Source organism: Capsicum annuum, chromosome 6, assembly GCF_002878395.1.
Source record: "Capsicum annuum cultivar UCD-10X-F1 chromosome 6, UCD10Xv1.1, whole genome shotgun sequence".
Classification (NCBI taxonomy): domain Eukaryota; kingdom Viridiplantae; phylum Streptophyta; class Magnoliopsida; order Solanales; family Solanaceae; genus Capsicum; species Capsicum annuum.
Window position 1 is genome coordinate 170,790,875 of NC_061116.1, and position 72,089 is coordinate 170,862,963.

The window sequence follows — 72,089 nt, forward strand, 5'->3', positions numbered from 1 at the left end:
TCAACCAGTAGAGCCTACAAAAGGTTTGACCCTGCACCAACAAACAGACTGGAACTCTGCTTGCCTCTGTAACCGTTGAAATTCTTTTTCTTTTTCTTTTCTTCTATTTTAGAAATACAATTAATGAAGAACTCCCTCCGTTTCATAATAAATGAATTATTAGATTTTGACACATATATTAAGAAAAAAATATTAAAAATATAAATTTAATACAACTTTTTATTTTTACCTCCAAAAAAGAAAAAATTGACTTTGTAATACCTTTTTAAAAGTTAATTGATTGTCAAATCATAAGGGCAAATTTGAAAAAAAAATTCAATGATTCACTTATTTTGAGACACTAATAAATGCCCCAATAATTCACTTATTCTGAAACGGAGGGAGTATTATATTACATTATATAAGTAGAGAGCAAAATTGTAACTACAAGCTTGACATCACCAGTACTTCTATACTCCAGTCGAATAGCTTTCAAAATGTCTTTGGCAGTGCGGATCCAAGATTTTTTTTATTTTTTTTTCCATCTGGTGTTCGGTGTCCGCATTAAAGTCCCAACTAATCCGGATCGCATGTTGCAGGGCCCATTAAGATGGCAGCGCCCCTAATAGAGTTTTCTCCATACTCAGGGTCGAACCCTCGATCTCTGATTAAGGGTGAAGCAGCCCCATCCACTGCACGACAACCCATGTTGGTGCAGATTCAAGATTTTCACTAAGTTTTGAAAAGTAAAAGTATAATACTTGAGATTTAAACTTGAACTTCAAGATGAATTTTAAACCTTCTGGAACAATATACCAGCCGCTAATCTTATGTTTTGGGAGGTTCAAAATCTATAAATATACAAAAAAAAAAAAATAATAAAAAAATAATAATAATAATTAAAATGCCTTGTTTGTGCAGTTTTACTTTTTGGACCCCCTCGGTATACTCGAAATCCGCCCCTTGGTATAGGTAGACAAAGGGATTCGACAAACAACATAAACAATTTGATTTCTCAATAACAACATTACACTACAATACAAGAGATTCTTAGAGATAACAATTATTATAATAAAGAAATTCACAAAAATTTCAGTTTTCTCGGACCACACAATCCATTTTTGGTTACGAAAAGGCCAGAATTTCATTGGAAATGTTTTGACTGCAGTAAAGCTTCTTATGTCGATGAACAAATTTGTTTTTTGAAACTGAGGTGCCATTTAGCTGGCCCAAACTTGTTTAGGACTGAAACGTAGTTGCTGTCGTGCCATTTAACCCTCAAACCGTAGTTATATTACTCTGGAAATCGGCTACAAACGACTACAAATGTAGGAATCGGCACAACAGTTTTGTTACACGACTTCTATGATCAAGAAAAGGCATGTACCGAAAACTGTCATACAGATAGCCCTGTTTTCTCCACCTGAATTACCTGTACTGCACAAAACTAAATTTCTAGATCCCTAGTCTCAAGACTTCTTGTCCAAAAGTGTGTTATTTCACAGTAGAAACCGAAATATAGTACAAGTTGTTTCTACGAATAAGTTTAGCTGCATACGGCAGCAACTAATGTGAGCGCTCCTGCTCGGGTAATAAGGCCAATGCACTGTCAGTCCAAGCTGCAGCTTCAGTTGATGGGCTTCGTGTATGTCTCAATTCGTCTGACAGAGCAATGCAACTGGAATTCATTTGTTCTCTCGCCTCAATAATTGCGGAAATGACGTGAACCGATCAGTAAACTGACGCAAATCCAAAGCTCAAATCACTCTCACTCAACCTAAACCAGATTTTGTCCCAGATACAGGTCTAAGCATTGAATGACTGAGAGCAGGCTGGGAACTTGCTGATGCATTAAACATACCGGGTGTTGAAGAGGAAGGGTGTATCGCTGATAGTGGCAGCCGAGGCCCAAATCCATACATTCCTTGTTGCTGCAGAAATGACATTTGGGGATGCATCTGTTGTTGGTTTCCATATCCAGAAACAAAACCTTGTTGTTGAGGAGCTGAAACAACTTGTTGCTGCCTACTATTTCCTGCGTTACTGACCACTGCTGCACCAGCACCAGACACCCCCATTGGTCGGGATACTCGAATGGAACCAGGTTGAGATATCATCCGAGAACGTTCTGCAGTAAATCGTTGCCTTGTCCTCTCCAATTGTTCACATTCTTTCATTAACAAGGTCTCCACCTCTGCAAACTGCTTCAGCTTCAGCTCTAACCTCTTTAACTGTATGTACGGGGAAAGTAAAGGTCAAAATTGTTGCAACGCAAAGGTCAAGAGAGATGCATCCTTAATCAAATATGGTTCGATGAAAACACAGAAATCCTCAAAAGAAGCTCCTAAAGCAATAATTTCCGAAAAATGCAGAAATAAGATACAAGAGGAAGAAATAGAGCATAACATGAAACATGAAATGAAGCATAAATTGTCCTCTTCTTTTCAACAAGGAAACTATTTGGGACTTCAATAAAATAGTGTTAGAACCATATTACTTTTACCATTCTCAAAAAAAGGAAGTTTCAGTATCATACTATCATTCTTCTTTCCGCAGTAAAGGACTGCTGGGGGTAAAACAGACTCAAGGTTGTCCATTCGTGGCATGGCAGCATGAAATAGACATGAAATAAAACAATGATAAAACTAAAATTAATATTAAAAATTATAGTAAACTGGCAAACTTCATTGACTTATTATTTCAATTTATCTTCAGGATATTTCCGCAATCTTTTTGAGTTTTATATCATATGTTTCTCTTGCGGCTAGAAGGAATGAGGGTTAGCAGTAGTTTTTTTTTGTTTTTTTGAGGAGAGAAGTAGTTATGATTTAATTTACTTACCATTGATGTCATGTCTATGGTTTTAAAAATATCAAGCAAACACAAGAAAAACTAGGCACAGTTTATGAGGCAGAGGCACAGTTTGACTAGGCACAAAGTATAAGAAAGGAAGATTTTTTAAACTCGTGGTCTAAAACAAACCTTCAGACATTTGTGAGGTAATAAATCATTTCATTAAGGGGTCGTTTGGTAGAGTGTATAAGAATAATTGCAAAATATGGTGTATTAGTAATGCTTGTGTTAGTTATGCTTGTATTTTTCTTATGCAGTGTTTGGTTCGATGTATTAAAAAAAACATGAATTACATAATTTAAAAAAAAAAAAAAATTTACATAATACCCTCAATATATATGTTGGAAAGGATGTTAAGCATGTTAATGCATGCATTAGATCTATTGCATTACTAATGCCATAGATTTTGAGGTATTAATAAGACACACCTCAATACACAATAGAGTGTATAACTAATGTTTGCATTAGTTATACATACATAGGGTAAAAAGGTATACCAAACAAGGTACTACTAATACACATTAAACTAATGCATGCATTATCATTTCAATACACTCTACCAAACGACCCGAAGGGTAAACTGAAAATTTTAAAGTTACATTGTTTCTAATTACAAAAAGGTGACATTCTTTTGGGAACAAAGGAACGTGTGTCACATGTATTGGGATGGAGCGAGTAGTATCCACGGGGTTACTTGCTCCAAGGAGAATTTGAAATTTATCAACAATTTATATACTGGCATCACATTTTATCACCACAATGATAGGCCATCCTCACATCATTTGAGGGAATGGGCTGGTGTCTCCTTATATGATCTTGAACAATCCTCAACTTACGACCAAGCTTTTGGGTTGAGTTAAGCCTAAGATCTATTTTCTTTACATACTCCGAGAGTCAAGACCCGTCCCTATTCTTGGTTTATCCCATGTTATGCCCTCATGTCATGTTGTGCACACTCCAAATATCCAAGTATGCACGTGTTAAAGAGTATCCTACAACGGTTGAGGGAATGGATTGTGATCTCTTTATATGGTCTTGGACCAGCACCACCTCATGAGCTAATTTTTGGGTTAAATTAGGCCAAATGATCATTTTCTTCACATAGAAATTTAATTTTCTTTACCAAATTTATATCTAGTAGAAAGCTAACTATAACAAGCTATGTCCTATGCAGACCTTCCTGAACATCAATCCTTAGAGGAGAAACATTTCTAATATGATGATTGAAGGTGATAGAGGAGAAACGAGGTACAACCAAACATCAAACAGAGAAAAGTTACCTCAGAAGTCCCAAAATCTAGATATAAGGGTGACAGTTAGAGAACTCCTTCTGAAGTAAACTATTCAGTATGGAAATAAAATGTGCTTTGAACAGAGTGGAATAAATAAAGATTCATAAAGTTAAGATCTCAACTAGTTTGGGATTGAGGCATAATTAATTGATTCATATCATCCACAGAAGATATTTATTATAATTAACTTATCAGAATCTCAAATCACAGCTCTCCAGTTACATCCCTCAAACCCATACTCTTCCAACTTTTTTTAACCCAAGTGAATCCCATCAACTAATAGCAACAAAAAATCTTCAGTAGCAGTTCTTCAAACCTTTGTAGTGCACCTATAAAGGCCCTAATAGTTGGCAAAACACAAATGCCCGAAAGTAAAGATGTATATAAAGAGCTCAGCCAAGCAAAACGCAGAGAAAAAGGATGAAATGAACTCAACAGGAGGTCAATCGGAGCCAAGTAACTACAGTATCAGCAGATCACCTGATGGTTGACTATGTTTGCAGATAACCGTTGAATCTCACGTTCTTCATGGTCAGCAAAAAGCTTTGATTTTATAGCTGCAGCTGCAAGACCAGCTTTAGCAGCAGCTCTTACACTTTCAGTGGATAATGGAGCACCTCCAGTATCATGTGGACCTTGTCCTCCTGACTTTTCATCTGAGAAGATTATATTAGAAAATATTTGAAGGATGAAACAAGAACAGTACTAAGCTCAAATTTACAGCCACCTTTTAGCTGATGCGAATTTCCAACATCTCCATGAGGACTTCCATTCTTTCCAGGCATTCTTCCTACACTGGTCCTGCAAGAATGGAGATAAGTATGTACTTGAGATCACTAGGGGGATTAGAAATGTTTCACCCGTTACTCTACAAGAAACTAATACATTTTGGAATTACCAACTGCTGAATGCAATAAGATGCATCAAGCCGAGCATCCTTCATTTTTTTCCACAATATTTGCAAAAGGGAGGGGGCCTGCCCTTTTAACATTTGCAAAAGGAAATTTTCTTCCTGTATGTTGACACGAAATCTAAATTTATTGTCGGTTATAGTGAAGTCTCCCTTCGCTGTGTATTTGATAGAATGACACCATTTTATACTTGACTGCCTCGAAACAAAAATATAAAGCTCATTTAAGTTTCCAAAAGGACAAAATTTTCAACATCAAAAAGGTGCTCACCTTTTGCCTCATCAAAGGGGGGATCACATTGCATTATGATTTCAACTATCAAAACATTTTATTTGAGAGAATTGATAAGTGTGACTGCACTAGCTCACAGCTAACGTTTGACATATCATTTCTAGACTAAATGGCCATGGAATAGGTTCACTGATAATGATAGGAGGTGAATCACACATCTACGCAACACCGGCAACAAAATGCAGGAGAGATATTGGGTATATAAGGAAGCAAGCCTTAGACCTAGTGACACGTTCTAAAGCCGAGCCGGCCTAGCCCCAAAGCAGACAATATTACTAGTGGGTTGGGCTGTTAAAGGGTCTATGCATTACCCAAGGTAGCAAAGAGTAACTATGCCATTGAAGCATTCATGAGCAGACACAAGCACATGAAGAACAGAATAGCTGCTTAATGAGCAGGATAGCTTTTGATAGGTTATTTGATACATAAGATTTCTGTTAAGACTCTTTCTTCCACATTTGGAGACGATACTGTTTTTACATCATCAGGTATTATATGAGATGACGCAGCTTCAGCAACGACAGAAACAGTGAGGCAAACAGAGTGAATTCGGTCATCTGGCCTTTTTTTTGTGGGTAAATACGTAAACCAAACCAAACCAAAAGCTAGGTATGATATGATCAGCATTTATCTTTTTTATTTACTTTTTTCCGTTTGCCTTTCTGGGTTTGTGCCTATTCTATACTTTGGAGTTTTGTTGGGCTTATAATCTTTATCAAAAAATATATATTTGCCTATTGGATGTGGGCCCTGTTCTTTAATTCTGCTCTTATTTCACGCTATTGATACCCAAAATGAAAGGATGAAAAGGAATTATAAACCAAGGAAAGGAACCTAAGTACCCCTCTATCATTATTTATCTTATGGCTTTTTGTTTCAGAGAGTTCATCAAGGGTGAAATATACACGTCTTATAAATGAATTGATCTCTTCTATCAATCAAAAAATAATCGAGTGAATTGATTTCTTCTAGTTCAATATATATTGTAGTAAAAATCAGTTATAAAATTTAAAAGCCATTAGATTTGTCTGGAAGTGGAGCGAGCATGATCACTTATACGAAATTAGATTTTTTTCCAGGCAACATTCGTATTTTTATGGAAATAAACCTACAATGGCAAGGCAATATTCGTCACTCAGGCTAGACAACAGAAGTGCACTATCTTTTTAAGTCGTGAAACCAATTAAGCTAATCTATTTGCCAAGATAGTAGTAAAAGTAAGGCAGTTACACATCCTGCAGCACAGATAGAAGAGTAATCATTTGTAAATTTTATTTGTTTTTTTCCTAAGAACTGATGCTGTCCGTATATGCCTAAAATTTCGATGTTTCTCTTATTCCTAAAGAAATGAAACCAATCCAAAGAACCAAATTCTAACAAAGACAAACTGAAACTGAACCAAAGAACAAAGATAGTTGAAATTCGGTTTCAGAAGGTTTCCAGTTAAGTACGATGTAAGCATACCCTAGAAAAGAGTAGGGCTTGAGGAATAACAAATTTCCCGAAAAATGCAAATCAAAGTTCCCATTCATCTTTTCTACGGTTGTGGTTCACCAATATTACTTGCCCCAAAGGCCAAAAAGGAGGTAGACTACAGTAACTGCAGATTTCATGAGCAAAATATAACCTATACAACAACAACAACAATAAACCCAGTGTATTCCCACATAGTGAGGTCTGGGGAGGGTAAGATATACGCAGTCCATACCTCTACCTCTAAAGAGGTAGAAAGGTTGTTTCTGATAGACCCCCGGCTCGAGACACGGAAACTACACAAATACATAGTAAAGCATGGAACAAGATGGTGTAACATAAATACGACACCCACAAGTAATAGAAAACAAAACAGAGAAAAGTAAACAGATTCGTAATAAAGCATGAAACAAGGTATCATAACAAGAATAATACCCCCATCAAGTAATTCCCTACACTAACGACCAAAACTGACCCTAGCCTTCTGCCCTAATTCGCGTCTTCCAGATCTTCCTATCTAGGGTCATGTCCTCAGTGAGCTGTAACTGCTCCATGTCCCGCCTAATCACCTCTCCCCAGTACTTCTTCGGCCTACCCCTACCCCACCTAAAATCATCCAAAGCTAGCCTCTCACACCTACGAACCGGGACATCCATGCCCCTCCTCATCACGTGTCCGAACCATCTCAATCAGACTTCCCGCATCTTATTCTTCACTGGAGTCACACCAACCTTCTCCCTGATAGTCTCATTCTGAACTCTATCCCCCTAGTCAGCCCACACATCCAACGCAACATCTGCATTTCCGCCACCTTCATTTTTTGAATGTGGGAGTTCTTAAGTGGCCAACACTGCGCTCCATACAACACGGCCGGACGGACTACCACCCTATAGAATTTGCCTTTAAGCTTGGGCGGCACCTTCTTATCACACAACACCCCCGAAGCGAGCTTCCACTTCATCCATCCCGCCCAATACGGTGCGAGACATCCTCGTCAATCTCACCGTTACCCTGAATCACAGACCCGAGATACTTGAAACTATCCCTCTTACATACCACCTGTGATTCCAACTTCACTACCACCTCATTCTCCAGCCTCACATCATTAAACTTGCATTCCAAATACTCTGTCTTGCTCCTACTCAACCTGAACCCAAATATAACCTATATCTAACAGAAATAATGAAATGTCATATGGAAGAACTTAACAACCCAGTTGCACAAACATTGGGAGGACACCAATAATTTAAGAGTAGAATCCTAGAGAAGAAACATTTACTAAATCTAATGGGGGCCACTAACAAATAACATTAGCCCCTTTTATGTTCAATTGAGGGAAAGAAACGAAGCATAAGGCAAAGCTGCATGTTCTGCCATTGTAGTATCTCAATCACAGGCGCGAGGTCCCGTCACAGTTGCAAGAAAGGCATGCAACCCACTTATGCAGCTATGGATGCAGATGTCCAATTAGAAAACCATACACGTGTCAGCATGTGCAACCCAGTTTCTTGCATCAAAGATATTAGTTCTAAAAGGCAAAGCAACATGCTCTGTCACCAAGTGTTATCAAAAGCGAAGAGCACAAAACAGCTCTAAGGTTCGTTGGGGCTTAACACGCAAATAAAGTGTGGGTTTTAATGAAAAAAGAATGCAAATAGAGAAAAATAAAAACATATATATGTTTAGCCTAAGACTGAAAAATATAAGCATCAATAACAATTGATCAAAAAAAAAAAATGCATCAATAACAATTATATACAACAACAACAAACCCAGTGTATTTCCACATAGTGGGGTCTGGGAGCATAAAATGTACGCAGTCCATACCACTACCTCCGGAGAAGTAGAAAGGTTGTTTCCGATAGACCCCTGCTCAAGGCAAAATTCGTAATAAAGCATGAAACAAGATAGAATAGTAGAAATAAGACACCCACAAAGTAATACCCTACACTAACGAACCAAAGGCACCCCCCACCCCCCATACCCTCTTACTAGCAACTCCAACCTATGGACATAGCCCTACGACTATCAGCCCGACTACCCCAAAGCTCTCCTAACTATTGGCTACGACCCACCCACATGCACTAGCCTTCTAACCTAATTCGTGTCCTCCAAACCTTCCCATCTAGGGTCATGTCCTCAGTAAGCTGTAACTGCTTCATGTCCCGTCTAATCACCTCTCTCGAGTATTTCTTTGGCCTACCCCTACCCCTCCTGAAGCCATCCAAAGCTGCGAACTGAGGCATACGTGCCTCTCCTCATCACATGCCCGAACCATCTCAACCTAACTTCTCGCATTTTATCCTCCACTGAAGCCACTCCCACCTTCTCCCGGATAGTCTCATTCATAACTCTTATCACTGCTAGTAAGCCCACACATCCAACGCAACATCTGCATTTCCGCCACCTTCAATTTTTAAATGCGGGAATTCTTGACCGGCCAACACTCCGCTCCATACAGCATGGCCAGACGGACTGCCACTCTGTAGAATTTTTCTTTAAGCTTGGGCGATACCTTCTTATCACACAACACTCCCGAGGCGAGCCTCCACTTCATCCATTCTACCCCAATACGGTGGGAGACATCTTCGTCAATCTCCCCATTCCCCTGAATCATGAACTCGAGATACTTAAAACTATCCCTCTTACAAACAACCTGGGAATCCAACCTTACTACCACCTCGCTCTCTTGCCTCAAGCCATTAAGCTTGCATTCCATATATTCGGTCTTGCTCCTACTCAACCTGAACCTTTTAGACTCGAGAGTTTGTCTCCAAACCTCCAATTTATCTTTCACACCCCCTCGCGTCGCATCAGTTAAAACAACATCATCTGCAAAAAGCATACACCAAGGCACATCTCCTTGAATACGCACATCAACACATCCATCACCAACGCAAACAAGAACGGGCTAAGAGTCGTTCCCTGATGCAACCTTATTAAGACAGGGAAATGCTCTGAATCTCCTCTTGTCGTCCTGAGTCTTTGCTCCATCATACATGTCCTTAATCGATACGCCATCGGGACCCCACTCACCTCCAAGCATCTCCAAAAAACCACCCTAGGAACTGTCGTACGCCTTCTCCAAGAAATTGTACGCCTCCCTAGGAACTTTGTCGTACGCCTTCTCCATCAATAACAATTATATGGACAAAGAAATTGATCTTTTTATGATAAAGTGAAATACCAATTATTTAGTGTCATCTGTTCGGGAACACTTATTCCCAAGGAAAGTTTTGTTTTAGAGCCTTAATGACAACACTAAAGTGCACATCAAGTGAGTCAAAGCGCCCAGCATGTTTTGAGCCTCGCTTCAGGGCTTAAGCATCCCTTTAATAACACTGCTACCACCACAACTTCTCTAGTACTAGTACTGGTGACAGAAACATGGCTTGCAACCCTGTTCCCGCCTCCATGCAGCCAGGAATGTTATGTGGCAGAGAGTATAACAATGGCGGCAAACATATTAATACACTGAAAAATCACCATCAGATGTACTCTTTGCTTCCATGTAGCACTGTATACTTGTAAATATAATGGATTGCTCATATCTATAAAACAGGAGAAGATAATCCAGCATCCTCTTAGTTACTCCAGCGTGTAACTAGCTGGGGAACAGCTAAAATGGAGCTTCATAGATGTAGCCAACAAGATTTTAGACTTAAATGCTCCAAAAGAACAGGGTTTGTGCAAATAACAGAGAAGACTAAAGGCATTTTTTTGACAGTTAAACAGATGACTAAAATGGAATGAACAGTTAAAATGGAGAAATACAGGATTTCATGTAGCACAAAAAACCTAATGCAGAAGGTAGAATGAAGAGAAACACTTGCGCAGTTGGAAACAAATAAGAGAAGGTTGTGGGGATGTTCCTAATGGGTCTGACTTCAGGCCTCAGTCAGATGGGGACGAGAGGTGCCGGTTTGCTAGCCAAGGACGCGGACTGGAGAGTCAAGAATTCAAGTTCCAGTTGAACGTATACAACCAAAAAGAGAATGCTCCCCTTGTTATACTTTCTTTAAGAAGTTCTTTTAACAAGGAAAGATTATTTTTCATAAAAAGTTTTATGGTGTAGTCTCTTTTATTTCATTATTACTTGCAATTTCCTTGGTTTCAGTTATCGTATTTTTGTGGTTGTTACCATTTACTTCTTTTTTTTAAGCATGTTTTCTTCACTTTTGTACTTCCTTTCGAGTTCCGATACTTGATTTTGATATGCTTTACTTGCGCCGAGGGTCTATTGCAAACAGGCTCTCTAACTTCACGAGACAGGGGTAAGGTTGCATACACAACACCCTCGTCAGACCCCACTTGTGGACTACACTGGGTATGTTACAATGGGTATGTTGTTGTAAGAAGTTTTACCATGCGGTACATACTTGTATATCTTGGTTTTTCCCCAGGACATAACCTTATTATATGCAACTATGCAATATTATATTACAAGTATCGTCCTTATTATATGCAATATTTATGTTGAACCACAAAAGAACCAAACAAAGTAAACTTAGCCTACTAAAGTAGAGGAAACTTCAAGCAAATTTGCACGACATAAAATGCCCCAAATTTTCATAAAATTAATCATGTGCTAAACAGACTCGGGGAGGAGTTAATGACAAGTTGCAGGTTTGGAGACGGGCCCTAGAGTCTAAAGGGCTTATGTTGAGCAGGACCAAGACGGAGTACTTGGAGTCTAAGTACAGTGATTTGACGCATGAGGCTGACGTGGTACTATTTGAAAAAGAGATAGTTTCAAGTATCTTGGGTCTATGATTTAGGGAAATGGAGAGATTGATGAGAATGTCATGCATCGTATTGGTGCGTGGTGGTTGAAATGGAGGCTCGTGTTTCGGGTGTCTTGTGTGATAAAAAGGTACATCCTAAGCTTAAAGGTAAAGGTAAATTCTACAGAGTGGCAGTCCAACCAGCTATGTTATATGGAGCGAGTGTTGGCCAGTCAAGAATTCCCACATCCAAAAATTGAAGGTCGAGGAAGTTGAGATGTATGTGCAGACTTACTGGGTGGAATAGGGTTAGAAATGATATTATTCGAGAGAAGGTGGGTGTGGCTTCGGTGGAAGAAAAGATGCGGGATGTAAGGTTGAGATCGTTTGGTCATGTGATGAAGCGGTGCACGGATGCCCCAGTACGGAGATGTGAGGCTTGATATGGATGGTTTCAAACGGGGTAGATGTAGGCCGAAGAAGTATTGGAGGGAAGTAATTAGGCATGACATGGAGCAGTTACATCTTACAGAGGACATGACCGTTGATAGGAAGGTGTGGAGGACGCACATTAGGGTAGAGGGTTAGGTTGTAGGTGTTGTGAATGTGTTGTAGTTTCTTATTCGTGGTGTTTTGGGGATGCTTCTAATGTTGGATAGGTAGTTCACAATATTACTCTGTGGCTATCTTGTTTCTTCTATTATCTAGTGGTGTGTTACCGTATTTTGTTGTTCGTTTTTATGTTCTCGGATTGGTTTACTATTATGTGTCATGATCCGAGGGTCTATGGAAAGCAGCCTTTCTACTTCTTCATTTGAGGTAGTGGTATGGACTGCATACACTTTACCCTCCTCAGACCCCACTCTGTGGGAATACACTGGATATGTTGCTGTTGTTGTAAACTGACCTAGCATGCTGAATAGAATATAAATACAGAATTGATGAAGAAAATACAGTAGAAAATACACACCCATTATTTGCTGTGGATCCATCCATCTGAGTCATGTTTCGTCTTGCACCTAAAGTATCATCCTTAGATAATGCTGCCAAGGATGCATGGGCACATGCTGCAGCAACTCTCGGTCCAACAGAAGATGCCAGAAAAGCAACCTACAGATAACAACAGAGATCTAAAAAAGAAGACTTCTTTTTTGTTGCTACCTCATAATAAGGGTCATCAGCACTCAACTATCTATATTTTAGATGGTATAGCATAGTCAATTTAAATTTACTCCAAACAGCCGCGTTAATGTACACACGTCAGGAAATTCTAATACATCACAAGTTATGCTAAAGACTAATGAGAGGTGAGCAAGTATAAAAGCAAAATCTTAACCCAAGCAATTTCAAAACCACCAACTAGTGGAAAAGGATCCAGAACGAGGTCCAAGTTAAGAGAATCAAGATACTAACCACTTCAAACTTTACAAAAATCTCATATTCTAATAAAACTTGAACCTAAGAACAGGTATTTCCAGGTCCAGAGCCCCAATATTGACAGGGCTTGCTAAGGCCTTCCCTTATCTATGAAGTCATGTACAGTTGCATATGCAGCAATGCAACATAAGTCAAAAGGTATTAGGTAATGATTTGGGATCTAATGGATGATTCCAGGATGTTAAACAAAACAGTGTATAGATTGCAGAAGAGAGATATTTAAATAAGAACTTTGATTTAAAAAAACAAAAGAAAGGCTGCAATAGACGTGAAGAGCAAACAAAATGGGTCAGCACATCTGCAAACATTATCATTCATTTTTTGAAGAAAAAGCAATATACCTTGACATATTAGTTTTATCAAATTCAACTCCGAAACTTCTCTATTAAGAAGCATTATAATGAATTCCTACGTGTTTCATTGCTTTTTAACATTTTTACCATTGTGAAAGATCTTTTTAAGAAACCATCTCACATGGAAGACCTGCATTAATGCTTCTCATATATAATTCATCCGCTAACTCCTATTTTAATGATTATCTCACCATAAAAGGATTATGGGACCCTTCAGCAAGCTAGCCAAACAAGGATAGCCTAGCTCTCTACCAACCTACACCAATGAAATAACTAAACTGAAAAGACATGTGTCGAGATGGTACTAAGAGCGCATCTGTCATACTTGATTAAAAGTAGTTGATAAGCATGAAAAAGTAGTTTTAAGAGTCCAAGCTTTTATCAAAAGTAGTTATCAAGTGTTGAAGCTGATTTCTACTAGTACTGATAAATGCGGTTCTTGATTCGTTACCAACTTATGTAATGTCTTTATTTCCACTACCTGCTAAGGTAGAAAAAACTTTGGATAAACTAAGTAGGGATTTTGATGGCAAGAGAGAAATGAAAGGCGGAATCCACACCTAGTAAAATGGATCACTATTATAGACAGTAAAAAAGAGAGTAGACTGGGAATTGGGAACTTTTTTTGGATAACCATGGTGTCCGGGCCAGTTTCCACGGGATACCTGCCACCTCCCACCAGCATCAGATACCAAGTAACTTTGTCCACCAAGGTGATGGGAAGAATCACCTAGTGTTCTTTTTTGTCTCTGCTAGGATTTGAACCTGAGACCTCAGGTTCTCGATCCACTTCATTGGCCACTAGGCCACATCCTTGGGTGCACGGAAATTGGAAACTTGAAGCAACACAAAAAGCAGCTTGGTGTTGAAACGGCTGTGGATGTTCATATCTGAAGAACAAGGATTACGGAAAGTAGTTAGTGAGAAGTATGAAGTTGATGATCCCTGCAGTACTAAAGCTGTAAACATCCCTTGCAGTGCTGGGCTTAGAGGAACCGCTAGCAACCATTCTTGGGCAACATCAGTTTCAAAGATGTGAATGGGAGGAAGCTAAAGTAGGCGTTTGGTCATAAAAATAATAAAAGATGGAATTGGAGTTGGAATTGAAGTTGGAGTTGAAGTTGTGTTTGGCCATAAATATAAATTGGAGTTGTTTTTAAATTTTTGTAAGAGAAATGGAAGTGAAAACAAGTTTTACTTGTTTTCACTTTTCCAAATATAACTCCAAGCTGTATTTGGAATTCTCATGACCTAACACCAACTTGGAGGTGTATTTGGAATAAAGTGGAAAAAAAATTCTGGAAAAAAGGAAAAAATTCTCATGGCCAAATGGGCACAAAGAATGACTGCTGAACTGGTCATGCTCCTATCAAAGAGCTGTTACCTGACACACATAAAGATTATCTCTGTGTGATGCAAGAAAGAAGCAAACATATAGTGTCCTATAGGGGCAATGACAATTGGAATCTCAACTCTAGGAGGAACGGGTGGACATGCTAAACTGCTACTGATTCTGGAAACTTTTAAGGTCAGTCACAGTGCCAGGTCAATTCACAGTGAAATCTCGCTATGATAGCTTGATTTCAGGAGGACTTCAGGATAATTTTTGGACTTGGTAACAGATCTGGGAAACTTATGCTTCTTACAAGGAGATATGTTTCTCATGGTTGGTGGCTCATAAAGCAAGCTTGACCCAGGATAACTTACAAAAAAAGAAAATACTGATTGTGGCCCAGGTGCTTTTTGTGTGGATCCAGTCCAGAGAGCACGGATCATTTGTTTTTACACTGCAACATCACTGATCAATTATGCAACCTTAACATGGTGGGACTAAAATGGTGTGCGCCCAGAGAGACAACTTGGTTTCTGAAAACCTGGAACATCAGGGGCAAGAACAAAAGCAAAGGAAATGGCAGTACACTATGCCTTCTTGTATGTGGTCTATTTGGAGCGAAAGGAATAAAAGGTGCTTTGAAGACACAGAAGGCTCTATTCAAAAGATCAAAATGTATTGTCTAGTTTTGCTTTATCATTCGTGTAAACAGAATTTAACCAGTGAAAGTAAAACAGGAACTGTTAGATCTGATAGGATCCCTCTAAAAAGAGAAGGGGCATACTTTTTCTATTGATCTGTAAATGCTTTTGCTTGCAGCCTTGCATCTTCTTGGTGGTTTTTATAAATACAATTACAAATTCTTACAAAGAAATTGTTGAAGCTGATTATAAATATACTTCAGCACCTGTTGTGTTTGGATAGACTGTTGAAATTGATAATAAGCCATTGGTGTGCTTGGTAAAAAGTTTAATAAGCACTATATTGTTATAGAGTGACTAAAAAGCCCTGAAGCTATTTACATAAAATAAAATATTAGAAGCATCACCACATGGAATACGACAAATGACAGCAACGAAATGGAGAGGAAGTAAGGAGGTTTTGTTTTGGGAGGGAATTTCAGGGGTTACGAAAAAGTAATAGGAATAAAATAGCATAACTTTTGGTAAAAGCAAAGCGCTTATAAGCTGAAAGTCATAAGTTGGGGGAGAGAGGAACAAGAAATGACTTTTGGCTAATAAATACTCAGCAGATAGGCACATTTGGTAGACACCAACAGAGTAGGCCAAGTCAAAAAGTGTTTATGAGTTTGTTTAACCGACTTATAAGCTTGCTTACCCAAACACCCTCCAAAGATCTAATGGAAATGCATTGCCCTCGACAATTTCACACAGAAAGAGATGAAACAAAGAGGAAAAAATACTAAAAGAGAAACAAAATAAAGAAAACAAATAACATATTCACATTCTTAACAAGTGACATATCTTTCCCACCCGCCAAAACGAACGCAGCATTCCTCAAGAATCAACAGATATCGTCGCAGAAACTAGGAACTAAAGTCTCTTCATACGAAAAAGAGGAATAAATATTCCATAAGAGCATGCTGACAATAACAAAATCCTACCAGGGACATTACTGGATTTCCACAGTTCTCAAATGGAAATTTGCTATCAGGATGAAAGTTTTCAGTGCTTGGTCCTGCATCATAAAAGGAAGAAGGAAGAATATGAAGGACTCAGTGGTGTGATCATAATAAAGAGAAACGAGAAAGTCCATTATCTCACCTGCAAGATTCCCATTCAAAATTGAATGAGATTTGTTAGGATCTTCACCTGTGCTAGAACTCGAGGGACCAGATGCACCTGGAAGTTCAATATTGTCTAACGAGGCACCATCCAAAGGCAGACGAACAAAATGAAGGATGCACTGTGCTTTTGACTTGGTGCCAACATGTTCAGCAATTTGATTCCAGTTTTCCTTGTAGCGTTGCATTCCCTCGAGAAGCAATAGGGTTTCCTGGTCAGTCCAAGAATCTCCGTCTAGATCTCCATAATCTTTCATAGAGCTCACTTTGACAAAATCCAAGCTAGAGTGACCAGCAACAAACCTACCCTCGTGGAAGCAATCCAAACACAATAGAATATCAATCTGTCAAAGAACATACAAGTCAGCGTTGAAGGCATCCACCGCTCGACAATATTCATCAGAAGAAGTCATGTAATTCAATGCCAAATGAAACGCAAACTTCTAAGTCACACATAAATTTCTCCCCCAAATAAAGGTGCGGAGAGAGAAATTGTAATCTCAAATATCCTGTTTTGCTACCACGAAAGGTTCTTAGATTAATGTTTTTCCTTCTTTTGTTACCCTTTCACAACCTCTTTACTGAAACTCTGGTAACAACTAAATCTGAATCTTGACACATGTCAGTAAACTAAAGTAGAAGAGCCTATGGAATCCCACATCTCTCTACCAGACAAGAGCAGCAAAGGGACTAAAAGCTGATATGTGTTTTCTTCTCACCCTGATAGTAACTTATTGTGCATTGAAGCAATGAGAATTTTTTACTGCATGTACACTTCATTTAACACCAAACGAACAACATATATGCCTATTACAGAGTACTTAAAGCTCTCAAAGCAACTACTCTCTTTCTCCCCACTATAGAAAATAATGCATTGAAAACTTGTTCCATTAAGAAATACCTGAAAGAACTTAACTAGCATTTACTGAGTTCTTCAATATTACCCATAACCAGCAAATAAAAACAACAGTAGATGTGTTATATACCTCCTTCTGTGACTGATAGTACGCCAGTGAAACAGGCCGAGAACAACAATTGCATTTAATTTCGGACAAGACTTCTCGGATTGAGTTGTCAAAATCGGAGTCGTCATCGCAGTCACGCACAAGTTCAGGATAAATATCTTTTGCCTTCAGTCGACATTTGGGCTTGTCAAACTGGACTAAGCTGTCAATAGACTTCAAACCAGCTACCGGAACACAGATATCATTGTTTGAGTCCTCATACAAATATGTGCCATCTTTTGGTGCCTCATCTTTAGGAGGAACAGCACAGTAGTTGATGATCCCCCAATGATCAAGAAATCTTGCAATTCGAGTTACATCATCAGCACTGATGCCAGCTACTATCCCATGGCAATCATCAACTGACAAGTGCTTTACAGGAGACTCCATATACTTTGCAACAATACAATTTCTACATTCCATGTATTTTTCGGGTGTATGTTCAGCTGACTTTCCAGAGAAAAAATGTGGTACCACTTGTCTTTCTAATCTGTGCACAGTATTAGGTGAAAACCAATCTGCTTGCCCAGGAATAACAAAGGGTCAATAAGACAGAACTGAGAACATAAACAAAAATACATAAACGAGATACCAGTACAATGATCTCAAGCAGTAACTGATCTACACATGGATACCGTGAGCAACACAAACAACATTCATTTTAAGAAGAAATCATTGAGTAATCTAAGAAGTACTGCAATGGAGTACTAAGCCGCCGTGTAGCCTCAAAAGTAAAAGAGAACAGAATCCAAATATAAATCCATGAATGCTACTCTATACTAGAAATAAGCAGCAGGTACGCTTGTATCCGGAAATACTTTGTACTCCGCTCAAGTCAAGTGCACCATAAATGTCAAGCATAGCATTGCCAGTTTTTTTATACCGAAAAAATCCCATGGGCTTCTTACCCAACTCCAGTTGACGCATAGGTTCGAAACTCTTGATTATGAGCCTGCCCCGTCTACCTTCCTCCCAACTTAAATACCAGGCTTTGACTGTGGCAGAGTTCAAACCCGTTTCGTGTGCCTAATGCATAATGCGTCTTTACCAAGTCCTTAGTGCCATTTCCAGGTGATTTCAAGAATTCTGGATTCCCAAAAATCCACATACCGCCATTTTTACAAACCATGATTTTCTTCGTACCTAACCAAGAGACAGACTTCATATTCTCAGACAGACAGGCTTTGCAATCTAGGCAACTTCGTCAAAAATTAAACACTATTGGAATTTAAGAAGACGTTCTTAAGGGAAACTACTTTTATAGAACATTGGTACCTGACACTCACCTCGCGAGATAAATCTAGGTATTTCAAGAGGTTATAACATTTTTGGCCAGCGTAATTAACTTGGTAAAGCCCATGCAAAAAATTTAACATTGATAGAGAATGGCAAATGTTGAACTTAGGATTCTAAGTAATATGAGTTTACTCTGGTACTGCACACACGCAAATCTTATAATTCATGTCTTTAGTTCAGTTGGACTCAAAAAGAGTCTTTAGTTTCCTCTAGCAAATTTCACAAGTATGTCAACCGCATTAGACTTGGACAGTAAAGTACAAAAGAGGATTCCAAGTTCTTGTTTGTTTAGCTAATAACTTATATAGATTCATATTTTTCATGTCATATATCACATACACCTCTTCTGACCTATCAAATATTCTATAAGGTACACTCCAGGTGAAGAACGTTATCTTTGAACTGGAAAGACAACAAATTTCAAAAGAAAGTGGAAAGGAATTCATATACAACCGCTAGAAGTGTCTATATCACGCTTCTTTTAGGACCCATTGCCAGCAGGCATACTGATTTGATAAGTGATCAATTACCTGTAATTACCTTCCATCTCCTAAATTTCAACAAATTACTGAGTTGTTAAATCCAATGATCATAACTGTCTTTGAATTATAATAACAATATCATTGGACCATGCAACTACCTTATTTCACAAAATTAGTTAAGTCCTGACAGAAAATGCCGAAATTCTACTGTACAATTAAGAAACTTCCAACAGTTACGTTTTCAGATTGCCAAAAAAGAATGCATACAACAGACGTTACACAAATTACTCTTATCATTATTCACTACTAAACAAGTATTTCGGTACTTGAAAGCACACAAAGGTTCCATCAACTACGAAAATGCTATGCAACAAAAATTTCTCTATAACCACATTGTACAAGTACCTGCGTGCATAGGCACAACATGAATTCGACCTGCACTACCATAATGCTTAACAACACCGCGACCAGGCAATATCTGCGGCGGAGTAATCACATACGAACCACTCCCACTCCCTTCTCCTCTTTCATCACTCAACAACGCGTGATGATCTACAGGCACAGCCGAAAGTGCCTGAAGCTGCCCATACGACAAATTCTCCAACACCACACCACCATTCTGCTTACTCTCCCCACTCTGCCCAGCCTTCTCTATAGCCACAATATTCAACACGGATGAATGCGGCCGCGTTACAGCACGTCTCACTACCATCGGAAACTCACTAATCCTCTCCTTACTTTCCGACACCAACTCAACAACGGAGTTTGTATAACTTCGATCCACTGAATTATTAGGGTTTTGGAGGTCATCAACCATCTCTTGTTGCTCAATTTCTTCCTCATCTTCCTCGTCTTCGAACCCGTCCTCATCGTTCTGATTCTTCATTTTCCTCGAAATTAAACTTTCCCTTTTCCGCTTCCTCCATCTATTCCTCGTCTCTACAACAACAATAATTTAATTAGCTCGGATCCAAATGAAAATGAAATTAATTAATTATTATAAGCACGTAAAATTAACCAAATTTATTCACACAAATAAGGACAAAGTAGTGAGTGCACCTGAGGAGGAAGCAGGCATTGCTAAGAAATTGGGGTTTTGGAGGTCTTCTTCTGAACAAGAGGGGGTTTAAAGGAGAGATTTGTGGGGTCTCAGATTCGTTCGTTTCTGGAGAGAGAAAGTGAGATATTTAGAGAGAGAAACAGAAAATTGGGGAAAGGGGGAATGGATTCATTGTTTCTCTCTACTGTTCTCTTCGATGATTAATTTTTGAGCTCCTTTTTTGGAATTTCGCTAGCTGTGTTTTTCCCACAATAATAAATACGAGTGAGTATTCGCTTGCCTGGTTTAGTGGTGTGCAGTCACGCGCTAAATTAGAGAGTGGTGGAAGAAAAAGATGTACGAGCTGTCGAGAGTAACGTAAAGGTAATTAATTTTCTTTAATTAATTTTGGCTATGAAATAAATATTCGGTTTATTTATAATTATTAAAATTGAAGTTGTGTTTGTTCAGAATTTTTTAATAAATAAGTAAATTTAAATATATTTTAAAAAAATATATAAAATATAATTTGAACATGAAATGTAATTAAACAAGTTTATTTTATAAAAATAAAAATTTAATTTTTTTAAAAAAGTGAAAAATATGAAAATAAGATTTTGATTGTTTTTCAAATTTCAAATACCATTTCAAATATATATATATATATAAAAGAGAGATTAATAGTCAATCCTATGTGGCATGTCTTAGAGGCCTTTAATGACATTTATCTATTTTGTGGTTTTTTTGAATTATTTTCTCCTATTTTTAACTTAATAAATTATTTAAAATTAATAAAAATCACCCATTAATGTTTATATTATTAGAAATTAAATACAATGTGTTTAATATATAATATGATTATTATCTCATGCTATTAAACTCTTTCACTTCCTCACCTTATTTATCACACTTTTTATTATTTAATTTATCTATTCTTCCTCTTGAAAAAAAATAATTCATCCCACTTCCCGAATTTTTTTATATTATTATTATTATTATTATTATTATTATTATTATTATTATTATTATTATCCATAATGTTTTATTATTATTATTATTATTATCCATAATATTACTCTATCTTCTCATGCCTTTTGATATTCCAAATATAAGTTCTATAAATTTAAATATTTGAATAAGCATTTCTCAATGAACTTTTCAGAATTAAGCATTGGGTCAATATTGGTTGTAATTTTCTTCTAATATTATTTTTTATTTATAAATTTATGTTTCTTCATCACTCTAAAAGCAATTATCAAGGTAAACCAATATACTTTATTTTTCTTGTGTGTGTTAGTAGCTGAAAAATTGTAAGAATGTATCATAAAATTTTAAATACATGTTTTTTTATCGTTTTAAATTTTTTTTAGTGATGATATTTTATAAACTGAAGAAAAATATTCATATAGATCAAATACTAATTATAAATATTAAACCCTTCTTCTAATTTTCGAATGTTTGATTCTAATAGCCAATTTAGTTTTTATTTGTAGAATTAAGCTTGATTCTTGAGAAATGTTAATTTATCATAAATTTTGTGAATAATGTTTCTCTTCACCTTTTCTATTAATTTGTTCTTTATACATGTTCCGTTTACCTTCTTATGTTAATTTGCTCTTTATGATGAATAATTAAGACATGTTTTATTGTTTCTGCAGTTTGAATTCAAGGAGTAACTCTTTTATTATTATTATTATTGAAAGAAAAGCTACTAAATTCAAATATTAATTTATTATAAAAATACATTTACCATTTTTATTGTTATATTTTCGGTGCTTATTATGTTTTCATGTTTTTAATGATTAAGTTCGTAAGAATGATGTTGCATTTTTTTGTTTTGCATGTTCTCTATATGATTTCTCTTTATTTTGTATTTTATATGAATTTTTTATTATTGTAATTTTATAATTATTTTGGTTCAAAATAATAACGTATGATTTTGATAGAAATCTACTATAACCGTGCGAAGCGCGGACAAATTCACTAGTTGTATTTATAATTTACTTGGCCAAGCACTATTTTTTAAATAAAGTAAACTAACTCTGTGGGAAAAAGTAAATAATATTCACGACCAAACAAGACTTAAATCTTTTTGAAATTATGTTTTCGTCATTCTAGCTTGGCGAATCTTCGTTCAAACACTAGATCATATTCAAAAATTTTAATTTTTATGTTTCTTACCAATCAAATTTATAAGGTAATTATATAACTATAGGTATTAAATTGATGGGTTGAACTGAATTTAAACGGATGAAAATGAATTGAGTCAATAATTCAATGGATTATTGATATGTTCAAAAGTTATCTGAATAGAAATAATTATATTAAATTATAAAAAGTAATTCAAATTAAGATAATCTCAGAGTATTATTAAGTAGGTGACTCGCAGTAAGAGCTCACATTTATCATAGCACGTATTATGATTTTATCTTTTCAATTGCCATGTGGTGGTTCAAAATATATTTTACTAAAAGAGGTAAGTTTTAGAGGAGTAGTTGGACAAAGTATACTTGCCTCAGTATTTTTTTTTGTTTCTCATTCGGTATCTAATATTTGGTATCCGCATTAGAGCTTCGACTAATTTGGATGTCCCTTTTCGAATTATATTTAAGAGAAAATGATTTTGATCTTTTAAAATTATTTCAAAACATTCAAGAAAATTTCAAAATAATTTTGAAAAAATCTACAGAGTCGCCATTTGATTTTTATAGGGAATATCAAGAAAACTTAAAAGAGTTTCAAATATTCAAAAATAGAAATAAACTTTTAAAGCTGAAGAAAATGGGTATGAGTTCAACTAACGCCCTAAGAAGGTTTTTAAAGCAATTAGGAGTGTCCTTTTAAAAACGGTTTACCAAAATATAATTTTTTTGGACTAACTTTGCAAAAGGGTTGATTTCATAAAAGTATTAAAATTATTATTTACAAAACCTAAAATGACAAGCGTTCATTTAAGCAAAAAATTAATCCATACTTGAGAATTTTTTTTCGTAGAGAAGGTTGAGTTAAATCCGCTCTCTTTATAAATTATTTTTCAAATAAGAGTGGAGAAAGAAAGTGATTTTTGAATATCAGTTTTGATAACAAAAATATCTATATTTAAAGAAAAATATCAATTTAAACAAATTATGAATTTTAACTAATCAGGAAAAATGTTTTGATCTTTTGCATAAACTTATTTTTGAGAATTGTTCTTTTAACTTGAGTAAACTATTTTAACACATTAATAAAATAAAATGCCGTTTTGATTTTTAAAAAATCCATTCTAAAGAAAAACATAATGAAAAAAATATATTCTTATTAATTTTGAACATTACGCTATATATTAGTCCTGTTTCTTGTTTCCTGTTTCTTGTGATTATAATTGTGCCGGGCTGCTCACGCTTATTGTGGATATTTTTGTGTTGTTTTAACTGCTAGGCCGGATAGGATATTTTGTGCGTGCCTTTTTCTTACTATTTTCCTACTGTTGCTTTGTTTGTTTGTTTGTCGGTTTGGAGCTTCGTTTTGGTTTTTGAGTAGTAGATGGGGGAGTTGATGGTGGACTAGGGTCATGTCCGAGGGAGTTAGGGGTGGGAATTGTTTTGGGAGGGGGTGATGAGGGTAGGGCAAGGGTGGGGATGGGGTATAGGGCAGGTTCGGTGAGAAGTGTTAGAGATAGGCGAGAGAAGATAGGTTGAGGGTAGGGTCTTGGAACATTGGGACCCTTCAAGATAAGTCCATAGAGCTGGTAAAGATTCTTAAGAAGAGGAGGGTTAATATTGCGTATGTTCAGGAGACTAGGTGGGTAGGGTCTAAAGTTAGGGATGTAGAGGGGTACAAGTTGTGGTACGTACTCAGGGAGTGAGAGGCGTCGGAATGGAATGGACATCTTAGTGGATGAGGTGCTTAGAGGGCAGGTAGTGCAGGTTAAGAGGGTCGGTGATAGGCTGATGATGATTAAGTTGGTCTTTGGAGGTTTTATGCTACATGTGTGTAGTGTTTATGCGTCGGAAGTAGGTTTGGAAGAGGAGGTGAAAATGAGATTTTAGGAGGATTTGAACGAGGTGGTGAGAAGCGTGCCTAGCTCAGAGAAGATTGTCATAGCAGGGGACATCAATGGGCACATTGGGGTCTTACCGGGAGGCTATAACGATGTGCATGGAGGTTTTGGATTTGGTGATAGAAATGGTGAGAGAGTTGCTCTATTGAATTTTGCGAGGGCCTTTGGGCTGGTTCCGAAGTGCGATAGTCAAGACTCATATTGACTTTCTACTGCTTAAGAAGGGGGATAAGGTGTTATATAAGGACTGTAAAGTCATTCCGAGTGAGCATCTTTCGACCCAGCACAGGCTTCTAGTGATGGACTTATGTATCAATAAGATCAAGAAGAGAAGGGTCGGGGAGGGTCAACCTAGGATTAAGTGGGGTCTCTTAACGCCAGTTAGTGCTTTGGAGATAGGGGACAAGGTGGCGGGAATGGGGGTGTGGGAGTGCAGGGGAGACGTAGATGTTATATAGGATAGGGCTGCTAGCTGTATCACGGAGACTGCTAGAGAAATATTAGGTGTTTCGAGGGGTTGGGCAGGAGGACCTAAGGGGGACTGGTGGTGAAATGAATAAGTGAAGAAGAAAGTGGAGATTAAGAAGGGGGTGTATGTTAAGTTGATTGAGAGTAAAGATGAAGCGGAAAAACGAGTGAATAAGGAGGTTTACAAAGTAGCAAGGAAGGAGGCTAAGTTAGCAGTTATGGCTGCTAAGACAACAACATTCGAGAGCTTGCATGTGGGGTTAAAGGAGAAAGACGGGGAAAAAAGGTTGTATAGGCTTGCTAAGGTTAGGGAGCAGAAGAGTCGTGACCTCGATCAAGAGAAGTGCATTAAGGGGGAAGATGGCGTTGACACCTAATTTTTTCCCTCCATAACTAAGTTTAATAACAAGTTTCTCTGATTTTTAATAAAATTATGACATTTATTTTTATCCGAATAAAATTTTTTTCAAAGTATTTATCTGGATAATTTTGCCGTTTTAAAGATTATATATTATCATATTTTATTATATGAGATTATATGATGTTGTTACTTAAATATTTATTTTACGGAATATCAAATTTTAATCAAGGTTCGTCTTGAAATAAATATAATAATTAAAGTCTTGATTTAAATATATTTTTATTCTTAAAAATAATTTATCTGAATAAATATGTGTTTGATTTTATCAAATCAAGAAGCTCGGAGTTAAATGAGGTATTAATTCACTTCGAATTTTGATTTAATTTGGCCAATCTATTAGGTTTGGCCATAATCGAAATCAAAATGGACACACTTGCGATGCAATTGGCCAATTGATTTCAATTTGGCCAAAACCTAAATAGAATTGGCCAATTCTCCAATAACCAAGTCCCCAATTTCAAACCCTAACCCAACCTAACAATTTAATCCACGACCAACCTATCCCCTTTAAATTTTCAACAGCCCATTTTCAACAACAGTGGTCCAAGAACATTGACCAGGCCCAATCTCTCTTAATCAAACCCCTTGACCTATTTAACAATACCCCCCAACATTAATAACTGTCGTCCCAAGCCCAATCCATACCGCTTGACCTAGCCCACTACATTTCTCATGTACCTTCTCTCCTTCAGTAATAATAGTCCAAAGCTAACACAAACGATGACAAAACAACGATGACAACCGACCCTACCAGCACAGCCATGTACGGCGACCTCAACCCGATCCTTCGATAATTTGGCATCAACAGTCGCGACCCAAACCTGTATTCTGCGAAATCGGTGCCCGTCCCACTAAAAATCATACGGGAAAAGCCAAAAATTTTCTAGAATCTGATGAGTTGTCCCCCCAACGGCTTAATTCTGCAAATCTCAGTAATAATGGTACGATTTCATACATTCTTGGCATCTTTTTATTAGTTCATAAGGGAATTTCATCTCCTCATTTGTAAATGCCTAAAATACCCTCACTTTAGTACCAATCCTTCAAGGAAAATCCTATCCAGAGCCCCAAAAATTCAAAATCTCCTCATTTGTAAATGCCTAAAATACCCTCACTTCGTTTATATATAAAAAGCTCATTGTCGAGCTTGAGGAGGGGATTTTTTTTTGAGGGTCTGGGTTCGAAAATCTGAGAGTTCAAAAATTATGGGGGGGGGGGGGGTTCTTATTTTGGGGATACTATTTCCAAAGCTAGGTTTGAATTTTGGGAAATTCTGAAAGTAAAAATTTATTTTGCAAAAATTCTCTCGTTCATTCTTTTCTGGGAAGTTTGTCGATTGATTGGCAATTCCCGAGTCGGCGATATTAGCTCCCCGTGGTGACAATTTTACTGATAGCTCGAGTCCCATTTTGCCGCTCCTTGAAAGGTAATGTCCTATTCCTTTAAGCTTGGGATTGCTTCCGCTTCATCTTACTATTCTGTAGTCCTAAGCAATTTGAGATTATCTTGTATGCTGGGCTGACTGCTGTAGAGGTTTTAAAGACCATATAAGTTTTTTTTTAGTGAAAAGTTTTGGATGTATTGTTATGTTAGGATTAATTCTTATTCGGATTGTATCACGTCGTTTCCGTCTGTTCATTTTTTTTATCTTGGTTTTGTAATCTGTCATCCACTTTTAGTGTTATGGATTAATCTTCGGCCTAATGCCCTTCTTGGCTTATTGCTTGTGGCTAGAATAATTGGTTTTCTGGCTAAAGTTTGTTGCTTTTAGTTTATTTAGCAGTTTCTAGCCAAATGCTGTTTGGTTCGTAGTTGTTGTTTGAGTGTGTTGATCATGTGGTTACCACTAGTTGGTGTCACGGCTGTCGAGCTAGCAGTGTTGCTAGCAGGACCACCTCGTAGGCTCCTTTGGTTTATTATATTCCAAAGGGAAAATGAGAGTAAGGTCCAAAAAAAAATGTACCAAAAATCCTAGGATATCCCAATGACCGTTTTGTTCGACTCGGTCGGAAAGAGAAAGAGGATTGAAACATTTTGTGGTTTTGCTTGCCATCACTATTTGTCGTTATCGTAACTGTTGAACTGGTAATGTTCCATCTTATGGCCTCCATTTTCCTTGTTCTTTCTTTTCTATATTCCATAGTTGCAGTAATTTTCTAAGTTTCATGTCGTTACTCAAGATTGCATTTTTTATTTTGGTGGGTGTTGGTTTTTCTTGGGTTGAATTATATTCAAAGTTTGAAATATTGTCATGAGATCAGTGTTTTCTTTCTTTATAATCGGAAGATTTAAAGACTTCCCATGCGTATGCGCATGTTAAAAAATATGTGTATATGTGATGGCGTTCCATTCTACAATTCGCGTTGTGTCTCCAATTGTGTTAATGAAAGATGGCTACTGCCTCTGTTTCAGGCATCTGTTTGTGCTAGATAATATCTTGAAGTCATGCTTTTGGTGTTGATTAGTTCTCCGTTGCAATTGAGTGCCAATAGATGTAAAATGTGTGATTTCCCTGAGAAGATTTTATGTTAAAATCCTAGATTTGGTTTAAATATTTTCCAAGAAAGAGCCTTTATTTGGGCTATGAGCTTTCACCCAACTATTTATTGTCCTTTAATAGGTCTTCTCAACGTGGGCTAATCTTATCCCTATGTGCATAAGCAATTATTCCAAATTAGTCGTGAAGGTGCCATATGCTTTGCCTTTATATTCTTGAATTTGTTTTGCCATCTTCGAAAACAATGTCCTAACAGATTAGTTAAGATCTGTGTCATGCAGTTCTTTAGTTAATCACGTATTCGCTACCTTTATATCTTCTTCTATCTTTGTTTAGTCGCATAACAACCTTTGTGAATTTGCCTACTTTATTGATTATTGAAGATCCGTATGCTGCCATTTTTAGTTAAACCCACATTAATTTCCTTTAATTTCTTTCCTCTTTCTTTGGTCAATCATATGTTAATATTATTTATTGTCCTTTACATGGAAATTGCCCGAGTCATACAAGGACTCTTTTCCTTTGTATATTTCCGAGGGCCAATGCGGCTCACTTCTTCTAGCTGATTCCAAAGACCAAGTTCGAAGTCAGTCACTTGACGTATGGGCGCAAGAAGATAAAAGAATAAAAATGGGTTAAATTCCCATATCTAAAGCGGCAAAAAGATGCGAAAGTCTAATTTGTCGTTTTATTTATTTAAGCATTAACGCCCTTATTTTATTTATTTTACTTATGTAATTGTTCATTCATTTCGGCCTCGAAGCCAAAGTTGTACTTAACATAGGTGAAGCGAAAACTCGAGCCAAAGGGCTCGAAAACATAGAAATAGGACAGGTGAAAGAAGAAATGGGTCGAAAGCCCAACTAGACTAGGACATGTCTCGTTGATTTGGGCCCAATGGCCTTAATCCTTTACTTTCTCCTCCCTTCCCCTTTTATGTGTTTATTTGCTTATTAGTTTTTGTTTAGACTCAGTTAAAATCCCTACTAAGTCGCCTAAATCTGTCTTACACAAGTCTTTTTTTTTTCTAAAAAATCAATCACTTTTCAACAAATTAATCTTTTTAGAAGTTAATCAAAAGACGTTTTCAAACAGTCCGGATAACCGCAAGTTAGCGGACGTTTTAGGTGCCTAACACCTAAAACGTTAATAGGAACTACTTACTCAGAATCTCTAACTTAAAACGATTTTTCTGTTTTGGATCGTTTAAAGTATTTATAAAGGTTTCTTAATTCCTCTTCAAAATTAAGTGGTGACTCCCAAAAAGTCAAAATTTTCGTAAAACAGAAATGGCGACTCTGCTGGGGATTTTTTGAACTAGGTTCTAACCAAATGTTTGATTTCGTCTTTTCATTAACTATTTATGTGTTTATATGTTTCGATTCTGTATAGCTTAACTATCGCACTCATGGCATATTCCTACATTATTTAAACTGTTTTGGGGTTTCGTGGGTATCCCGGCCCCTATTGATCAATTCTAAAAATGTGTTGGAAATACAAACAGTTTATTAGCACGTGAGTCGTCTGATGACTATTTGTATTTTCAAACTCAAGTTGTTCGTATGAGAACCAGTGTTCAAACCCACTCTAGGTACCTAGGATAGAGCGACACCAAAACCCTATTTCAGACATGAGCCTAGGATAACCCAATACCCGAGCGGGGTATTGGGCCCATTAGAAAACCTGCCCTGCGTCTATTGACCCCGAGTCAATTATAGACGAATCATATTTATGTGTTGAAGAAATATATGCTTGTCTAATTCAATCCATTACCCTTTGGGGGACGGGGGAAGGCTCATCTTTGATGCTTTCGTGTAGATATGGCTCAATTGTATTCCCGCGAGAAGTTCAAGATGGTTACCAGACCTGACGATTACCTGAAATTGTAGTGGGATTACATGGGTTCAGATGAGAGAAAAACTGTAAGGACACATATTGGGCACCTTCCTTCGTTGATCGAAATGGATGCTTGGCCTGAAATGATCCACGTGCTTACGACTTTTTGGGATGATCAGAATATGGTGTTTCACTTCGGGGATGTAGAATTGACTCCTACCATTGAAGAAGTGTTAATTTGCTATGAGAGTATTGAAATGTGTTTCAAGAGAAAGGAAAAACCTGATAAGAACATTTTAGTTCTTGCCGTGTGGGACCGTCAAACAATCAAAAAGGCATTTTTAACTGACGACGACACCTGGCTAAGGGAACGTGATGGAACAAATATCATTTTTTGAAAGTTGTATCGTCGGTTTGGAAGATTTAATGTCTTTCACAAATTTGGACATAAATTTGAGTTCGAAGCAAAATGGAAAGAGATGAGAGCGTTTGCGTTTGCGGTAGGTCTACTCGGAACCATAGTGTTCCCACAGGGGAAAATGGTACAATTAATCCAAGGGTTGTTACGGTGGCCCATGCACTTTTCTTTGGAGTAGATTATGATTCTACCAAGGTATTCCACAATTTAGCTCCCATGATTGTTGCCGACATATATCGAGCCTTGGGAAGGTGTCAAGTGGAAAATAGTTTCTTTCAAGGTTGCAACCTCATATTACAATGGTGGATGATGAAGCATTTGGTAAAAGATTCGAGAACGGTACAACATGATTATAAAACAAGGGTGGATATGCTGGCTTCGCACGACATGTGGCTGTTTCTACACAGGTTCAAAAGGGAATCATCTCACGAATTTTAGTTTAAAACTTTCGGGGAATTAAGAGATGAAGATGTTCAATGGTCCATAACTCTTTTTGTTCAGGGAAATACACCATTCGAGATGGCAAGTGGCCTTTCCTAGTGCTTCCCGATCTCAGGGGGACCCATCCCTACAATCTTGGCAGAGTTCTTAGGCAATTCGAGATCAAGCAGGAGGCACCACAAATAGATTCCATGCTTAGGTTTTTCACCGAATACGATGAAAGTGAGTCTCCACTCAAAGACGGCATGATAAATGGATGGAGAAGAAGAAGGTGGACGAAAGTGACTTTCCGTATAGAGCATGACCTTGAAGTCAGCGATACTTACAAGGAGTGGTTGAAAAAGAGTCTCGCCGGAGCATTGATTCCGGGACCAAATGTGCCCACTCGGGTTGTGGATGTAGAATCCGAGCATCAAATTTGGCTCCACAGGCTACAAGATGAGTTCCAGAAAAGTGAAATCGCACACCGGCAGATACACATAGAGGACGCTTTAACTATACGTATATTGAGGGAAGAGTTGAAAAGAGCTAGGCAAGAAGCTGATGATGCCAGGCAATGTCTAATCGATTTGGATGATAGTATAGCCTCCCAACTCGATAGTATAGAGAAAATGACTTACGGCTGCAAGGTACAATTATACGGGAGTCATCTTATCATCAATAGGTATCAAATAACACAGGAGGTAAACAAGGCAAAGAAGGCAAAGACAGACGAAGGAGCCTCCAGTAGCTAGTTTTTCTATTTCCCCTGCGCGGGAACTTGTCTTCTTTCATGTTATTTCCCTTTTTCCTAAAAATTGTATCACTTTTTCGTTATCTTTTGTAGGCATTTATGCCCTTTTTCGTGTCTATATGAGTTGGGGGTTAATGGATTGACTTCGAGGAAGCATATATTTTCTTCAAAAATCGTTAGGCCTGAACCCTTGGCTCAAAAAGGGTTATGTGTGGTATAGCTATTTTATGTGCTTATGTGTGTTTATTTGGATCAAAGTCAAGTTCATCCACTATGTCCTATGGATGAATTTGGCTATGACTCAAGCAACTCTATGTGGTTATTTCCTATCAAATATTTTGCATTACTTATCATATACGGAAACTAACACATCTGCCTTTGAGTTGTTTTACTCCGTGTTGATATAAGCTGGCAGAACATCCTTACTTTATCCGATCGAAAGCGCACAAAATCCCATCATCTGACTATCATTCAAAAATGAAAGGAAATGACAAAGAAAGCGCACTGACTATCTGGGACAATGTGATAGTGGAACAGAATGAAATGATTGCGGAACTTGCAAGAAAGTTAGAAATACTTCAGGAGGAAATAAATTGCACTCGAGATTTGGCTAACTTGGCCATCACTGTCAATGCCCCCGCTCTAGGAGGACACGAGACTCACTCCAAATCCTTCCCCTCAGCACATCTATTCTCGGGGATCAGCCAAATAACATATCGTCCGTTTCTGCCCCTTCACTTGTCCAAAACACTAATCGCGAAAATAACCTAGATGCCTACCATCCACAAAATCCATCTCTAACCCCACAAAATCCATCTCCGAATCCATTCTTAAATCCCCAAAACACATTTTCAAATCAAGAAAATTCATTTCCAAATCCACAAGATCCACTCCTAAACCCACAAAAAAAATCAAATCTATCCACGAATCCACCAAATTCCTTTCCAAATCCACAAATTCCTTCTCAGATTCGACCAAACTACTCATAAATTCCATAGAACCTTTCCAAATTCCAAAAAATCCTCCCCACTTACCAACCAAGTTCCTTTTTCCGCAAAATCAAGCCTCCCTTCCAAATCCCTCTCAAGCCATCATATCCTCTGATATTTATGAACCCCTTCCTAACCCCAAGATGGGCCATTACGAGGAGAAGGAGAAAGAGTGGAGGACCCAGCATGAAAGGAATTTAGTAGCTATTAAGGAAGAGATTATGAGGATCAAAGAGTCTCATGGATCCAGGGACCACGACGGTTTGAGGTATGACGATTTATGTGTTCACCCAGGAGTAGACCTACCAGATGGGTACAAAGTCCCTAAATTTGAGATGTTTGACGGTACCAAAAATCCAATGGCCTATCTGAGAAGGTACTCCAAAGAACTGGTAGGGATAGGGAAAAATGAGGCGTTATTGATGCGCCTATTCAGTCGAAGTTTAAGTGGCGAAGCCTTGGAGTGGTTCATGTCTCAGGAGCCGACAAAGTGGACTGGTTGGAAAGCATTGGCCAAGAGTTTCCTTGACCGATTCGCATTCAATATTGAAATAGTCCCTGATCGATATTCACTAGATCGGATCAAATAGAGGAATGTTGAGAGTTTTTGAGACTATGCTTTTCGTTGGAGGAAAGAAGCCGCCAAAGTGCAACCCCCATGTTTGAGAAGGAAATGGTATCCGTGTTCTCCCATGCTCAAGAAGGAGAATATTATACCAGGATGGTGTCAGCTGTCAGGGCAACTTTTGTGGATTTGGTAAAAATAGGAGAATTATTGGAAGAAGGTATTCGGATAGGGAAGATTGCCAAAACCCCAACGGCGTCTGGGACTGTCATATTCTCGAAGAAGAAAAAGAAAGATATAGGTGTGATTTCTGCTAATCCTAGTACGAAAACAAAAAAGAGGTTCAATTCTAGAAATGTTTTATCTTCTCCACCATCACCTAACCTTCCGCACGCGTTCTACGCCCACCCCAATACCAAGCCCCACTCTTAAATGCCCAACCTCAGTACCAAACTTCACTCCCAAACATCCAATCCTCATACCAAGCTCCACAGCCAAATATCTTTCCCCAATACCCAGTTCCACCTCTAAATTATCAGTCTTATTTCCAAAACACTCCTTCAAATAACCGAATAAATTTCCAAATGCCTCCAAATTATCACCAAGTACCCCTTCCTACAAACCTAAGCCCGTATAACCCCCAACATCCAAACCACGAAAAGAAACCTCCCCAAAACTTTACCCCACTAGCTGAAAGTCGTACCCAATTATTTGAAAGAGTAAAGAACGCTGGTCATTTGTTACCAATACAGCCAAGGAATATCAATCCCAACTCTTAATTTTTTAATGCAAGTCAACATTATGCTTATCATTCGAGGGTAGCGGGGCACAGTACAGAGGATTGTGTCTACTTGAAACATAAGATCCAGGATTTAATCGATCAAAAGGTCATCACGCTCCAGGCGCCTACTCCAAATGTTAACAGAAATCCATTGCCCAACCATGGGGGATCTACAGTTCATATGATTAAAGTAGAAAGTGAATGGGCATCTGGCAAGACCATTACCCAGGTGAACTCCGAAAAGTGCAAAAGAGCGGAAGAGGTAGGAAAGATAGAGAAGGCTGTGACTGCCTTAAGTATCAATGAGAAAGCCCCATTTATATTGATGACGGCCCCGACTCAAGTGTACTCTCCCCCACCAAGAAGGAATTTATTGTGCAAATCGCTGCTGCCTAAGGGATAACACGATCAGGACGATACTATATCCCTGAGGAATTGACCAACAAAAAAAATTCACAGAAAAGGCCAATCACTGAAGGAGAGGTTGAGGAATTTTGGAGGCGTATGCAACCAAAGGATTACTCAATTGTCAAACACTTGGAGAAAATGCCAGCCCAAATATCTGTCTTGGCACTATTAATGAGTTCGCAATACCACCGATAGGCTTTAACGAAGGTCTTGGAGGAAGCGTACATTCCCGCAAAAACGAGTATTGAGAATCTGGCTGCGATGATAGGGAACATTGTGGGGAATCATCGCATATCATTCAGTGCTGAAGAATTGCCATTTGAAGGAGCGATGCACAATAAAGCCATGCATGTCACTGTCATTTGCTGCGATTATGCGATTAATCAGGTATTAATAGATGACAGATCTGGTGTGGATATTTATCCCCTCTCTACGTTGGTTCATGGGCTATGATTTAGGAAAAATTCATCAAAGCCACGTAAATGTGAGAGCATTCGATGGTGGGCAGAGAGATACCATAGGAGAGATTGATTTGCACATCCAAATGAGGCCTGCTGAGTTCAAGACTAAGTTTCATGTTATGGATATCCATCCTAGCTACAACCTGCTCTTGGGAAGACCATGGATACATGGTGAAAAGGAGGTTTCATCACCCCTTCATCAATTATTGAAGTTCATTTGGGAAGATTATGAAGTAGTCATCCAAGGAGAAGAAAGTCGAGCGGACCATCCCAATAGTTATGTGCCAGTGATTGAAGATGTTCCAAAAGGTAGCAGTTTCTATACAGTGGAAATTGTAAATAATGCGGACAAAGATTCGACACCTAAAGAACCAATGCCTTCTGTCTACAAAATGATTGCAACGGTGATGTTAAGAAATGGTTTCGAACCTGGTTGAGGCTTGGGCAAGAATTTACAAGGAATTATCGAGCCTATTGCAATCCCAGAGAGAGGCTCTAAGTACGGGTTAGGATATTAGCCTACCAGAAAGGATAGGGTTGAGGATGAGCCAAAGAAGAGTCTGTTTGGGTCCTTGCTACTCCTGTTCAAGTCATTTCCTGTACGCGAGGTGTCAGATGATGATGGTCTTGGGGATGGGATAGGAGATTTATTTGAAGGATGCAATGCTGTACCGAAAAATCTCCCACAGTCCAGTGGGGTGAAGCAGATTGCGCCAGGGGAGGCCTTGCAAAATTAGACCTCCGCTCCACGCATAACCCGTCGCCCATCGTGGTAGATGAAAGGGCAATTACTGATAGTTTTTAAAATTGGTGATGATTCGAAGGAGGCCCCGAGATCCACCTTTTATATCTTAAAACTTTTTTTTCGTATCTTACTGCTTTCAAAAAGGCATGAACTTGTATTTGTGCAAGTCATGATCCACGATTTTGTAATTATCTCCTAAATTTCAATGAAAAGGCCTTCATTTATTTAGAAAATTCTATTATTTCTAAAACACTCCTAGTCATATATTTTGTTATTATCTTGTTATCATCTAACTTGATTTGTTTATCCATTACAGTAATAGTAGCTTAAAATCTGTCAATGTCGTGTCATGTCAAAGCTTGAACGAACAAAATGAGGGGAACAATAATGATTGGAAAGACGATGACAAGGAATGATTAGTCGAAGATATGAAGGAATTTGAGAATCGCGAAAAACCCAATCTGGAGGAAACTGAAATAGTCAACTTGGGAAATCACGATGAAATCAAAGAGACAAGTGTCAGTATCCACCTGGCGGAGCCACAGAGGAAAGAGCCCATCCACTTGTTTTGGGAATACGTCGACGTGTTTGCTTAGTCCTATGATAATATGCCAGGGTTGAGCACCAGCATTGTGTCATATAAGTTGCCAATAAATTCGGAGTTTGATCCAGTCAAGCAAAGAATGCGGAAATTCAATCCAGATTTAAGTCTAAAGATCAAGAAAGAAGTGACAAAACAAATCCAGTCTAATGTTGTCGAGGTCACAAAATATCCGACGTGGTTGGCCAACATTGGCCCTGTGCCAAAGAAGGACGGCAAGATTTGAATTTGTGTTGACTATAGAGACTTAAATAGAGCTATTCCTAAAGATAATTTTCCATTTCCTAACATCCACATTCTTATCGATAACTGTGCAAAACATGAAATGCAGTCATTCGTTGATTGTTTTGCCGGGTATCATCAGATATTGATGAATGAGGAAGATGCAGAAAAAATGGCTTTTATTACACCCTGGGGTGTTTATCATTACAGGGTAATGCCATTTGGTCTCAAAAACACTGGTGCAACATACATGAGGGCTATGACGATGATTTTTCATGATATGATCCATAAAGAGATTGAGGTGTATGTGGATGACGTAATTATCAAATCCCACGAGAGTTCGAATCATTTGACTCATCTGGAGAAACTTTTCAACAGATTAAGAAAGTACAGTTTGAAATTAAACCCTGCTAAGTGTGCTTTTGGTGTGCCATCAGGAAAGTTGCTGGGGTTCATAGTCAGTAGAAGAGGCATCGAGTTAAACCCATCCAAAATCAAGATAATTCAGGATTTGCCACCGCTGAAGACTAAGAAGAAAGTTATGAGTTTCATGGATCGTTTGAATTACATTAGTAGGTTCATCGCCCAGTTAACAGTCATATACGAGTCAATTCTCAAGATATTGAAGAAAAATGCATTGAACGAGTGGACAGAGGAATGTCAGAGAGCTTTTAACCGCATCAAGGAATACTTGTCTGCACCGTCGATTTTGGTTCCACCAAGAGAAGGAATTCCATTATTTCTTTACCTATCAATCTCAAAAAATGCTTTCGGATGTGTCCTCGGATAATATGATGAGCCCGGTAGGAGAGAGAAAGCCGTTTACTACTTGAGTAAAAAGTTCATGCCATATGAAGCCCGTTACACTCTTGTAGAAAGAAAATGTTGTGCTTTGACTTGGACGACACAAAATTTGAGGCATTATCTGTCGTCCTACACAACATACCTCATCTCGAGAATGGATCCATTAAAGTATATTTTCCAAAAGGCCATGCCTACGGGAAAGCTAGCCAAGTGGCAAATATTGCTGAGTGAGTTTGACGTTGTGTATGTAACCCAAAAAGCAATCAAGGGGCTAGCCTTAGCAGATCATTTGACAGAGAACCCAGTTGATGAGGAATATGAGCCATTTCGAACTTACTCTCCAGATGAGGAAGTTTTGTTCGTAGGAGAAGACATTACAGAGATTTACCCTAGATGGAGGCTATTTTTTGATGGGGTGGTCAACTTCAAAGGTTCAGGAATTGGAGCAATTTTGGTGTCAGAAATGGGCCAGCATTATCCGGTAACTGCTAAGTTACGTTTTCCATGCACCAATAACATGGCTGAATATGAGGCTTGCATTCTGGGTCTCAAATTGGCACTTGATATGGGTGTTCGTGAATTATTAGCCATTGGGGATTCAGATTTGCTGATTCTCTAGGTACGGGGAGAATGGGCGGTAAAAAATCCCAAGATCACTCCTTATGTGGAGCTGGTGCAAGAATTATGTTAAATATTCAAGGAAGTTGATTTTAGGTATATCCCACGGATACAAAATGAGTTTGCTCATGCTTTGGTCACTATATCTTCCATGATTCAGCACCCGGATCAGAGTTACATTGATCATTTGGAAATAAGCTTGAAGGAGCAACCCGCACATTGTGTACACGTGGAAGAGAAGCCTGATGGAAAGCTTGGTACTATAACATTGAAAGGTATTTTGAATCTAGAATATATCCTGAAGAGGCTAGTAACAACCAAAAGAAGACAATTCGGCGTTTGGCAAAGAATTACTTTCCAAGTGGGGAAATTCTTTTCAGGAGGACTCCTGATTTGGGATTCCTAAGATGTGTCGATGCTGTGGAAGCTAATAAATTGATAAAAGAGGTACATACTGGAATTTGTGGGCCCCACATGAATGGGTTTGTCCTTGCCAAAAAGATCCTGAGAACCGGTTACTTCTGGATGCCTATGGAAAATGATTGTAGTAAGTATGTGCAGAGATGTCCAAAATGTCAAATACACGGAAATCTGATTTGAATGCCTCCACACGAGCTTCACACAATGAATTCGCCTTGGCCTTTCGTAGCTTAGGGCATAGATGTCATCGGACCAATAGAGCCATTAGCGTTGAATGGGCATAGATTTATTTTAGTTGCCATTGATTATTTCACTAAGTGGGTCGAAGTGGCTTCGTACAGAGCCATCACTAAGAAAGTGGTCACGGATTTCATTAGGAATAACTTGATTTGCCAGTTCGGAGTACCGAAATCGATCATTACTGATAATGGGGCAAACTTGAACAGTCACTTGATGAAAAAAATTAGTGATCAGTTCAAGATTGTGCATCGCAACTCGACTGCATATTGTCCCCAAATAAATGGAACTGTGGAAGCGGCCAACAAGAATATCAAGAAGATCTTGAGAAAAATAGTCAAAAATGATAGATCATGGCATGAGATATTACCTTACGCTTTGCTAGGGTATCGCACAACAGTTCGAACCCCCACCGGGGCGACCCCCTATTTACTTGTGTATGGGAATGAAGCTGTGATACCTGCTGAAGTTGAAATACCTTCCCTAAGGATTATTTAGAAAGCTGGACTAAGTAACGAAGAATGGGTTTGTGCTCGCGATGAACAACTTATGTTGATTGATGAAAAGAGAATGGTCGCTGTATGCCATGGTCAGTTGTACCAACAGAGGATGGTTCGTGCCTTTAACAAGAAGTTGAGGGATCGGGCATTTGAAGTGGGGCAACTGGTTCTCAAACAAATATTCCCTCACCAAAAGGAGTACAAGGGCAAGTTCGCTCCAAACTGGTAAGGGCCACACATAGTTCGCAAGGTGCTATTTGGAGGAGCTCTGATTTTGTCTGAGATGGATGGCACGGAGTGGACCAAACCAATTAATTTCGATGCGGTAAAGAGATATTATGTTTGAAGGACATTCTAACTTTTGTGTTTCTTTAGTTAATTTACTTGTAATCACCTTTGTAATAATGTTGTTTTCTAGTGCGTGACTATCTAGACACCTTTCCTCTTATGTACGAACTACGTTTGACCTGAATTCCCAAGAAAAGGATACGTAGGCGTCCTATGTCGGTTTCGGTTAATCTCTTAGGATAATTTATCCTTTCCTCTTATGTATGAACTACATGATGACCTGAATTCCCAACAAAAGGGATACGTAGTCGGCCTATGTCGGTTTCGGTCAACCCATTAGATTTTCTATATATATCTCTAGCATAGTCCTGAACTACGTTTGACCTGATTCCTGCTTCAATGGGATACGTAGGCGCCCCAACGGCTCGGTCATATAACCCCAGGAAATGGAAACTGGGGCAGAATTTTTGAGAAGGAATCTCAAAATTCACAAGAGAAGATCGACATCCAACAAAGAGATGAAGATCAGCAAAGATTTCAGACCCATCCGAATTAGTATCATCTCAAACAACTTTAAACTGGGGCAGAAATTTTGAGAGAGACCTCAAAATTTCCACCGAATACTGGAATATATTTCAAATTCCCCAGCACCAGAGGTTAAGGCCAAGCTTTTAAAGTAACCAGCTGCGACAAAGTCTAGGCAGACTCAATTTCTGGCTATGATAGAATTATCTAAAGAAACCCTCTAACAATAATCATGAGTTTTGGAAATCATCCGTCGGATATAGTCAAATCCACGAGAAAGATATTCGTTGAGCTAGTACATGACATGACTGACAGAGATTTTATAAAGTTTTACAGAAGCTTTCAAAACTATTTTCTAAAAATTTAAGACTATTTTCAAAAATCTTACAACATCATTTATTTAGTACTTGCCTAGACATCAATTGGGATGGAGTGTCAGGGTGGAAGTCCCAACATGGCGGAGTGCCAAAGAGATGGAAAGGAGCAAATCGAGAATCGAAGAAGGTCAACATGGAGTAATTTTATTCAAACTAATCATTTTTCTCTGGATGCAGGGATTAATACACAAAAATGAGAGTCTCTTTCAAAAATCTCCGAGAAAATTGGGAGCCACAATAGATCATTAATGCCCAAGAATGGTATTTTAGGATAGCCCTAAAAATGGGTTAACAACTATTTATTGTGGACCTTTTGATTTGTCCATCTCATTTCTTGAGATCATAGGCGACAAACAAAAACACCCAGTCTTCTTTACAAATATTATATTTAGAAGTTTCCTAAAAATAGTCTCTAGCAAAAGAAACTTTGTGTCTACTAATCGCTACCTTGAGCACAGGTACATGTAGAAAGCAAGACGATGACAGATGAACTCAGGTAAAATTATTTTTATCATTGCCGCAAGGTGTTGCCTCAAGGGCCATTGCATATCATTGTCGCAAGGCGTTGCCGCAAAGGTCATTACATATCATTGCCCCAAGGCTTTGCCTCAAGGGCCATTGCATATCATTGCCGCAAAGGCCATTACATATCATTGCCCCAAGGCGTTGCCTCAAGGGCCATTGCATATCATTGCCGCAAAGGCCATTATATATCATTGCCCTAAGGGCCATTACATATCATTGCCGCAAGGCATTGCCTCAAGGGCCATTACATATCATTGTCGCAAAGGCCATTACATATCATTGCCCCAAGGGCCATTACATATCATTGCCGCAAGGCATTGCCTCAAGGGCCATTGCATATCATTGACGCAAGGCATTGCCTCAAGGGACATTACATATTATTACTGCAAGGCATTGTCCCAAGGGCCATTGCATATCATTGCCGCAAGGTGTTGCCTCAAGGGCGATTGGATATCATTGCCGCAAGGCGTTGCCTCAAGGTCCATTACATATCATTGCCGCAAGGAGTTGCCTCAAGGGCCATTGTATATTATTGCCGCAAGGCGTTGTCTCTTGGGCCATTACATATCATTGCCGCAAGGCGTTGCCTCAAGGGCCATTGCATATCATTGCCGAGAGGGCCATTGCATATCATTGTCGCAAGGGACATTGCATATTATTGCCGCAAGGGTCATTGCATATCATTGCCACAAGGGCCATCATATATCATTGCCGCAAGGGCCATTGCATATCATTGCCGTAAGGGCCATCACATATCATTGCCGCATGGGCCATTGCATATTGTTGTCGCAAGGGCCATTACATATCATTTCCGCAAGGGCCATTGCACATCATTGCCGTAAGGGCTATCACATACCATTGCCGCAAGGGCCATTGTATATCATTACCAAGAGGGCCATCTCATACCATCGCCCAAGAAGGCTATTCATATATCTGTTGACACGTGAGACATAACGCTAGCGTCGAGGATATCATCAACATTCATATATTTGTTGACATGTGAGACACAATGCTGACATCAAGGATATTATCAGCAATATATCTGTTGACATACAAGACACAATGCTGGCATCAAGGATATCATCATCATTTAATATCTGTTGACACGCTAGATACAACGTTGACGTCGAGGATATCATCAATATTTAATATATCTGTTGACATGCAAGACACAACGCTGACGTCAAGGATATCATCGTCATTTTATATCTGTTGACACGCAAGACATAAACGCTAGCGTTGAGGATATCTCATCATTTTATGAATCAGCATCTAAATGCATCAAGAGCACGCCATTTGAAGGGACGTCTTTAAGTCGCTATCTAAGGATGGATGATATATAAGATTTCCTAGAAATTGACAATTTGAAGGTCATCTATAAGTCAAATTATTTAAAATAGGATAGTGTGCAAGATCACCTATGATTTGATAGCCTATAGGTCATCCGTAAGACACAATAACATCCTAACCGGATAGTGTGCAAGATCACCCAAAAATTAATAGTTCAAAGGTTATCCATAAGTCGCAACTAAATCCTTACCGGAGAATATGTAAGATTATCAAATTGATACGTCCAAGGGTTCTCTATAAGCTGTGTCATATCTAAGATATATTATGTTCAGGATTACCCAAAGACTAGCAATTTGAGGGATTATCTATAAGTCATATTGTATCCAAGGTCGGATGATGTGCCGGATCACCTGAAAGCTAGCGATTGAAGGGATATCTGTAAGCCATCTCTTATCCAAAGTCGGATAATATGCGGGATTACCTAGAGTCTACCAATTCAAAGGATATCTGTAAGTCGCCTCGTATCCAACATCAAATAATGCGTAAGATCATCCAAAGATTGACAATTTAAGAGAAATTTATAAATCAATCGTCGGCTATAACCGGAAAGGTTATCATTCCACATACAACAAGTGATATAGATAATCAAAAGGGTTACCACTCCAGCACAAGATTACGCGATTGTAGGGATGGTTCTGCATAAAGTATCGCCAGTGTTCAAAAGGGCCACTCACTTTGAAGACATAGTCAACTAACAAATGTTATAATTATACAACAACCAAGAGAGTTGTTGCATTTGTTATTGCCAGTTATTTCATTCCAAACAGGTACATAGAAAGATGACTTCGCTTTTTAGACAACAACTCATACGGAGATATGGTAAAATACTATATACTTTTTCCGTGAATTGAGCTTATCACTAATGATTTTTGTGTGAGAAATTGTCGAGAGCATCTGAAAGGATGAAAATCTCAAATCAAAACCACAGGTGCGGACGACTCCAAAAAGGACGCAGCACAATGTAAAACTCTTTCTCAGCAGCAAAACGGGACATAGTCCGGAGAGGGATGTCAAACTCTCTATACGCGAGCTAAATGATGATCACCACCACCATCTAAATACTCCTCTATTAGAAGGCATATGGGTATTTTTGAATATTCTGGTCTCAACTTTACCTCTGGGATATTTTCTTAACTCATACCGAGGGGAACTGTCTTTTTCTTTCAAATTTGGGTGACAATATACTTAGAGTTTTGGAAATTATGTCTGGGTAAGTTCTTACCTATGGATGTTATGAGCTCCACGTTCATGGTTAAGAGATTACAAGCCTCTTTTCTGCAACTTGATCGACTTGTCACCCATCTTGAGCCAAAGATGGTCTGAAATAAAAAACTATCTTTTCTACCGATTGAGTCAAACTACAAGCAGTCTGATTCTCTGAAATCTTGGGGATATGTAGGCCGGGCTCTATACAGAAAACTTGACTGCATTCCAACCTCCCCCAAATCCCTTTATTCCCCAGCTCAGAAAACTCGACTGCATTCTAACCTCCCCCAAATCCCTTTATTTCCCAGCTTCTCGATTTTATCAAAGACTCTAAAAATCAAGACAACTTGTGATTTTTTTGAAAATCATCATTTAATTAAGCTTTATGAACTACAAGTGACCTGAATTCTTATGTGGCCTGAGAGATGTAGAAAATCGGATACCGAGGTCCGACCACAACTATATAAACTCCTGCAAAGCCAACCTCTTTCAGATGTGAATTTGTGGTCGGACAAAAAATTAGGAACATCAACCTCCCTTTGCCCAGGGTTACTTGCATCCACCCTACCCAAAAAGAGGGGGCAGTTGTTGACACCTAATTTTTTCCTCCATAACTAAGTTTAATACCGAGTTTCTTTGTTTTTTAATAAAATTATGACATTTATTTTTATCTGAATAAAATTTTTTTCAAAGTATTTAGCTGGATAATTTTGTCGTTTTAAGTAAAGATTATATATTATCATATTTTATTATATGAGATTATATAATGTTGTTACTTAAATATTTATTTTACGGAATATCGGATTTTAACCAAGGTTTGTCTTAAAATAAATATAATAATTAAAGCCGTGATTTAAATATATTTTATTCTTAAAAATAATTTATCTGAATAAATATGTGTTTGATTTTATCGAATCAAGAAGCTCGGAGTTAAATGAGGTATTAATTCACTTCGAATTTTGATTTAATTTGGCCAATCTATTAGGTTTGGCTATAATCAAAATCAAAATGGCCACACTTGCGATGCAATTGGCCAATTGATTTCAATTTGGTCAAAATCTAAATAGAATTGGCCAATTCTCCAATAACCAAGTCCCCAATTTCAAACCCTAACCTAACCTAACAATTTAATCCACGACCAACCTATCCCCTTTAAATATTCAATAGCCCATTTTAAAAAATAGTGGCCCAAGAACATTGACCAGGCCCAATCTCTCTTAATCAAACCCCTTGACCTATTTAACAATACCCCCCAACATTAACAACTACCGTCCCAAGCCCAATCCATACCGCCTGACCCAGCCCACTACATTTCCCATGTACCTTCTCTCCTTCAGTAATAACAGTCCAAACCTAACACAAACGATGACAAAATAACGATGACAATCGACCCTACCAGCACAGCCATGTATGGCAACCTCAACCCGATCCTTCGATAATTCGACATCAGCAGTCGCGACCCAAACTCGTATCCTATGAAACCGCTGCCCGTCCCACTCAAAATCATACGAGAAAAGCCAAAAAGTTTCTAGAATCTAATGAGTTGTCCCCTCAATGGCTCAACTCCACAAATCTCGATAATAATGGTACAATTTCATACATTCTTGGCATCTTTTTATTGGTTCATGAGGGACTTTCGTCTTCTCATTTCTTATTTGGCGGATTATTGTTGGGAAGATTCCAAATTTAGTACCAATCCTTCAAGGAAAATCCTATCCAGAGCCTAGAAAATTCAAAATCTCCTCATTTGTAAATGCCTAAAATACCCTTACTTTGTTTCTATATAAAGAGCTCACTGTCGAGCTTGAGGAGGAGATATTTTTTTGAGGGTTTGGGTTTGAAAATTTGGGAGTTCAAAAATTGGGGGGGGGGGGGGTGTATCCTTTTTTTGGGGATACTATTTCCAAAGATAGGTCTGAATTTTGGGAAATTCTGAAAGTAAAAGTTTATTTTGCAAAAATTCTCTCGTTCATTCTTTTCTGGGAAGCTAGTCGATTGATTGGGAATTCCCGAGTCGTCAATATTAGCTCCCCGTGGTGACAATTTTACTGATAGCTGAGTCTCATTTTACCGCTCCTTCAAAGGTAACGTCCTATTTCTTTAAGCTTAGGATTGCTTCCACTTCATCTCACTATTCTGTAGTCCTAAGCAATTTGAGATTATCTTGTATGCTGGGCTGACTGCTGTAGAGGTTTTAAAGACCATATAAGTGTTTTTTTAGTGAAAAGTTTTGGATGTATTGTTATGTTAGGATTAATTCTTATTCGAATTGTATCACGTCGTTTTCGTCTGTTTGTTTTTTTTATCTTGGTTTCATAATCTGTCATTCACTTTTGGTGTTATGGATTAATCTTTGGCCTAATGCTTCTCTTGGCATATTGCTTGTGGCTAGAATGATTGGTTTTCTGGCTAAAGTATGTTGCTTTTAGTTTATTTAGCAGTTTCTAGCCAGATGCTGTTTGGTTCGTAGTTGTTGTTTGACTGTGTTGATCATGTGGTTACCACTAGTTGGTGTCATAGCTGTCGAGCTAGCAGTGTTGCTAGCAGGACCACCTCGTAGGCTCCTTTGGTTTATTATATACCAAATGGAAAATGAGAGTAAGGTCCAAAAAAAAAATGTACTGAAAATCCTAGGATATCCCAATGACCGTTTTGTTCGACTCGGTCAGAAAGAGAAAGAGGATTGAAACATTCTATGGTTTTGCTTGCCATCACTATTTGTCGTTATCGTAACTGTTGAACTGGTAATGTTCCATCTTATGGCCTCCGTTTTCCTTGTTCTTTCTTTTCTCTATTCCATAGTCGGAGTAATTTTCTGAGTTTCATGTCGTTACTCAAGATTGCATTTTTTATTTTGGTGGGTGTTGGTTTTTCTTGGGTTGAATTATATTCAAAGTTTGAAATATTGTCATGAGATCAGTGTTTTCTTTCTTTATAATCGGAAGATTTAAAGACTTCCCATGCGTATGCGCATGTTAAAAAATATGTGTATATGTGATGGCGTTCCATTCTACAATTCGCGTTGTGTCTCCAATTGTGTTAATGAAAGATGGCTACTGCCTCTGTTTCAGGCATCTGTTTGTGCTAGATAATATCTTGAAGTCATGCTTTTGGTGTTGATTAGTTCTCCGTTGCAATTGAGTGCCAATAGATGTAAAATGTGTGATTTCCCTGAGAAGATTTTATGTTAAAATCCTAGATTTGGTTTAAATATTTTCCAAGAAAGAGCCTTTATTTGGGCTATGAGCTTTCACCCAACTATTTATTGTCCTTTAATGGGTCTTCTCAACGTGGGCTAATCTTATCCCTATGTGCATAAGCAATTATTCCAAATTAGTCGTGAAGGTGCCATATGCTTTGCCTTTATATTCTTGAATTTGTTTTGCCATCTTCGAAAACAATGTCCTAACAGATTAGTTAAGATCTGTGTCATGCAGTTCTTTAGTTAATCACGTATTCGCTACCTTTATATCTTCTTCTATCTTTGTTTAGTCGCATAACAACCTTTGTGAATTTGCCTACTTTATTGATTATTGAAGATCCGTATGCTGCCATTTTTAGTTAAACCCACATTAATTTCCTTTAATTTCTTTCCTCTTTCTTTGGTCAATAATATGTTAATATTATTTATTGTCCTTTACATGGAAATTGCCCGAGTCATACAAGGACTCTTTTCCTTTGTATATTTCCGAGGGACAATGCGGCTCACTTCTTCTAGCTGATTCCAAAGACCAAGTTCAAAGTCAGTCACTTGACGTATAGGCGCAAGAAGATAAAAGAATAAAAATGGGTTAAATTCCCATATCTGAAGCGGCAAAAAGATGCGAAAGTCTAATTTGTCATTTTATTTATTTAAGCATTAACGCCCTTATTTTATTTATTTTACTTATTTAATTGTTCATTCATTTCGGCCTAGAAGCCAAAGTTGTACTTAACATAGGTGAAGCGAAAACTCGAGCCAAAGGGCTCGAAAACATAGAAATAGGACAGGTGAAAGAAGAAATGGGTCGAAAGCCCAACTAGACTAGGACAGGTCTCGTTGATTTAGGCCCAATGGCCTTAATCCTTTACTTTCTCCTCCCTTCCCCTTTTATGTGTTTATTTGTTTATTAGTTTTTGTTTAGACTCAGTTAAAATCCCTACTAAGTCGCCTAAATCTATCTTACACGTGTTTTTTTTTTTCTAAAAAATCAATCGCTTTTCAACAAATTAATCTTTTTAGAAGTTAATCAAAAGACGTTTTCAAATAGTCCGAATAACCGCAAGTTAGTGGACGTTTTAGGTGCCTAACACCTAAAACGTTAATAGGAACCACTTACTCAGAATCTCGAACTTAAAACGATTTTTCTGTTTTGGATCATTTAAAGTATTTATAAAGGTTTCTTAATTCCTCTTCAAAATTAAGTGGCGACTCTCAAAAAGTCAAAATTTCCGCAAAACAGATGGCAGTGTTTTGGTGGTGGATGTTCACATTAAGAAAAGATAGCAGGAGTAATTCCACAGACTTTTGAACGAGGAGGGGGACAGAGTCATTGAGTTAGGGGAGTTGGAGCACTCGGAGGAGAGTCATGTTTTCAGTTACTGTAGGCGTTTTAAGGTTGAGGAGGTTAGAGAGGCTATTCATAGGATGTGGAGGGTTAGGGCGACGTGGCCTCACGAGATTATGGTGGATTTTTGGAAGTATACTGGTGGGGCAGGTTTAAGGTGGTTGACTGATTTATTTAATGACATTTTTAAGACTGCGAGAATGCCAGAGGCTTGGAGATGGAGTACGATAATTCCGTTATATAAAAACAAAGGTGACATTCAGAGTTGGAACAACTATTGATGTATTAAGCTATTGAGTCACACTATGAAAATTTGGGAGAGAGTGGTTAAGCAAAGATTGAGGAAGGTCATGTTTGTTTTGGAGAATCAGTTTGGATTTATGCCTGGTCGCTCGATAACAGAGGCAATCCACCTGGTGAAGAGATTGGTGGAGCAGTTAGAGAAAGGAAGAGGGATTTACACATGGTGTTCATCGACCTGGAAAAGGCGTATGATAAAGTCCCAAGGGAGGTTCTTTGGAGATGCTTGGAGGTGAGAGGTGTCCCGATGGCATATATCAGAGCTATTAAGGACATGTACGATGGAGGAAAGACTCAGGTGAGGACGACGGGATGAGACTCAGAGTATTTTTCCGTCGAGATAGGGTTGCATCAGGGATTGACTCTTAGCCCGTTCCTATTTGCGTTGGTGATGGACGTGTTGACACAGAGTATTTAAGGTGAGGTAGCTTGATGTATGTTATTTGTGGATGATGTAGTGTTGATTGATGAGATGCGGGTGTGTGTGAATGATAAATTAGAGGTTTGGAGGTAAACCCTTGAGTCTAGGGGGTTCAGGCTGAATAGGTCTAAGACAGAGTATTTGGAATGCAAGTTTAGTGACTTGAGGCAGGAGGATGAAGTGGTGGTGAGGTTGGACTCCCAGGATGTTTGTAAGAGGGATAGTTTTAAGTATCTTGGGTCTATGATTCAGGGAAATGGTGAGATTGATGAGGATGTCTCTAAGCGTATTGAAGTAAGTTGGATGAAGTGGAGGCTCACCTCGGGAGTGTTGTGTGATAAGAAGGTGCCCCTTAAGCTTAAAGGCAAATTCTATAGAGTGGCAGTCCGTCCGGCCATGTTATATGGAGCGGAGTGTTATCCAATTAGCACTCCCACATCCAAAAATTGAAGGTGGCAGAAATGAGAATGCTGTGTTAGATGTGTGGACTTACTAGAGGGGACAGAGTTAGGGATGGGATTACTCGGAATAAGGTAGGAGTGGCTTCGGTGGAGGACAAGATGCGGGAAGGAAGGCTAGATGGTTTGGACAGGTAATAAGGAGGAACGCGGATGCCCTAGTTCATAGGTGTGAGAGGCTAGCTTTGGATAGCTTCAGGAGGAGTAGAGGTAGACCAAAGAAATACTGGAGAAATGTGATTAGGCATGACTTGGAGCATTTTGAGCTTACGGAGGACATGGCCCTAAATAGGAAGGTGTGAAGGTCGCAGATAAGGGTAAAAGGCTAGTATGGGTGTGTGGGTTGTAGCAAGCAGTTAGGAGAGATCTTGTGTAGACGGGTTAGTAAGTCTAGGACTGTTTCCATATATGTCTTTGGTATGTGAGTGTATGTTACTACTAGATGGGTGTCCTATTTTTTATTTCTTAGTTCCTATTTTCTTATTTCGTGTTGCCCTTATATCTCGTAATTCATATTTCTCTGATTTCTATTTGATTATTTCCTATTCATATTTCTCATAGGTCATCCATCCTGCTTCATGTGTCTTTATGACCTTGTGTACTATTCATTATCTTGAGCCGGGGGTCTATCGGAAACAACCGCTCTACTTCTTCGGAGGTAGCGGTATGGATTGTGTACATCTTATCCTCCCCAGACCCTACCTGTGGAAATACACTGGGTTTGTTATTGTTGTTATTGATTACGCTATGTTTTAGAATACTGAAAAGAAAAAATACAGGGACAACAATTCAAAGGAGGATCTATTAAGGTTAACCAATGGGCAAATCACATAAATATACAAATTTGGAGCCTATATTACAAAATCTACCACTATTATTTTTTATTTATAAAAGCTAGCTTTTATTTACAAAATCTACCAACTATTCAACTGCCATAAATTCTTTTGAAATAACTTTTACAAACACCATTTTCTATACCATATTTATATTATAATTTTTAATATAGTTAAATAATCTTAAGAGGACACTAATTTCTATATCAATTTCATATTATATTTACATGAGCACCATTTTATATATTATTTTTATATCATTTTTTTAGAAGGTAATTATACCTCATAAAAATATAACATATTCAAATGTCATAAAATTTTTGACATAGCCTTTATGAAACACCAATTTCTATACCATATTTATATTATATTTTTAGGATGTAGTTAAATAATTTTTAGATGACACCAATTTCTATATCATTTGTATATTATGTTTATAGAAACACCAACTTCTACATTATTTTTAGACCATTTACAGAATATATAAACTTTATGAACCATCAATTTCTATACCATATTTATATCACGCTTATAAGGACATCAATTTCTACATTATTTTTATACCATTTACAAAAATATGTAATTAACCGAAGAAGATATACCAATTTCTACATTATTTTTATACCATTTACAGAATATATAACCTTTATGAACCACCAATTTCTATACCATATTTATATCACGTTTATAAGGACATCAATTTCTACATTATTTTTATACCATTTATAAAAATATGTAATTAACCGAAGAAGATATAACAACCACGATCTCTGTCGCAACAAATCGGATATCACCGGTAAAACTACATACACAGAATACGATTAACACGCACACAGACCCACACACATGCCACCACCGAAAAAATGGAAAAATTTGAGAGGGAAAATAGGTCGGAGAGAGGAGAGTGAAGAACGACGAATCATATCACCAATATTTCCTTTGTCCTGATTATACTGATCTAAGCCTTTTGTTGTTTCTTCATTTTTGCCGTCATCCTTGAAAAGGGTTTTTGCTGGCGTTGAAGTTGTTGTTATAGTTATTAGTGGTGTTGTTTGTATTACGGATGAGAGGCTTTGATGATTGACGATGAGAGGCTGTTATAATTGCCTGCGTTTCTTGTTCTTTTTAATTTTTTTTCTCCTATTTAATAAGTTTTGTTCGTTTTGTATTGGTATATTTTGTAAAATAGAATCTTGTGGTAGATTTTGTAATATAGGCTTTAACATTATATATTTATGTAATTTTCCTTTAACCAAATTTAAGAGATAATACAAACTCATAATCAAATAAAATTTACATGGAAATGGATAAGAAAAGTTAAAATTTGGGCCTATTTCAAATCTGGCTAGCTTTTGGGCCTATTCTTTATGGACTTTTGGTTCATTTCTGCAGTTATGCCTAGTCGTATACTGACTGTATATCAGACTTGCTGTTGCTACATTTTCTTCATACACACTGTATATCAGTGTGTAAAAATTGATATCCTCGCTTCCAATATTGTTATACGCCATATACTGGTGTATAAAGCAATATTTGACCTGTAAGTTCCATATCTGTGGTGTATACCAGTGTATATCGACCTAGTTTCTTCATGCTAGTCCCTTTGAGGACCTTTGGGACTTGATCCCGAAAAATGCAGGAGGTGGAGTCGAATTAGATTCGGATTCATATCACATGCATCAAATAAAACATAAGGATTAGTGTAATAAAAGAGTCAAGACTTATGCTACTATAAATATGAAGCACACATGGTTAAGAGGACATACGTAAATGCTTTTGAAGTAATTTAACATTGAGAATCAATATGCTGAAAAGGGACTAGGTTGAAACTTTGAGTTCAATTATTTTACCAGTGAACCAGTCTCAAGTCGGCGGCAAAACATCACATTCTCATAAAATTATCTTTAGAGGTTGCATCATCAAACCAATCTCACAACAAAAACACGTATCAACACACCAACATTCCACTCCATAATTTTTAAACACGAAGAAACGTAAGTATAATAAAAGAATAGAATTTTTACCTTTTCCGGAGCAGGAACCAGGACTAATAGCCTTGAGCTTCAGTTGAATTTCACCAAAATTCAACAATTTCATCGAAATCCGAAATAACTTCATCAAAATTTTTGAATTCTTTTTTTGTAGGAATTGATTTTTTTCGAGTGTGTTTCTTCTCAGATTCTTCGGTTACGTGAAATTAGAGGAATGCTCCTCCCGAATCTCTAATTTTTCCCCAAGAATCCCTCTCTTTCTCTTGTTCTTCAATTATAAGAGATTTGAGACTGATTTTGGAGGGAATGTAGGGGTAAAAAGGAAAAATTAGTTTGAAATTTAAATTTCAAATTTGAGATAAGATGACTTGGAATTTAAACAGAATCTGAACGTTGTTGCTGAGCTATTATTGCAGATGCGTGTTGTCAGTTTTTGCTGATATTGTGGCATCGTTTGACTGTTGTTGGATTTTGTTCGTACTTCTTAATGGTGGTTTGGGGATTGTTAGGTAAGATGTTGTTAACGTTATTTTTGTTGATGGTTTTTCCGTTGTTATACGTTGTTTGCTGTTGAAATTGTCGTTTGAGGTTGTTGTTAGCTCGAGCAATGGGATACAAAGTAAATGGGAATTGAAAGAGAGTTGGGGCGCGTCTGACATCTTCTTGGGATTGATTTTAAATGGGAAATGGCTGGTAGAGAGTGGGTTGGGCAAATTTAGGGAAAAAAGGGGTTGAATTAGTAACTTAGGGATTTTATGGATTGGGGTTATTTTAAAAATAACCCCAATTAGGATTAACCTATTCTATTTAAGTTTCGACCAAATTTAAAATTAATTGGCCAATTTTATTGCAATTGTGGCCAATTAATTTCAATTATAGCCAAATTTAATATACTGGCTAAATTAAATTAAAATTCGATATGAATTAATACCCCGTTTAATCTTAAGCTTCTTGATTTGATAAAATCAAAAAAAATATTTTTCAAAATAAATTATTTTTGACACTAAATTATATTTAAGTCAAAATTTTAACCATTTGAATTAATTTTCAAGATAACCTTTGATTAAAATTTAATTTTTGTAAAAATAATTATTTAAGTAACAAAATTATGCAATTTCGTATATATGAATACAAAAATATATAATTGTTACTTTAAGGTGACAAAATTACCAAGATAAATACTTTGAAAGCCTTTTATCCGGATAAAATAAATGTTGTAATTTTATTTAAAATTGAAGAATCTCGAGAATAAATCCAACCGGGGAGGGGAAAAATTAGGTGTCAATAACTGCCCTCTCCCTTTGGGTAAGGTGAATGTAAGTAACCCTAAGCAAATGGAGTTTGACGTTCCTAATTTTTGTCCGACCGCAAATTCATTTCTTAAAGAGGTTGGTTTTCGCACAAGTTTCATGGAGTTATGGCCGAACTCCGGTATCAAGTTTCCTACATATCTCAGGTTGCATGAAAATTCAGGCCATTTGTAGTTCATAAAGCTTTAATTTAAGCACGATTTTCAAAGAATTCACAAGCTATCCCAATTTTCGAATCAAGGTAAAACTGGGAAACTGGGGAGTAAAAGGATTAGGGGAGATTGGAATGTTGTCGAGTTTTCCACATGGATCTCAGCCGACATATCCCTGAGACTCAGGGAGTTAGACTGCCTGTAGTTCAACTCGAATGATAGAAAAGATAGTCTTTTATGCTAATACGACCTTTGGCTCAGGATGAGCGACTGACAATTGAGCTAGGGAGTAGAGGCTTGTAATTATCTCAAGTACAAAATATGGGCCCATCACACATGTAAATATCGGCTACATGAGCATAATCCCAAAGTTTTAGGTATATGTCACCTGGACTTGAAAGAAAAGAAAAGTTATTTTCGGCGTGAGTTTAGAAATACTCCGAAAATAAAACTGAAACCAAAATCCCAAAACACCCACATGCCTTCTAACTGGGATATGGTTTGATGGTGGTGGAAGTCATTTTTTAGCTCGTATCAAAAGAGTTTGATATTCTCCTTCAGACTATGTCCCAGATTGCTGCTAAGAAAAAGTTTTACGTTGTGCTGTATCCTTTTTGGAGTCGTCCACGCCTGTGATTTTGGTTTTAGATTTTAATTCTATCGGATGCTTTTAATAATATCTCAAACAAAACTGTTAGTGATCCTCTCATGTACCTATTTGGAGAGCGACAATTCTTGCGGTAATCGACACCACAACCTTCTTGGTTGTTGGAAAAAATAGTTGATTTGACGACTAGAATTTTTTTTCAAAGTGGGGTGGCCCTCTTGAGAACCGATGATACTTTGCATAGAACGGTCTCTGCAACCGCGTAATCTTATGCTGATGTGGTAACCCTTTTAGTCACCTATAATGTTTTTTGTATTTGACCTCGGGGAGTCTTGCACATCTTTCGTATCGATACAACTTATAGATATCCATTAAATTATTAGTCTTTGGGTAATCTTGCACATCATTTGATGTTAGATATGAGGCGACTTACAAATATCTTTTGAGTTGCTAGCTTTTGGGTAATCCTACACATTATCCAACCTTGGATAAGAGATAACTTATAGACATCCATCGATTGCTAGCTCTTAGGTATTCCTAGATATCATCCGACCTTGAATACAATATGACTTATAGATATCTATCAAATTGGTAGTCTTTGGATATTCCTGCGCATAATCAATCTTGGATATGACGCGGCTTATATAGAACCCCTGGACCTATCAATTTTGATAATCTTGCATATTTTTTGGTAAGGATTTAGTTGTGACTTATGGATAACCTTCAAACTATCGATCTTTGGGTAACCTTGCACACTGTCCAGTTAGGATGCTGTTGCGGCTTACGGATGACCCATGGGCTATCAACTCGTGAATAATCTTGTACACTATCCTATCTCAAATAATGTAACTTTTGATGACCCTAGGATTGTCAATTCTCAAAAAATCTAGTATGTCGTACGTCTTTGGATAACGACTTATAGACATCCTTCAGACCATATGTTTCTTGAGATCTGGTGGTGAATTCCATTAGATCTTTGGTAATTGATGCACTCGAAGCTATTGAATATCTCTCAATGCCAGGATGCTTTGCCTTCGCGCGATTTGATTAGACATGGATGCTTCAGAATATCCCTCCACACTAAAATCTTTCACTTTTGTATGATTAACAAATATATATGGAAATGCTTTAAAATATCTTTCAATACCAGACTATTTCGCCTTTATGTGATTAACGGATATAGAAGAGTTTAAACTAATCACGGGCATCAAATGTAATTTAGAGATTCCCTTGGATTGTTGTCTCTCTAAAACTAGTCGAAGAATGCAATATGGTCTTCAGGACATGGCCCTTACGACATGGCCTTTATGGCATGGCCTTTTCGGCATGGCCTTTTTAGCATGACCCTTATGGCATGACCCTCTTGGCATTATATGATGCAGTAGAAAGATGAGGAGGAATACAAATAACTATGCAACAATTGTAGAAAATATCACCTTGACCATTCCACTAGCATGTTGGACCTTCTGCATGTACTATTTTGAACATCGCATCCTTGATTTGTTGAGGATGTGAGAAAATCGTCATTTTGATTTCCACGTTTGATGATACCTATAACCAAAAAAAACTTGTGAGTTTTGATAAACTTAACTATTTTCAGCTTTTCGACTATCCTGGACCTTTTTATCACCCTTTAGGTATCTGGCTTTATTGTATTCCTATAAACCAAAGGAATATCTTAAATAACCGGTGCTTTTGTTGGTTCTTTGGCGACTTTAGGATAACCTATATCTATGAAAAAGTTGTTAGTTTTTAGTAAAGTTGATCCGTGTTAACCTCCCCGGTCTTCAACTTTTTTCATTGTCATCATCAGGTTCTCATCTTCTTTAGGTGTCTGTCATCCTCTGGCTCCTGCTTCGACTCCCCGAGTTGGTGGATGTAACGCGAAATCATAGCATAAATTAATTTAAAGTAAGTATTTTATTAAACAACTAAATTTTCAAAAAATCCCTTTTATAAGATTGGGAGGGATCTTTGTCAATTAAGTCATGTCATGTACTAGTTTTAATGAACACTTTGGCTCGAGGCATTGACACCTCTGTCATTTTGTTAGTGAGATCTGGAGGTCTTTTAGTATTGTGGCGGGGGAGTTTTAGAGATAAGCCTTTATGGTTGAAGGGTCCATAAAATTGACTCTACTCTTTCGGAGCCAAAATCTTATTGTTGTCCTTAAACTCTTTAGTACAGTATGGTGGAAGTTTTGACGTCTTCTTCAAAATTTTTGCCCCAGTTATGGATACCTCTCTCAAAATTTAATTTGGCTTGCGAGAGGATGGTCTTCTTTTTTTGAATTTTTCAGATTCCTTCTCAAAAATTCTGCCCCAATTTTTATTTCCTGGGGTGATATGATCGAGCCATTGTGGTGCCTACGTATCCCTTTGGATAGAAATTAGGTCAAACATAGTTTCAACAACATAAAAGAGAATAAAATATAGTTAAAAGGGTGATCAAAACTGACAAATTTCGCCTACGTATCTCATCCTTGGGAATTTAGGTCATCACATAGTTCAAGAGAATATAAATAAAGTTTTCTAGGGGGTTGACCGAAGCCGACAAAGGCCGCCTACGTATCTCATTCTTGAGAATTCAGGTCAAACATAGTTCGTACATAGAACGAAAGGGAATTTTAAAGCTAATATAAAGCATGAAAATGATTACAAATGAGAAAAGCAATTACAAGAAAATAAGCACAAAGAAATCTCACATCAGACATAGTATCTCTTTACTGCGTCCGAATTGATTGGCTTGGGCCACCATTGACCATCCATTTCAGACAAAATCAAGGCTCCTTCTGATAACACTTTATACACTACAGTTAGGCCTTGCCAGTTTGGAGAGAACTTCCCTTTATACTCCTCTTGGTAAGGGAAGATACTGTCAGGACCCGAGGCTACCTCCTGGTCGCGACAATGGTGCTTACGGTTATAAGTGACCATAAGTTAACCCATGAGCTGGTACCTGCTGCGAGCACTGAATAATATACTGATAATAAAGATATTTGTGGAAAATAGCTGAAAATGCTATAAGATTTTAAGTACTGAAGAGTATAACTGAAGTCACAAGTCTAAGAAAAACATCTGTGAAAATAGTGCAACATGTCTGATAAAATTGATAAACTAACTGACTGCCTAAAAAGCCTCTAAGACTAACTGATTGGGGAGTTGATAGGACAAACCCCCAACTAACACCGACTGACCATATAACTGAACTGCTAATTCAACTGAATAAAGATAAACTCATCCTCGAAGTATGAGGACTCACCACTGTTGCTGATGCTGGCTAACTGATCCTGTCTAGGCCCGATCGAGAAACTGAGCATTCGAATCTATGATATAAGATATCATAGTGCAAGAAATAAGTATGCGATCAGTACTTTGAATATACTGATATATGAGATGAGATTAGGCTGTAATGTATGGGTTAACTAAACATAAAGTAATAATTAGCTGAATAACATGAGTTTGCAAGTGCAAGACCAGGCATATAATGCTTTTGAAATAATCTGTAAGACTGAAATACTGAAATATTGAAATCTGATAACTGAGTAACTCATAATCTATATGCCTTGGTCAAGCAATCTGAACTGAATTCTGTACTGAGTATTGAGCTGAGACTATGAGAGATATCATCTAACTGACATGCCCCATTCTAAGCTGATTGGGGTCCAACCTGTGACTCTAGTTAGAAGGGTGTCAGTATGGTGCCACGGGTACTAACAATGGCTGTGTGGATCCACTTAGCTACTGAAGAACTAGGGTATCAAGCCTAAACTGATTGGTGATCCCTGGACGGAGTTAAGCCTAAACTGACGGGTGACCATTGGGAGGTAGTCAAGCCTAAATTGATGGGTGACTCCTTGTAGACACCTAATTTTGTCCCTCGCCGAAAGCATTTTTACTGTTTACCCCGACTTACGACGTATCCTATCCGTGTGGTAATTTTTCCATAATAAATAAATAAATAAATAATCACCTCATCATTTTATTTATTTTTTAATTTATTTTTATCTTTATCCCATTTAACAAATCCTAACAAATTTATCTTATTTTAATCCTATCCTAACAACTCCTCCAATTAAAAGAGGACACATCTCCCCCGAACAGCCTTGTTAGTGAATTCTAATGTAGGTCAGCCTTTAGGTTATGCTTATGTGCATCATATTGAGACTTAGCGGGGCCCACTTGGTCCTTTGTAGGAGACTCACCTCTAAAGCATCCCTATGTGCTAAATGTTGCATCTCTGAGGGTAATGTGGTTATTTGATGGACTGATTTGGAGAAAACATGTGCTAGAATTAAAGAAAGGTGCGTAGGCACGAAAAAAAAAGAAAAAAAGGAAAAAGAAAAAAGGTGAGTAAAAAAAAAAGGTATTTCGTATTTTTTTTAGAGTTCTTTATGGCTTTCGTTTTTTCACAATTCAAAATTCAAAAAGATTTTTTTCTACCTTTTTCACTCATTTTTCAAAAAAAAAAAATCAAAAAGATTTTTTATTCCCTTAGCAGGCATTTATAATTCAAAAATTTCAAAAGATTTTTTTTAGAAGCTTTTTATAACAAAATAGTCAAAAAAATGGAAAAAGTTTTGTACATTTCATAAAATAAAAATACCAAAAAGATTTTAATTTCATAGTTGGTGGTATCATTTTTATGTGAAATGCCTGTTAAAAACCTATTTTTTTTTTATTTTTATCGTCCGTCTGTAATCCCGTCTCTCAGGTCAAGTCTTAGTTCGTTTTAATCCTTAATTGTCCAATCTGGATGAACTACACACCCCTGATTCTCCTCTCTCGGGAGTGAGATACGTAGGCAGCCTATTATAGGTTCGGGGATCTTATTTAAAAAATTCAAAAAAGATTTTCTTCACTCTTCATTTAGAGTAGATGTTTCATACATGTTTTGAAAAGAAATACACAAAAAAATTTCCTTAATAGTCGTAGTTTTTTTTGTTGGTTGATCTTACTTAAAAAATCCAAAAATATTTTTCTTCACTCTTCATTTAGAGTAGGTGTCACATACATCTTAAAATAAAACTACAAAAAGATTTTCCTTTAATAGGTTCGAGTTTTATTTTCGCATGAAATTCAAAACTGAAAACCTAAAAAGATTTCTTTGGTAATCATAGAATTTCACTTTATAGAGGGGTGTTTAAACTTGAAAAATACAAAAAGATTTTCGTCAATTCTTTTGACAAATTGTTATTTTCTTTTCTTCTTAATGTTTCAAGAAAAAGAAAAAGAAAATAGTTTAATTTGGTCTTTTTAGCAAGACTTCACAAACTATGCACACCTGATTCTCCTTTCTCGGGGGTGAGATAAGTAAGCACCCTTCTCGGGTTCGGTGTCCTTTTCAAGAAGATTTTTTTTTTTGAAAAAGTGTTGAATTCTAACACATTGGTTATCTCTTGTTCAATTAGTTTAAGGTAGTTGGTTTGTGGCATTTTGGCTGGTCCTCCATATTGCACCAAGTCACCGAGAAAGTTATGGCCAACAAAGATATCAAGTTTGTTGTCACTTATCATATGGGGAGTTCAAGAAATGAGAATTTAGGAGCTAATGAAGAGATTCGGAAATTAAGGCAGCAAATGATAGAAATGCATCGAGATTGGGCTAATGGGTTGTCGCCTCCTCCAGTTCCCACTGATAATCAGAAGTATCTTTCTAGCTTACCTCCCGTGTCATATGCACAATTTCCCATTTTTATTGATATGCCACAACATGCATCAGGATCGACTCCAGGGCAACAATATCTAATCACTTCCAATGTTCATTTCTTCACCTTCCAATTCAAGACTGCCACATACTCGGCTCTACCTGTTGTTCATGCTTTTGCGGCGCCACCCCCACCCGAAGCTCCTACTTTTGATGTTCATCCCCAAGTTGTGCCTCCCTACTCTACAAGAGAGCCTATATTGAATATTATTGGTGATCAACGTTACACTACCGAGCCTACATTCAAGTTGACTGGTCTTTTCGGTGACACTCACCCGCCTGAATTTCCTCCCAACACTGAGAAGCCTGTTATGACAAAACAACAAGAGGAAATAACCAAAAAATTAAGAAGTTTTGAACTGGCTATGAAGAACTTGCAAGGACTTGGGGGTTACAAAAGTGTCTCATATAAGGACTTATACATGTTTCCTGGTGTCAACCTTCCCCTCGGCTTTAAAATGCCAAAAGTTGAGAAATACGATAGACACGGGGATCTGATGGTGCATTTGAGACATTATTGTAACCAATTAAGTGGTGCTGAAGGCAAAGAAGAACTGCTCATGGCTTATTTTAGTGAGAGTCTTTTGGGTCTAGCCTCAGAGTGGTTTATTGATCAGGATATTGATAGGTAGAATAGTTGGGATGATTTAGCTAATGAATTTATGCAACAATTTCAATATAATGTGGAATTGAACCCTGATGAAAAATCCCTAACCAGTATGAAGAAGAAGAATATTGAGAGTTTCAGGGAGTAAGCGATCAGATGGCGAGAACAAACATCTAGGGTGAAACCGCTAATAAAAAAAAAGCAAGATAATGGAGGTGTTTATTCAAGCACAGGATGAAACATATTATCAACACTTGTTACCTGCATTAGGCAAGTCATTTATTGAGGTCCTTAATGGGAGATGATAGAAGAGGAAATTAAGATTGGTCGCATTGTGAGTTTTGCAACATTAAAAGCGACAACTCAAACAATTCAAAAGGGTTCAGAAAGTGTTGGGGAGACAAATAATGAGGAAGATGCATACTCTATTGTAGTTGGACAGCGGGTACGGTAAGAAGACCCCGTTGTCGTCACTCTTAGGCTCAAAACCAAGTTCATGCCCAAGCTCCATATAATCACTCCCAAAATCCATTATACTCTGCTCCTCTAACTTCGTATCCAGTATATAACACACAACCACATGTTCAACCCCTATCTTACCCATAGTGGAACACACCAACTCCTCAGAGTCGTCTTCTAACTCTGCAAACATACCAAAACCCTTCTAAGCCTGGTTTTCGATCCAAGCCAAATGATGAAATAAGGCACAAGTCGAGAGATAGCTTTACACTAATTGGAGAGTCGTATGCCAGTTTATTTTAGAGATTAGTAAATGGGGTATGATAACTCCTCTCCTTGGGTGCACTCTTAATCAACGTTCAAAAAATTTTGATCCTAATGTATGATGTGCGTATCATTCTGATGCTCAGGGTCATAGTATTGAAGATTGTCGAGATTTGAAAAGAGAAATTAAAAAGTTGATTCAAGATGGATTAATTATGGTGCAGAACATTGACAGTGAGGGAGGCTATAGTCATACTGATATGCAAACCAGTGGCTAAGTTGTCAGCCTGAGCAATTAAGAAGTCATCCCTCTCCCTACTAGGAAGAGGTCTGGTAGTTTGCTTTATTTTCTTTTTTATTTTTCAAATTATAGGGTTGTGAGTCGGGATCTATCTTGTTTTGTCCTTTTGTCGTTTATGTTCAAACCCTTCTATCTTTTATTTCAACTAAATGAATTGTCCCTTTTTCTTTGTGTTTTAAATATGTGTTGTTTGTTTGTTTTCCTTATACAGTACATTTTATGTTGATTCTAGTGATATGACATGCCTGCAGAATCGTCAGTTAGATCTTAATTTAACCATGAAACATGAAATCAGAGGGATAAGGTTAGAAAAAATATCTAAGAAAATAGGTAAAGTGCTGAGACATTTGGTGTCAAGTTGAAGCCTTCTTTCAAAACTAAGACAATTATTTTGAGAATCACAAGAATAACTTGGTCATCAATTGAAAAGCATATCTCAATTAGGTCAAACAGTGTCTGCGTGATCCTATCAAGAGGAACAGAAAGAAAATCAACTCTACGAAAGCATGATGAGTCATTCAATATGAGGGATGTAAAACAAACATGGAGTTGTATGTTTGAAAAGTATAGAAAAAGAGCTAACACACATGTTCGGGGCAAGTTATGTTGTAAAACATATCACAAGTGAGGTTGATCGTGCACTTTCATATTGCATGCTATGTACTAATGTTTTTAAGGATTGATATGACGAAGGCATTTTATTCTGCTATCCAAACATTGTATCATCCTTTGTTAATCCCATTTGAGCCTTAGTGTTATTTTCTTTTATACCCCTCTTTTGAAATCAGGATAAAACCAGCAAAGCTCAAAAGAAAAGTATCGAGCAAGAGAATAGAGTCAGAAAATTTCAAAAAAAAAAAAAAAGAAAGAAGAGAGAAAAATCTGTCCAAGATTTAATAAAAAGTGTCAAGAATTTAGAGTCAGAAAATAACAAAGAAAAAAAGAGTCAAAAGAAAAACAAGTCAGAATCAAGCAAAAAAAAAATAAGCTGCTAGAACTACGCATGACCTGATTCTCCTCTTTCGAGGATAAGATACGTAGGCTGCCCTACTCTGGGCTCGGTCCAACTAAATAAATAGTTTAGAATTGCCCATTCAAAAGAAACTGGGGCATGAGTTAATCCTCATTGTTTGAGTCAATTTCAAAAGTTGTAAGTCCTACCCCACTTCAAGTGTCGTTTGGGACCCATGCCATCCTTTCTTTCTAACCCTATCCAAAAGCCAAGTTACAACCAAAGAAAGACCTTTAGATCAATCTTTGAGGATGTTAAGGCTAAGAATGCAAGGGATATGATGATGCATTTGGAAACTACTTGTCTTCCTCAGCATAAGAAATTAGGAGAGAAATAAAAATGAGAGAGTCTTATTAGTGAAAACCCTCACGGGCACCGTAAGACAATGGTAAGTTGAGAAAGATAAAAATAAGAGTCTTATCAGTGAAAACTCTCACAGGCACCGTAAGATGACTGTGAGTTAAGGGAAATGAAGATAAAAGTCTCATTAGTGGAAAACCCTTACAGACACCATAAGGCAATGGTGAGCTGAGGAAAATTAAATGAGAGAAGCTTGTTGGCGAAAACCCTTCAAGGCGCCACTAGCCGAATGGGGTCTTAAATGTAATTGAACTAAGGAAGCAACTCAATTTTAAGGCCATTAACTCAACAACAATGGGTACAAATTTTGGATGAAAAGATCAAGCTGCTTAATCCAAAATGCATGGCATAATTATTAGTGTTGATTGACATTTTTAGATGAATTTTTTATTTCTTTGTTTCAAAAGGGGACATTCATTGTGTTTTCTTTCTTCTCTTTATTTTTATTTTATCTTTCTTGAGTTAGTTATCCAAACAAAAATTGTCATTCTTTTTTTTTGTTTTGTGTCTTTAAGTCAAGTCCATGTCAAAACAAGTGAGAAAAGATTTCAAAACTGGCTACCAACTTCTTTAATTGCACAAAGCAAGACAAAATCTTGCACATGAAAGAGACATGATTGTGAGCCAAAAAAGGGTATGCAGAAATTTTTTATCAACAGAGAAGTTAGGGAACTCATAGAAATACCAAGGTTCAAAGGGTCTATCTGAGAAGCATGGTAAAGCAGAGATATTGTGTTTGTTTTAGTCACTCTTAATAATCTGAGTACGGGTCAGTGATTCAGCAAATCAATGATATATGCTAATGGTTGGAAGCAAGGTTAAATGTGACGAGGGCAAGAGTGATTGCCGCGAAAGCTAAAGCCACAGACCAGCCACCATGTTTTAAACTCACAAGTTTTCTTTGATGAAACAGGAAACATATTACCTTCAAAGCAAGGACTTTAGAGCATAAATATCAAGGGATGCAATGCCTTACTTCTACAAATGTAGGAAGCAAAGTTGCTGCACAGGTTTGATAATCAAGTCATGGTAAAAAATTATCATCCTATATCCCTCGGAGACACACTTTCTTATCCAGGAATTTCAGTTTTCATTTGCTAGGTGATACACTTCTTAAATTGAACCTTCACTCCTAGGAGACGTACCTTCTAGTTGAGTCATTCCTCTTGAATTTTGGAAGACGTACTTTCTAGTCAAGTCATCCCCTTTGATTCTTATAAAACATACCTTTTAGTTGAGTCATTCCTTGACCCCTAGAAGACGTACCTTTTAGTTGACTCATTCCCCTTGATTCCTATAAGATGTACCTTTTAGTCGAGTCATCTCCCTTGATTCTTATAAAACATACCTTTTAGTCGAATCATCTCCCTTGATTCCTATAAGACGTACTTTTTAGTCAAGTCACTCCCTTTGATTCCTAGAAGACGTACCTTTTAGTGGAGTTATTCCCTTTGATTCCTATAATGATGTGACTTTCACAAAAGTTCTTTGATAATAAACTGGGGAAAAATTTAATTCTTGTGTTTGGAACTTCACTTTTCTGGCATATGAAATCTCTTTATAATAGTCTTTGTTTGGGATAATTTTCTTTTTAGTTTTGATGTGATTTCAGCAGCCCGCCTGAAGAACAGGGCGAAAAAATGGAAAGTCAAGCAACAAAGTGAAGAAGTTGAAAGTCAAGCAACAAGGTGAAGAAGTTAAAAACAAAGCAATAAGGTGAAAAGTTGAAAGTTAACAGAAATAAAAATAGCAAGTCAGGAGTCCGCCTGAAGAACAGGGTGAAGAAATTGAAAGTTAAGCAACGAGGTGAAGCAATTGAAAACCAAACAACAAGTTAAGGAAATTGCAAATCAGGAGCCCGCCTGAAGAATAGGGTGATGAAACTAAAGTTAAGAGTCCAACAAAAGCTGTATAGATAGGATTTTTGTAATTTCATTTATGCTTTAACTTGTAATTTTCATTTTGATGTAATGACAGAGCCGCAGACCGGAACCTCAATAGAACCTCACTCGACTCTCCAACTCAGTACAACCCTTCCTTTTCAATCGTTGAACCACAGGAAACTTGATCCCTACATAACTTGGGATGGGTAGGTTGTCCTTCTTTCTTCTATTTCTTTTGAATAATGGTCGGGATAAAATTTTGTCTCGTGTCTACTTCTATGTCTGAAAACACTTCGTGTTTACCTTCAAAGGGGGCATGCTGTAGATACCTAATTTTGTCCCTCCCTAAAAGCATTTTTACCATTTACCCCATCTTACCACGTATCCTATCCGCGTGGTAATTTTTCCACAAAAAAAACAAAATAACTAATCACCTCATCATATTTTTTTATTTATTTTTATCTTTATCCCATTTAACAAATCTAACAAATTTTATCTTGTTTTAATCCTATCTTAACAACTTCTCCAATTAAAAGAGGACACATCACCACCCAATACCCTCTTACTCTACCTACCCTCATGACCCCCCTCCTCATAGTTCTTGTCCATAAAGAAAAAAAAGATAAAAATGCATACCACAAAAAGGGGGGGGGGGGCACGTGATTAATGATCAATTTCCATCATTGAATGGAATATATAGGCACACACAGTAACAAAGAAGAGTGGACTCCATCTTTCCTTTCTTTATCCATAAATCGATACACACACATCGATATATTAATTCGCATACACACATACAAAAATGGAGCAGATTGATGGAGTGGAATGAATAGAGAGAGAACTATAGAGAGAGAGAGAGGTACAACTAGAGAAAAGAAAAGAAGAGCATAATTGATGCTATTTTTCTATTCTTCTTCTTCTCGCACAGGAAATACGCACCCGCACAGCAAAAAACATACACACACGCACATCGGTATGGAGAATAAAGAGGGTCTAAGGGAACTTCGGTCATCTCCTTTGAGATTTTTCGGCCAAAACTTTGTCGGAATTGGTTTCTCTCCATTTTTCTTTGATTCTCAGATGGATCTGGCTGGAAAGCTTTAAATTTACCTAAATTCGTTGCTTTTTGATAGATTCGACTCTTTCGAGGTTGGCTTTTATTGCGATTTCTATTTCGGATGCTCTGGTCACTCGTATTGAATTTGGATTTGATTTTTGTTCATTTCAATCAGGTTGTTCATGCACAGTTTCGACTTTAATATTTGATACCGAGTTGGATCGTGTACACTGCCGAGGTCTTCTAATTGGGGTTCTAATCCGGGGCTTCTTTAATATTATTATCAACCGAAATTGATTATTAGAAGGTCCATTTCTTTACTCCGTTCTCTGTTTTTTTTATCATAATTTGTTGAATTTACTATGTTTGAGATTGGATGATTTGGTGGATGTTTGATGTCATTAATGTGAAATTCGTATGATTACCATGCTTTAATTGTTTTTATATCGATGTTGTTGATGTTGGATTTGAATGTTGAAACGTGAATTGATAATTGGAGCATGTATTAATCATTGATTGATATAAATGAAGTTGGGGGTGGGAATCGAAATTGGTAAAAGTGAATATTATGGTATTTTGATTCATTGTGGATGTTGAATGTGATATGTCGTCGAGCGGGTAGGCAAATTTAGAATTGGTAGATTGTTGGAATGTTTGAAATATTTGTTGAATGTCTTGTTTATCGCATTTGAAAAGTGTATTCATTTGGCCAGGGAATGCTCCGAGGTATTTGTATTTATTCACCGGGGAATGCCCCAACGTACTATATTGGTGGAAGATGATCATGATAAAGGCCCGAGGCATCGGGTAAAGCATGAAGTTTAGCCTAGGACTAGTTTAGAATAGGATTTATATTTTTTTGCATTTTTCTGTTCTGGTTTGTAATAATTGGACTGGACATTATGATTTTGGATTTGTTTTGTTTTGTTGGTTTGATTGATTATTTTCTATCTTAAGTGGTTTATACATTCGTAGTATCAAATTAGCCGATATTCTCCATCAAATGACCGTGGTTGAACCACGGGATCGAGGGGTGCCTAACACCTTTCCCTCAGTCAACAGAATTCCTTAGCCGGAATCTCTGTTCGCAAATCAGTTTTAAAGAGTCAAATTATTTTGAAAAGGATTGTCCAAAGGTGACTTGGCACACACACCGGATTATACCAAGTGGCGACTTTGAGTTTTGAATGTAAAAATAATCCTTTTTCAGAACAAATCTTCATTTTGTCACTTTAATAATAAAACCCTTTCGAAACTTAGAAATCAATCTTTTTTTTTAGTTAAAAAAGGGGTATGATACTTATCATTACCCACGCTGGCTATGTGGTTCTAGAATACAGGGACTACTACTAACGACTTCGCCTAACTGATGGGGAAGCTGCCGTCCTACATTCGCTCAGTGCTAAATCCTACTCCTATCTAAAAGACACTGATTACTGAACTAAACTGAGCTTATCTGAGCCAACAACTGAGCAATGATGCTAACTGAATGACAAGACTCATGGTTTATTTGAAACTATTTTGAAGATTCTAAAAACTAGGTAAACAACTAAGTTTAGGGTATTCATAACCCCCAGCACTGAAGAAAATAACAATAAAGGCATGTAAAAGCTTGAAAACCATAATGGTGAAATTATTCTACAAAATCATTCTCTTTGACATATCATTAAACACTTGGAATTCATAGACTTGAGTATGGGAAAAGTTAAAACATGTGCTACTAACATAATTGCAATACTATAATCATGGTTTAAGGATGCAACATGCGAGAATCACCATTCAAACTTGTCACGGATAAATTCCAACAAAAACAGATGGTAAACAGGATTTGAAATAAAAGTTCATAATAGTTTCATGTAGATAATTCATAACAACATGTAAAAATCATAAACTTAAACTTGAAATCGGATTCTTGGACTCCGTGGGTGAAAAGGGCCCATGGATGAACATCACACATACCTTTAAACTTTAGTCTTGAAAGAGAATTAACTATCCTTGAACGTTCTTGGATTGGCAAGAACAATTTCTTGGTTTTCTTGAAGGGAAAATGCTTGAACTTGATGAACTTGGGGAAGGGTTAGGGTTTTGTTTTGAGAGAAATTGAGGAATTTGGGCATATAATGTCTTAACTAAAGGTTAATCCCGTGTTTTTACGGATTGAGGCGATGGAAAAAGACAAGACTGCCCCTATAAAATTTAAATTCGTAACTAGAACACCGGTTAGGAGGCCACAATGATGCGATGAACCCTTCATCACTATACCTACCGCGAGGTGATCCAATCACAGTGAGGTTCTGGAAATGAAATCTAAACATGTCTTAATCCTCATCTGAAAAATCCAAAACTTCCTCGAGACATGTTTCTTACACCCCTAATCATGAAATAACTTAAAAACTTACGTCTCAGGGTCGGGAAGGTCACATTAAAAATCTTTGAAATTAGGAGGCCAAAAATATAACTAAGTCCCCAATACTTAGCTAAATTTTCAGGTACTAAGCCTCTTATGCACGCATTATGAGCTGAACTAAACTAGGAAAATATGGGGTATTATAATATCTCCCCCTTGGGAACATTTGTCCTCAAATGAGTGTGATTAAGTTGAGAATACTAAGGAAATGAGTACATAATGAACATGCATAACTGGAAACATGATTACATGACTGAGCTGAAATATGATACATGACTGAATTGATTAGTGAATGCATACAATGTCACAAGTATGATTATATGGCTGAAACTGATAATGGAAAAGATATAACCCAAGGAAAACTGTTACCTTAAGCTAAGTCTGAGTTTGTAGAGAAAAGGTAAAGGTAGTTGGTTCGCATATCTGCTTCTGCTTCCCAAGTGGCTCCCTCTACGGACTGATTTCGCCAAAAAACTTTGACCAAGAAAACTTCTTTATTCCTTAGTCTACGAATCTGATGATCGAGAATTTTAACTAGAATTTCTTCATAAGAAAGGCTATCCTGAACATCTATACTTTCTAAAGGAATAACCACAATTGGGTTACCAATACACTTTTTCAATAAGGACACACGAAACGCTGAATGCACTAATGCTAAATTTGCAGGCAACTTAAGCACATAAGCTACCTTTTCATAATGATGTACGATACTGTAAGGGCCAACGAATCGGGGACTAAGCTTCCCCTTCTTGTTAAATCTCTTCACTCCCTTCATGGGAGAGATTTTCAAATAGACTAAATCTCCAACTGCAAATTCAAGATCTCTCCTACGCACATTTACATAGGATTTCTGATGGCTTTAGGCTGTCTTAACCTCTCTCTGATCAAATGAACCTTCTTTATTGCATTAAATACTGAATTTGGCCCTATCTACGTGGTCTCAGCTACCTCAAACCAGCCAATAAGAGATCTACACCTTCTTCTATAGAGAGCCTTAAACATAGCCATCTAAATACTGGAATGATAACTTTTAATGTAGGCAAACTCGATCAAAGATAGGTGATCATCCTAACCACCCTTGAAATTAATAACATATGCCCTCAACATATCCTCTAGGGTATGAATGGTCTTCTCTGCCTGAATATCTGTCTGGGGATAAAAAGCGGTATTGAGATAAACTTGGGTACCTAGACCCTTCTGAAAAGCTTTGCAAAAGTGAAAGACAAATTGGGTACCTCTATCTAAAATGATAGACAATAGGACCCATGCAACCTAACCAACTCTCTAATATAGAGCTTGGCATAATCCTCTGCTAAATAAAAAGTATAAACTGGTAAGAAATGAGCTGATTTGGTTATTTTGTTGATAATAACCCATATTGAATCATGCTGACGATGCATACGGGGCAACCCTATCACAAAGTCTATGTATACCTCTTCCCACTTCCAAGTGGGAATGCTGAACTCCTGTATCGTGCCACTAGACCTCTGGTGCTCAACCTTAACCTGCTGTCAATTAGGATACTTAGCTACAAACTCTACAATATCTCTCTTCATACCACTCCACCAATATATTTCCCACAAATTATGGTACATCTTAGTGGCTTCTGGGTGAATAGAATAACTTTCACCATGCACTTCTACTAAAATCTGACTTCTCAAACCATTAACACTCGACACACACCATCTACCTTGACATCGCAATATGCCATCTACCCTTTGGGAGAAAACCTCTGCTTTTTGATCTCTAACAAACTCTTTCAACTTAACCAAACTGGAATCCCTATCCTACTTCTCCTTTCTTTAGCAACCAATGAAGATTCTGAGCTATTCTAAACCCATACACTACCCTCAGCTGAATCAACCAAATGAGTACCTAATCTATCCAACTGATGAACCTCCTGAACCAACTTCTTCTTATCAATCTCGACATGAGTAACACTACACATAAATAACCTACTAAGGGCATCTTCCACTATATTGGCCTTGATCGGATGATTCAACACACTCATATCATAATCTTTTAACAACCCCAACCACCTTCTCTGACGAAGATTTAAATCTTTCTGTGAAAATGCATACTGTAAACTTTTGTGATCCCTGAACACATCAACATGAATCCTATACAAATAGTTCCTCTAAATTTTCAAAGCAAAGACAGTAGCTGCTAACTCAAGATTATGGGTAGGATAATTTTTCTCATGGGGTTTAAGCTGTCTAAAGGAATAGGCTATGACCTTACCTCTTTGTATCAAAACACAACCCAAACCAACTCTAGAAGCATTACAATAAACAACAAACCCATTTAACCCATCTGGCAAGGTCAAAACTAGGGCTGAGGTAAGGTGAGTTTTCAACTCCTGAAAACTCTTCTCACAAGAATCTGACCACTAAAACTCAACTTTCTTCTGAGTCAATCAAGACATGGGGGATACAATAGATGAGAAACCTTCAACAAACCATATTTAATAGCCATCCAAACCCAAGAAACTCCTAATATCATACAGAGAGATGGGTTTGGGGCAGTTTTTCACTACTTCAGTCTTTTGAGGGTCAACTCTAATGCCATTACTGGAGACAATGTGGCCAAGAAAAGTTACTGATCTTAGCCAAAATTTGCACTTACTGAATTTGGTGAATAGCTGATGGGCTCTAAGAATCTGTAATACGATTTTGAGATGGTCTGCATGATTATTTTCATAATGGAAGTAGACAAGAATATCATTAATGAAGACTATGCCAAATATGTCCAAGTACTGCTTGAACACTCGATTTATCAAATCCATGAATATTGCTAGAGCATTCATTAATCTAAAAGACATAACTAAGAATTCAAAGTGACCATACCGAGTTTTGAAAGCTATTTTTGAAATGTCACATTCTCTGACTCTAAGTTGATGATAGCGGAAATTTGAGGTCTATCTTAGATAAATAATTAGCACCCTGAAGTTGGTCAAATAAGTCATTAATTCTGGAAAGTGGATATTTATTGATTGTGACTTTGTTCAACTGATGGTAATCAATGCACATTTTAAAAGAACCATCTTTTTTTCGCACGAAAAGGACTAGAGCGCCCCATGAGAAAACACTGGGCCTAATGAATCCTTTATCTAAGAGATATTTCAACTGTTCTTTCAACTCTCTAAGCTCTGCTAGAGCCATTCTGTATGGCGGAATAGAGATAGGCTAGGTATCTTAAAGAATGTCTATTCCGAATTCAATTTCCCTTTAGGGAGAAACTCCAAGAAAATCTTCAGGGAACACATCTGGAAATTCCCTTAATAATGAAACTGACTCGAGACTTGGGGTCTCAGAATTAGAGTATTTGATTCAAACAAGATGGTAAACACAACCCTTGGAAATTATTTTTCTTGCCTTAAGGTATGAAATAATTTGACCCCTAAGCGCTGAAGTACTACCCCTCTATTCATTGACTGGTTAAATGGGAAACTAAAACTGTACAATTCTATTTCTGTAATCAATTGTAGTATAACATGAGTGGAGCTAATCTATGCCAAGAATGACATCAAAATCAGTCATCTTTAACTCCATGAGGTCAACTAAGGTAACTTTATGGGATATTGTGATTGGACATTTCATATATACCTGCTTGGCTACAATAGAGACACCTACTGGGGTAAATACTTAGAAGGGTTCTGCTAAAGACTTGGGACTGACACCGAAATTAACACCTATATAAGGGGTTACAAAAAAAGCAAAGTTTTGGGGTCTAATAAAGCATAAACATGGAGATGAAAGACCTGTAATGCACCAGTAACCACATTAGGAGAACTTTTTTGATCCTGTTGATACTGAAGTGCATAAAGCCTGTTCTGATGCTGTTCATTGGTGTCACTGAAAGTAGCTCCCTACTGAGTCTAGCGACCTGCTGGAGCTGATGACTAGTTGGACTGGCCCTGTTGGTGCAAGTTCCTTCCCTTTTGAGCAACTAATTGATATTTTCTAAGCTTGGTCCTGGCTTGCCACATCCAAAACATACATCACTTCCAGATCTACACACACCCTAATGATTTCTACCATATTTCTGGCAAAAAGGATTAGTGCGACCACTGTTCACACTACTTTGGGGCTTAGAGCCTGGCACTTATCCTGATTGTTATTCCTTAACTTTGGTACTGGCGTACTAGCTGAATATGGAGCTGGAGTTGAAAACTTCTATCGAAACTAAGAACGGTTACTGCCCTCTGACTTTGGCTGAGCAAAACAGAAGCTACCTATTTTGGCTCTCGTATTCTCCCTTTCTTTCTCCTTAAACTTCTGCTCATCAATCTGTGGAGCATGGACCATAAGCCTAGATTTGTCCATCTCCTTAATTAACATCATAGTCCTACACTCCTTGACCACATTATCAGATATTCCAGACACAAACATACTTATTCTAGATCGGTTATCAGACAGCATAAGAGGATCATACCTCGCCAGCTGAGTAAACTTAAGAGAATACTCTTTCAAATTCATATTGCCCTATTTCAAATTAATAAACTCCAGCACCTTAGATTCTCTTAACTCTAAGGGAAAGAATCTATCTAAAAAGGTTGTAGCAAACTTCTCCCACTATATAGGCCTTATATCTGCGCCTTTATCCTCCTTTCACTACTTAAACAAGGTGTGAGCTACATCCTACAACTGGTAAGTAACTAACTCTG

The 72,089-nt window shown here is 37.5% G+C and overlaps 1 protein-coding gene across 1 annotated transcript; it reads right to left on the minus strand.

Moving 5' to 3' along the window:
• Nucleotides 1–1,249: 1,249 nt before the first annotated feature.
• Nucleotides 1,250–20,528, minus strand: LOC107873013 (SWI/SNF complex subunit SWI3C). Its single transcript, XM_016719702.2, has 9 exons — nucleotides 20,292–20,528; nucleotides 19,638–20,171; nucleotides 17,437–17,972; nucleotides 16,431–16,794; nucleotides 16,271–16,344; nucleotides 12,494–12,633; nucleotides 4,852–4,925; nucleotides 4,605–4,780; nucleotides 1,250–2,210 (listed from the first exon to the last, which is right to left on the minus strand). Exons 1-9 carry the CDS (start codon nucleotides 20,308–20,310, stop codon nucleotides 1,752–1,754), a joined length of 2,376 nt encoding a protein of 791 aa, XP_016575188.1. The 5' UTR covers nucleotides 20,311–20,528; the 3' UTR covers nucleotides 1,250–1,751.
• Between the last annotated feature and the right edge of the window lie 51,561 nt (nucleotides 20,529–72,089).

Coding starts and splice junctions, on each gene's coding strand:
- LOC107873013 (XM_016719702.2), bottom strand. Junction 16,795..17,436: donor ACTATCAGTCACAGAAGGAG/GTATATAACACA, acceptor GTTCTTTGACAG/ATTGATATTCTATTGTGTTT. Junction 2,211..4,604: donor CAAACATAGTCAACCATCAG/GTGATCTGCTGA, acceptor CCGTACATACAG/TTAAAGAGGTTAGAGCTGAA.